The sequence below is a fragment of the Coffea eugenioides genome, chromosome 5 (genome assembly GCF_003713205.1).
Source record: "Coffea eugenioides isolate CCC68of chromosome 5, Ceug_1.0, whole genome shotgun sequence".
Classification (NCBI taxonomy): Eukaryota; Viridiplantae; Streptophyta; class Magnoliopsida; order Gentianales; family Rubiaceae; genus Coffea; species Coffea eugenioides.
Genome location: NC_040039.1, coordinates 37,087,328 through 37,145,562, shown reverse-complemented (window position 1 = coordinate 37,145,562; position 58,235 = coordinate 37,087,328). Strand labels below are relative to the sequence as shown.

At 33.1% G+C, this 58,235-nt stretch overlaps 3 protein-coding genes across 9 annotated transcripts; 1 reads left to right on the top strand and 2 right to left on the bottom strand.

Moving 5' to 3' along the window:
* Positions 1-8,725: 8,725 nt before the first annotated feature.
* On the bottom strand, positions 8,726-12,313 carry LOC113771528 (probable mediator of RNA polymerase II transcription subunit 37b). Its single transcript, XM_027316104.1, has 6 exons — positions 12,253-12,313; positions 10,755-11,243; positions 9,898-10,620; positions 9,625-9,779; positions 9,434-9,516; positions 8,726-9,277 (listed from the first exon to the last, which is right to left on the bottom strand). The coding sequence occupies exons 1-6, from the start codon at positions 12,311-12,313 to the stop codon at positions 8,791-8,793; spliced, it is 1,998 nt and encodes a 665-aa protein (XP_027171905.1). The 3' UTR covers positions 8,726-8,790.
* Positions 12,314-16,731: 4,418 nt separating this feature from the next.
* Positions 16,732-25,763, bottom strand: LOC113772530 (condensin complex subunit 2). The gene is made up of 13 exons (XM_027317142.1): positions 25,347-25,763; positions 25,120-25,221; positions 23,778-23,895; positions 22,273-22,343; positions 22,130-22,190; positions 21,854-22,054; positions 21,492-21,772; positions 21,254-21,398; positions 20,912-21,159; positions 20,795-20,825; positions 19,725-19,864; positions 17,620-17,730; positions 16,732-17,256 (listed from the first exon to the last, which is right to left on the bottom strand). The coding sequence occupies exons 1-13, from the start codon at positions 25,590-25,592 to the stop codon at positions 17,065-17,067; spliced, it is 1,947 nt and encodes a 648-aa protein (XP_027172943.1). The 5' UTR covers positions 25,593-25,763; the 3' UTR covers positions 16,732-17,064.
* An 826-nt stretch (positions 25,764-26,589) lies between these two features.
* On the top strand, positions 26,590-32,657 carry LOC113772531 (probable lipid-A-disaccharide synthase, mitochondrial). 7 transcript variants are annotated; one of them, XM_027317145.1, is made up of 11 exons: positions 26,647-26,668; positions 28,025-28,112; positions 28,194-28,294; positions 28,899-29,155; positions 29,529-29,628; positions 29,724-29,829; positions 29,928-30,148; positions 30,331-30,400; positions 30,698-30,936; positions 31,872-32,098; positions 32,268-32,657. In XM_027317145.1, exons 4-11 carry the CDS (start codon positions 28,911-28,913, stop codon positions 32,443-32,445), a joined length of 1,386 nt encoding a protein of 461 aa, XP_027172946.1. In that variant the 5' UTR covers positions 26,647-26,668; positions 28,025-28,112; positions 28,194-28,294; positions 28,899-28,910; the 3' UTR covers positions 32,446-32,657. The 7 variants fall into 7 exon arrangements, with proteins under 7 accessions (XP_027172948.1, XP_027172946.1, XP_027172945.1 ...); XM_027317144.1 differs by lacking the exon at positions 26,647-26,668 and adding an exon at positions 26,729-26,808; XM_027317148.1 differs by lacking the exon at positions 26,647-26,668 and having other exon boundaries at positions 27,968-28,112; positions 30,114-30,148.
* Positions 32,658-58,235: the final 25,578 nt, after the last annotated feature.

The window sequence follows — 58,235 nt, the reverse complement described above, 5'->3', positions numbered from 1 at the left end:
TGCTTGACTATCGACAAAAGCCAAAATTTGGATACACCCGATGTTCAAAAATCTAATGATCCACTTTATACCACACCACTTGATGAAATTATGTGACATAATTCGGATCATCAACTCTTTGAAAGCGATCCTATCCAAGTGTGAATCGTCGGCAAAACTATTTTGCCATACACTAAAAGTCGTGTTGAACTGTTCAGTGGTCCACATGGCACAATTTGTTTTGTGCTATGAGAAAAATCATTCATGATGACACATACCATTTTTCTGGAGCAGTCGGGCTCCGTTCACTAATGGCCCCAACGCGGATCCGTCCCCATTGAACCATATTATTATCTTACCGAATTACAACCTAAGGGCCACGGCAAACCTTAGGAAGAATACAATACGACCGACCTTTAATGTCCAGGCATAGTTATTAAGGAAAACTGTAGTTTTTTTTTTTTTCTTTTGAAGCCCAAAGAGCTTACATCAATTTTTACAAACCTAAATCCCGAAAAAATCCTAAAAGCCGGTATCCTTTGAGGTCTCACAAGAGACTTATAACTACCAACCCAAACCCTCCCAACCCCGATGTGGAATACATCTAAGGGGACGACACCCCAAACCCCAACACAAAGAGGAAAACTGTAGTTTTGATCCGCAAACTTTGACATAGTAGCTATTCTAGTTCCTAAAGTCTAAACCAAGGTAAATTTAATCCCTAATGTTTTCGGTTTGAATCATTAGGACAATTGAGTGATTTTTTTTTCAATTCTCAATGAGATGGAGCTACATGAGGCCATGTGACCTTTGTTAGAAATTTTGGTTTTACGTTTTCTTTTCAAGGAGGAGGAAAAAAAACATGAGTTGGAGATTAATTGTGAGATGTCCGAATGTATAGACTTGTGTTTTTAGTAATTTCTCTTTTTTTCCTTTTAATTACACACGTGTGGTTATATAAGTAATGAATCCTTAGTATCATGATTTATTTTCTTTTTTAATTTTAGACAAAGGTCAAATGACTCCATGCTGATAAGAATTGAAAAAAAAAAAATAGTCAATTGTCCTAAATGTGCTTCACTATTTTCACTAGGTAATATAAATGCATAAAAATGTTGAAGATTTGAAATTAGGCTCCGTAATACAAGTCTTTTGAGAAAATGGTAGTTTTCATTCCTAAACTTTAGGCCATGAACTTATTTCGTTCTCAAACTTTCTGGCATAGCACATTTAGCACCTAAACGGTCAATTTTTGACTAATTTCATCCTCAAACAGGAAATTAATCAATTTAAATAGAAATTGGGTAGGTGATTGGCATGAGCCCACAAAGTAAGAAGCCTTCGATGACTTAAAATCAACACGCGATGAGCATGAACTCGTTAGTAAAAAGTCTTGCATGACTCATAGTAGAATAGAACAGCTATATTCACTTTCCCAACTCTAATTTCTTTCTTTTCAACTCCAATTTCCGTTCAAATTAATTAATTTCTCATTTTAGGATAAATTTTGTCAAACATTGATAGTTTAGATACTAAATGTGTTACGCCAAAAAGTTTGAGAATGAAATGTATCAATAACCCAAATTTAGGGATGAAAACTGGCATTTTTTCAAGTCTTTCTGCTGAAATTTTCAACTTTTTAATATTTTATCTAAATTTACTAGAGTTCAAGTTATCTTAACTTGATAATAAGTCTAATGACTAGTTAAAAGCCTGACCAATCTACTTTTTAAAATAGACTATTTAAAAATAATGGAAGGTTGAGAGCTATTTAGTGGTCGAGATGGCAAAACATTTTTTTTTTTACTTCTTTTGGAAAGAAGCTCTTTGCATAGTATAGCAATTCTATTTATAACAACTGATTGATCATTGTGCCTATGCTCTAAGACACGTCAAGTGCACTAAAAGGGACCTTGTAGTTAGACAACTGAACTGGGGATTCTAGGAACTATAATTGTGATTACTATGTGGCTAATTAAGTCAGTGAACTGATTGTACCGGCAAGGATTTCTAAGGCGGCGTTTGGTTCGCATGTTGGAATCAGATTCGGATTCGGAATCATTCATCCTGAATTTGGAATGGAATTAATCATTATAATACATTTATTTGGTTCAATGCCAGGAATGTATATCATTACTATAGTTGATGTTTGGTTCGTTGGGTCTTTGTAAATGGGATATAAGAAATTTTCACTAATTAAATGTATTAGTAAATTTAGTATAACTAATTAGTAATTTCTATTAGTAAACATGTATAATTATTAGTATAATTAATAATATCAATTATATTACATAGATTAATATATATTATATAATACATATAACTAATAATATTATTATTATAAGTTTGTAACTAATTAAATTAAATATTATATATATAATTAAATATAAATATATAAATGTTATAATATAAATATATAATTATAATTATAATTATATAATACATACAAATATTAATTATACAAATATTTTATATAAATATAATATATATTACATATTAAATATAGTTATTATTATATATTATTATATTTAAAATAATAATAATAATAATTATTATATAATTTATTAATATTATATACATGTTTATATTATAATTATATGCACATATAATATACATTTATAAATATACATATATAGTATAAATATATTATTATATAATGTTAATAATATATAATGTTAATAAATTTATAATATATATTATATAAATATAATTACATTTAACCAAATAATTATAATATATAATTATATAATATAATAGTATCATTATTATAAATTTGTAACTAATTAAATTAAATATTATATATAATTAATTATAATTATACAAATGTTATAACATAAATATAAATATATAAATATTAATTATACTAATATTTTATATAAATATAATGTATATTACATATTAAACATAGTTATTATTATATTTAAAATAATAAATATAAATATAATTATATAATTTATTAATATTATATACATGTATATATTATAATTATATGCACATATAATATACATTATAAATATACATATATATTATAAATATATTATAATATAATATTAATAAATTTATATTTAACTAAATAATTATAAGATATATTTATATAATATACTAATATTATAATAAAATATTATAATTATTATATGCACATATAATATACATTATAAATATACATATATATTATAAATATATTATTATATAATATTAATAAATTTATAATATATATTATATAAATATAATTATATTTAACTAAATAATTATAATATATATTTATATAATATACTAATAATTATAATAAAATATTATAATATAATATAATATATATATGTATATATTATAATATAAATATAAATATATAATATATATATAGTATATATAAATATTAATTATACTAAATATTATGTAATTATAAGATTTGGGAATCACACTTGGGTTTTGGACAAAACCCACCAACTTACTAAGGAATGGTGGAATGCTAAATTTTTAGACATCATTCTAAAATTTCAATTCCGATAGTAGTGAACCAAATATGAATCAGGGGTTTATTTCAATTCCCCATTCCGAAACCCTCTTACCAAACGCCACCTTAATTTTATTGCAATAGTGTAATTAGTTTGGATAAATTTTTAAATGTAACGGGTACAATAAATTTAAATGTGTACATTCATATAATCAGTTAGGTATAATTTAAATGCGTCATCTGAATATAACTGAGCATGTGTTAAAAAATTCTTTTTATAGTATACATAAAATCTCATGGATTTACCAATGGGACCTGCAGTGTTGGTGGATACAGCTTTTGAATATTCAGACATTCATCAATCCCCAGTCGTACACCAAAGAGAGCAACTCTAGAGATTTTGGCTATCAATTGTATCTCTAAGAACCAATAACAATGACTACACGTATGATAAGATAATATGCACATTGTCACATTGTCTAATAATGGAGACAAAAGCCACAAAACCATTTGGCCATCGTTCTTTGTTTTGTTTGGGACAGTAGATTATTTGTCAAATTTAATTTATTTACATTATTAACATATTTTTTAATTAATTTTTTTTATTTCATATACATCATATTAAAAAGTTATTATAATAATTTTTTTTAAAAAATTATCCCAACCATCGTAATGGCAGCTGATTATTCATTCAATTTTTTTTTTCTTTTGAATAGATCCTGATCGGATTTGCCTTTTGACATAACGTGTTTATGTACACATTTCAGTCAAAAGCATCACTTTTCCAATCTTGATTGATTAGGATATTTTTATGTTAATACAAATTTCACCTATTATTTCTTGAGTCTAATTTTTCGCGCAACAGATATGTCAAAACATTTCAAGCATTACGTTTGAGAACAAAACATTGTCTCCAAAATCAATGAAACGGATTACTTGAAACCACTTTTTCGTTGTCTAGCCGGATAAAGGTGTGAGATTGGAAGAAGATTTATATTGAGAAAAGGACAGTTACATGAAAAGTACTTGTAGATATTTTACGTAAATATGCTGCAATCAATTTAGGGAAAAAAAAAATAAATTCGCCACAATCAATTGATGAAGATGTTGGTGAAAAATATCTTTGGCAAAAGGACAACATGCTTTAATAATTCAGCAAACTCCAATACAACTTTGACATGCCCTATCTTTTTTTTTTTTTTTTTTTTTATCAATTATCATCATCTATACCTATTCTCATTTCCACTCTAACCTATTCTCCATTCTAGGGAGTAACCCAACAGAGTTACGGAGAACTGATGGGAACTGAACAATCATCGGACAGCACCCATATGAATCTAAGAGAAACTATATTAAGTGACAACTTTTACAGGAGGCAAGGTTTGAACCCTTAATCTCCTATCTCACAAGACTTATGGTAGCCTTAAGACATGACATGCCTTATCCGACGTGCTAAATTGAGCGTCCTCTCTTTGTTAGTAGAAGAAAACAAGAAAGTGTGGCTAAATATTTTGGCTGAGAAACTAGAAAGTATTACATTAGGCAATTAAATGGATTGCTATGAAGCATTTTTTTCCCCGGTCTTAAATACAAGGCTATGAAATTAGAAGGAGATTTGCACCTACAAATGGGCTCAACTGGTACCCCAAAAAAAAAGGGCTAACTAACTATAGAATTTTTTTGTTCCATTCTCAAATATTGTGCTTTATGTTTTTTCTTCTTTGTAAAACCTAAAAGTCTTTCTTAAACCAAAAAAATAAAAAGATTGAATAAACAATACACGTTAAAAGTGTATTTAACGTGCCAGAAACCCAAAAATGCTGCAATGAGTGCAAGGTCGTGTCCGTGAATAATATCTTGGCAAAAGGACAACATTCATGCTTTAATAATTCATCCAGTATCAGTCAAACATGTGCGACATTAGATTGTACAACTGAACAAAAGAGGAAAAAAATTAAAAAGGTTTGGTGAAGAGACTGCCTCAATTGCAGGAGCAATTTCATTGTACAATTGATGTTCCATATAAGGTAAATTTGAAATTAGATGAATGAGATTGATTGTTACATGCAACATTTTAATAAGATTAAAAGTTTCTTGTGTTAATCAACTTCCTTTAGAAGAGTTGGCCGTCAGATATATTATGGGTGGGAGGAGGTCAAGGGTTCAAAACTTACCTCCCATCAATGTCGTCCGATGATGGTTCAGTTCCCATTGATTCTCTCGACTCAGTTGGGTCTTCTCTCCTAGAGTAGGCTAGAATAGGAGTAGGAGTAGGTTAGCTCAGTTAAGGCATCCCTCCTAGAGTATGGTAGAGTAGGAGTAGAAGTAGGTTAGGTTAGATGTGTCATTACGAAAAAAAAGTTTCTTGTATTTATTATATGTGTTATTTTGGCGTCAATATTTAATATTTTAGTTTCTATCTTTATTGTTCTAGTTATTAGATTATATGGTGTAGGTGGTTTTTATTTTATTTTATTTTTTGATAAAACAGAAATCAATATTATCTATAAATTAGTTGGAAATCGTCTAATGCGATTTGCTTGACAAAGATAGCTACACTAATAGCAGAAAATGCATAGAACATATTATAGATATATCTGATCTAGAAAATCATTAGATTTAACAGAATTATAAAATATAAAAAATTACACTGTGAATCACAAACTATCAAATCTGACCAATTACACGAGCTACGGATACTTTATAAATATCTATGCATGTCTATTACTTCAGATCTGCTATCCAATTGATATTGAGATCTGACAAGAAAACCCAAAAAATTTCAGATATAGCATATGGATGTAAAAAAACTTTTAGATATGAGAAAAAAAATAACAAAAAGCTAAACGAAACTCCCACTAGGATAACCTAAGAGAAGAAAAAACTCTCACTAGTAAATATCAAGAGAGAGAAAGCTCTCACTAGAATACCATAGGAGAAACTTTATTAAATGTAAAACAAAAATAACAGAGAAAGATGAAAGGAGATCCTGGTTTCACGCCAAGATCTCCCTTCTATGGATGAATAAGGGTGGAAAGAAGGATGAGAATTGTTGGCACGAAAAATCACACACATCGAATGCAATTCTAAAACATAAAAATATATGGAAAGAGGAGGAAAATAAACACACGACAACAACTTAATAATTTATTAACCCAATATCCAATAAGAGCAATACCAAGTCGAACTTTTCGCTCACAACGACTTACAAATTTCAGCTATGAAATTTTTCCTAATACACTCTCAAAAGTCAACTCAATATAACTCAACTCTTTAAAACTATACTTTCTCAACTCTCTTTTCAAGAAAACAATGATACATGATTCGCAATTTATAGAGGTATCCTACTGACTCAAAATTATAAAGGAATAGGAAACTTGCTAAACCAATTACTATCGTGACTAGTCTTATTAAGGTTTAGCTGACTAGAACATGTAAATGGAAATCAACTAGAATTTCAAACTGACTAAAAGCAAATAGGAAACTTCTTTGAAAATACTTAGTCTGCTAACATCAACCAAGATTGGAACTTGCGTGATGGCTCACATGAAGCAATTTTACGCGGCTTCAACTTCGAGTAATTTGGTAATATAATTAAGTTTGGTTTGGTTTAATTTCCTTCAAGTGTAAAGAGAAGGTAAAGGGATCGGATAGGATTAGTGTAGTTGTTTAGTACACTGGTGATTGCAGATGCACTGATCCAAAGTATTTAGGGACAAAGGACTTTGGTGCGTTGGCCTCATACAATGACCCATTCCGTCTCAAGGTGGGCTTTATATTTTCCCACCTGCCCACAGCACAGAAAAATTACTAACATGGATTTGAATTCCATTTTTATGGAATTCTTTTTGCGTTACAATAAATACAAAAGCAATTAAAAAAAAAGTTTGAGGTCACTGATTTCAAAATGCACATTTGGACGTTGTATCAAACAAATTTAAGTTGTATTTATAGTTCTTTACAATGTTACATTGTACATTGTATCTTTAAAAAAAAAGAAGAAAAACAACGAAGTAATAGCATAATTCGTTGTTTACTTGAACGGGAAAATCGACGAAATGGTCCCTCACATTTGAAACAGGTCCCTTTTCGGTCCCTCATATATGAAAAGACTTAAAATGGTGTCTTACATTTATAAAAAGTTAATTTTGTTCCCTCACATATGGAAAGATAGAAATGGTTCCTCAGATTTATTACAAATATATTTTTATTAAACCTTTAGTTATATAATTTTATTTTACATAATTAAAACGTATCTGCGATGTTATTATTATATCATCCGATTCTCCAATTTTTAGACCCTAGCTTAACTAGTAAAGTAGTGTCTAGCCTGAGTATTAAAACAGTATTTGAATCCAAAATTGGGTTTTATTTGAGAAAAGGGATTAGGTGCTAGCACATGACATGTTCTTTGGAGGGAAATGATGTCTTGATCCCACATTAACCCCTTATTAGGTGTGCATTATTTAGACGAAAAACTAACCAAAGATGATGTAATTAATGACATCATAAATATATCTTAATTATATAAAATAAAAAATATATATAAAATTAAATTTTATTTATATTGCAAATGTGAGGGATGATTTTCCATCTTTCTATATGTGAAGGACCAAAAATGGGATATTTCCAAGTGTGAGAGACCAAAAACAGGACTTTTTACAATATGAGGAGGGACCATTTCAATGATTTTCTTTAATTTGAACGGTATGATTTCACTTTTCTTTAGCAACTAAGAACAAATTTTGATGAATTCTTTATCTAATCCTCAATAGATGTAATATTCCAATTATGTCAATGCCAATTGAATCGATGTTATTAGCTATGCATTTCAAACTCTTTCATATGTTTCATTTCTTTATTGGTTTTGATCGGTCTATTAACTCTTCCTCAAAATAAAAAGATTTAACAAATAATAAAAGAAAAGAAAGACCTGTTTTATAATTGAACATAAACTACATGCATATAAACTCACGATTATTTGGAGACTCGATATCTTTTTGTTTCTTTACTTTTTTCAGTTTTCCGCTTTGTAGAAGGCCAAAACTTCAACCTATACTTAATAAAAAGATCAGAAAATGGAAGCCATAATTTCAAATTACATAGTATCTAAACTGCCAATTGTAATTGAAACAACTGATTGTGAACCAAACGAAAATCTCTAATTGAATAAGTAAGAAAATTTCAGAAGAAAATGTTAGCCGATCATGCTATCTAAGTTTGACGTCCTAGTTATAAGATTTGGCTGTGGTGGGAACAACTGACCGAAGCCCAACTGAACCTGCCCTTTGTCCTAGCAGCTGAATGCTATATTATAACTTGGTGATAGATGCAACAATTCGCAACACCTAAACTACAATTCACAACTCATCATGGGGTTCATCTTCTGAATCAGCAGAGCTTCCAGAATTGTTCTCATACGCCCTTCTTATGATAGGATTGAACACAGCTTCCAACTCTGCCATCTTCTCATCGTAGTCTACCTTCTCTGCATTCTGATTTTCATCCAACCATTCAAGTGCATCCTTCAATGCTGTCTCAATGCTCTCTTTGTCATCAGAATCAATTTTGGCTGCAAGCTTGTCATCATCCCTGATGGTGCTTTTCATGTTGTAAATGTAGCTCTCGAGTTTGTTTCTAGAATCAATCTTCTCCTGCACCTCCTTATCCTGATCTGCGAACTCTTCTGCTTCCTTTACCATCCTATCAATCTCCTCCTGTGTGAGACTCCCTTTCTCGTTGCTGATGGTAATTGAGTTCGATTTCTTGGCTGCCTTGTCCATTGCAGTTACTTGTAGTATGCCATTCGCGTCCACCTCAAACGTGACCTCAATTTGGGGCACTCCCCTACAACACCACGATAAACGTTATTCAGGTAGTTCATACCCCGCTTGCAATAAAATCAATGATACTTTGCATCATCATCAATTGATTTTCAGTTTGTCGCATTATTTAAACAGAGAAATATTTTGACTATTCAGATGATCTAAGAGATTGTGTTACCTTGGGGCAGGTGGAATGCCAGACAGGTCGAACTTTCCTAGCTCATGACAATCTTTTGTTAAGCTCCTTTCACCTTGATAAACCTACAATTTTCCAGCAAGAAATTGGTTCTTGTTAGTGCTATTTATAGAGCAAATTAAAGATATCTGCCAATTAATTACTCAGTATAGTGATCTGTATTTTGCCATTACCCTGATTGAAACTGCGGTTTGCTGATCTTGATACGTTGTGAAGATCTGAGACTTCTTGGTTGGAATGCCGCTGTTTCTTGGAATCAATTTTGTCATGACTCCACCAACAGTCTCAATCCCCAGACTCAAGGGAGTAACATCAATGACAAGTACATCTGCAGAAAACAAAATACAGAACCAAATGGATGTCATATTCAGTTTCATTCCCAAAATTAAACCTATTAAATTTGAACAGTGGTTCTTTAAACAAAGAGCTCTATAAAAATCACTTGCCTTTAGTTTCTTCACCACCATGACCACCGAGGATTGCCCCTTGAACTGCAGCCCCATGAGCTACAGCCTCATCTGGATTGATCCCCTTGCTTGGTTCTTTCCCGTCAAAGAAATCCTTCAACAGTTGTTGCACCTTAGGAATCCGAGTGCTCCCTCCAACCAATACAATTTCATCAATGTCAGTCTTCTCCAAGCCTGCGTCCTTCAAGGCTTGCTTCACTGGTGCCATGGTCTTTTTAAATAAATCCATGTTCAGTTCTTCAAATCTCGCCCTCGTTAGTGGCTCGGAGAAGTCAATTCCATCGAAGAGTGACTCAATCTCAACGCGCACTTGGTGCTGGTTACTCAAGGCCCTCTTAGCTCTCTCACATTCCTTTCTGAGCTTCCCAAGAGCCTTCTTATCATTGCTGATATCTTTGTTGTATTTCTTCTTAATCAATTTCACAAAATAGTCCATTACTCTCTGATCAAAATCTTCTCCTCCCAGATGAGTGTTGCCATTGGTGGAAAGAACCTCAAAAACACCTCCATCAAGAGCTAATATGCTAACATCAAAAGTACCACCACCAAGATCAAAAACTAGAATATTCCTTTCCTTTTCTTGCTTATCAAGACCATAAGCAATTGCAGCTGCTGTTGGCTCGTTAATAATCCGAACAACGTTTAGCCCTGCAATTGTTCCTGCATCTTTTGTAGCCTGCCTTTGTGCATCATTGAAGTAAGCTGCAAACACAAAATACACAGTCAACTGTAATGAGATTAGAAAACCAACTTTAACTGTTCTTGTTTGTTCTGATCTTTTGATTCTTGTGCACTAAAACGGATGGAATTCGAAGTATCTGAAATTGATAACGTACCTGGAACAGTAACAACTGCATTCTTAACTTCTTTTCCCAAATAAGATTCAGCTGTTTGCTTCATCCTTTGCAGCACCATGGCACTGACTTCCTCAGGACTTAACAATTTCATCTCACCATTTTTCATCTTAACATCAATATAAGGCTTCCCATCTTTGTTAACAACCTTATAAGGCAACAGTTTCATATCCCTTTGAACGTCAGGATCATCGAACTTTCGTCCAATAAACCTCTTAACATCAAAAACAGTGGATTCAGGGTTAAGGGCCGCCTGATTTTTTGCAGCCTCTCCAATCAACCTCTCAGTATCAGTGAATGCAACCCATGATGGGGTGATTCTGTTTCCTTGGTCGTTTGCTATGATCTCAACGTTGCCGTTTCGATACACCCCGACACAAGAATATGTAGTCCCAAGATCAATGCCTATTACTGTCCCAAGATTTTGCTTTTGAGTACCCTCTGCAGCTAATGCTATCCCTGCCAAGAATTCTTCAAAATTTTCCAAAAAAAAAAGAAAAAAGAAAGATTATAGACTTCCATTCATCTTTACTACAAATTGAAGTAAAACAAGCTATGCAATTGTTGAGGTTGGTTTTCTGGATGGTGATAAATACTAAAAATATCATTGCCATAAAAACTCGAAAATTCTTAAGGACATTAATCTTTGTAATCTTTATGGTTCGCACAACAATTAAACGGGTAAGTATTACCAATAAAACAATAAAGAGGTTAATATTCTTTTTCCAGGTAGGGGAAATTTGTTGCAGATTAGCACAAAGCAATTGGATTATGAAATTGTTACTTGTTAGTTGTTATACTACTGATCTTTTTTTCTTTCTAAGCGCAATTCCTGAAACTATTTTTTTTCTTTTTGAAGATTATTTCGTAAAATTATTAGTTTTGAGTTTTAACTATCTATGCTTATATGAAAGTACACATGCAAAAAAAAAAAAAAAACCCAAGAAAAATATAAAATCAAAAAGTGGAACAAAGTCGTGTGAATCACATAATTCAATAATGTTATATTAACAACTGAGGGGAAACATTGTCTTTTTTTTTTTTTTTTTTTTTTAAAAAAAAGGAGTAAGAATCATGCTAGTGTTCGTTACCATGCTTAGGACTAGAGATTGTTCAAATCAGAATTTAGTTTTAAGCTACAAACTAATGATTCAAATTCTAGTTGTAGATTTCTAAAACTAATAATTAGCCAAACCAAGAAAGAGAAAAGAAAAGTTATCTTAGTTAACCATTGGAACGAAAAACTCAGAAGACTAACCAAGATAATGGAGATATATATACTAAGAAATTGATAAGGTTTATTAATAATCATTCCAACGAAATTTTACTCACATAATAATAAACATGGCAAAAAAAAAAAATCTGGGGATGCCTAGAAACAGATACTAATTACAATTAAGATTTATTTACATAATAACAAACAGCCATGTTTGAACTAAAAAAATAAAAGATGAAGAAGAAAACCATTATATATTAATACCTGAAACGAAGAGAAGAAGAAGCCAGCAAGCTTTATTCTTCACGGAAGAAGAATAAGCCATTGTTGTGAATATATTTGTGAAACAAAATATCAAGAATGCCAAACTAAAAATAATAATGTATTGCTATTTGAAGGTTGGATGTATGATGTGCTTTTGTGGGCTGGTGGTACGTGAATTTATAGACTTGCATGGCGAGAAAATTGACAAGAATTTCACGAATCCTATTGAGATTTTGAATTGGTTGGGGTGACGTGTTTTTAAAAAATGAATCAATTTGATTGGTTCAAACACTTTGCGTAGCGTCACTTTGCTAGGTCTTAGAAGGGAGGGATTACATTTCTCTTCCAATTCTAATTGGGTTTATATTGCATATTTAATTTTATTTTTTTTCTTCTTTGAGTATGGTTGGGTTTACTCTTCCTACCACAAGAGGGAAAGATTAAAAATGGATAAAAAGAAAGGGGTTTCCAATTCAACTTAAAAGAGTGTTTAAGAAATTTTATTCCTAATCGTTCACCTTATTATGGACTCTTAAAAAAAGTAGCATAGTGAATATAACAAAGGGTAGGACTAAATCCACGCTCCTAGTATTAAAATGACAATAAAGCCCATAGTCGTTTTATAAAAACTTCTTTCAATATAAAAACTTGTCTTTCATACAACAAGAGATGTTTAAAAAATCAATTACAAATTTTAATTAATTTAAATTGTTTAATACCATCATCCTAATTTATATATTGATCCGCTAGTATTTTCTAAAATTATACTTCAATCAACTTTGAAGTGCAATGTGCCAAAAAGGTAAAAATATTCTTAACACAATTTTAAAAAAGAAAATCTCTCATCTCTTCTTACATGATGAAAATAGATAAAAAACAACCAAATAAGAGGAAAAAAATAAATGCCATCAAAGTGAATGAAAAAATGTCAGAAATTTTAAGCCCATTCATAATTTTGTAAATTTTAAATCCAAATTAACACCCTATACATTTTTTAACACCCTAATTTTTTATCAAAAGGGTTTCTACCAAGCTCCATAAATGCTATAGGTTTTTGGTCAACTTAGTTGTAAGGGTGTGAATTTAGACTGCAGAAGTGTGGAATTAACCCCATCCTATAACAAAACATTACTCAACAAAATTTCTAAGTGCTGTTTAAAATTGGGATAATTTCAGGTTCTAAGTGCCGTTTAAAATTGGGATGATTTCAAAAACTTCCCTTGAGGTTTTTCACAATTTCGCCTAGTTTTCTTGAGGTTTCAAAAATTACACATACCTTCCATTAAGTTAGTATTATGGCAACAAAAATTATTCTGTGGTCAAAATTTTGAATGAATAATCTAAAACGCCCTCATGAAATTGTGAAGTTCATTTTACTTTTTCATAAAATTCTTAAAAATTTTGAAACATATACAACATCACAAAACCACTTTCAACCCTAATCTCTACTATCCCAAACCTTCCACATTTTCACATTCCGAATTAGTACCATTATCTCTATGACCACTACCACCATCAGTTCCTAAATTCTAAAACCTCAAATTAAACAAAAAAATCAGCACTATTAAATCTGAAAAAATTTCACCAACTGCATTAATATAACATCCTATTCCTCAAATGTTGGAGTACTAACGCTAGTCTCATCCTTTTTAAACTTTCAATTCACATCTTCTTCTACTCATATGTAAATCCTCCAAACAAAACTAAAATAAATTTGTAATATATTTCAAATTGTGTTTATAACATAATTGGTTATTCCTTGAGTGAACCTTATTTTAGTTTCCATTAATGTCTAATTGTGTGAAATGCATTCGTATGCACAAGATTAGGAGCGGATTATTTAATTGCATGAAAAATGTTGATATGTTAAACTTATTATGATTATTTTATAAGGCCAAGGAATTTGTCAGAAGCTAGGTGAAAACCTCAAGGATACTAGGTGAAATTGTTAGAAACTTCAAGGGAGGTTTCCGAAATTATCCCTTTTAAAATTCTTTCTAAGGTGAAGTTTAATTTTGGTATCTTCTAAAAAAATAAAAATCCATAACTGATTGGATTTCCGATAGTTTCAACTTTCAAGTATTAAAATGCATTTAACCTCTTTCTGGATGAAAATATAAAATTTTTTAATATGTTGTCAGAAAATGTTAGTCCACATGGAAAATATGATTTTCTTTTTCACCATCTTTTCTATGTTTTGCTTGAATAGTTGCCAACAATATACAAAGAAATCAAAGGATGATTGCCACTTTAAATGGAGATAACAAACTTCTCTTCGCAAAATATTGTGAAAGCATGTGACAAATTTGAAGCGGTGCTAGAATAGACTTTTGGTTGCTGAACAATCTCTAAAATTTGTTTTGAAAAGTATATAATCTAGAAGCCTCGAATTCTTTTATGTACCTTATGTGAAAAAAAATGGTAACCAAGTGATAAGCAATTATTTACACTATATCTTTCTTAAATTTTTTTTCATCTCTTTTAGAGCTACAAATACTTAATATGGATAATTTCAGAAACCTCCCTTTGGGTTTCTTATAATATCAATTAGCACTCTGCAGGTTTCGAAAATCTCATTTACCTCTTTTAGATTGACACTTTTTGTGACATTTTAGCCCCTTTTGTGGAAAAGCAAGAGAGAAATTGCTTTTCTTCTAATGCGACCCTTATGTTATCCTATTTATGAAACTTACATCAACAATAAAAATTAAAAGAAGGCTAAAAGATGTAGCTAAAAATCTCTAGAAATTGCTTATATTCTTTTCAAAAGAAAAAGAAAAAGAAAAACAACGTAGGCAATATTTTGATATTTGGTCATGAGATCCTTTTTGGTTATTATTTTTAATGCTGGCTATATATATATATATATATATATATATATATGTTAGGCTTTACATACAAACCACACAAATAACAAAGATAATTTTAATTTAAAGTACAATTTGGATTACATCATGTATACAAACAATACTTCCTCAAAACCTTGCTTGACTACCTTAAATTGGTCCGGCAAAATTTTCTAAGGTGTAAATTACTTACCAAAATCCTTTGGAGCAGTTGACATTACTAAATTTAACTTAACCACCACCTTTGCTATCTCACTACCATCTAATTACAGAGGATTAGGGACTAACATGGGATGGTCATTTGGTTATTGTTGTTTGTAGTTTTTGGGTTAAAAATTCTCTTTTAATTTGGGATTTTCGGTTAAATAACTATTAAGAATGCAAGGGTAATGTCATCAATTTATGACCATTGAAAGGGATATCTAACCTTGTTAAGCTGATATGGGAGGTAAGTAAGATTTTAGAATTCTTGGGGTGCTAAATGCTATTAGAAGAAACCTCAAGAGAGGTTTTTGAAATTATCCCTACTTACTAATCAGCAAACTAACTAAACTTGAATGTGAGACTTTTATTCTTGGATCATATTCCAGCTCTTTTTTGTAACTAAACCAAAATTTGAAGCATCATCTTTTGCACTCAAAGGACATTATTGTTTCTTTGATATATAAAAGGGACATATAATTCAAAAATATTAAGTGCTTGTTGTTTAAGAGGCTAATAGCTCTTCTAAACATTAGTAATAGCAGATTCCTAGATCTTGACAAAAAGTTTTTGATCATTAAATAACAGATTCTGAGGTCTCGATGACATATTTTTTGAACATTAAGAATAGCAGATTCCAATATTTGAATAATTAAACCTACTCATATAAGAGAACAATTTGCTTTAGCTCCTACATGTCTTGTGGATGGCAAGGTTGACGAGTGGCTGAGCCAAGGTAGAGAGACTTGAACATGGCACTTTTGATGTCGTTTATCATCTCAAATACCCAGTCAGAACATTAGGGATTTCAATCTTTGACAGAGCATGCATGTTTGTTGCAATATCAAACCATGCATGGATAGACCTTTTATTGCATACAATCCCATGCAAATTATGGCTAGTACTTTGTTACTTGCTAATAACACGGCTTGATTTATATGATCACGCAATCTATAGTTTTCCAAGATGTTTTAATAGAAACAGAAAGAAAAAATTGAAAGGAATTTCTGTGGATTAGAAACGGCTACCAAAGAGATCAAAACCAGGTGAAAGAAACAAAAAGAAATACTGGCGCATGTGAAGTGGATACTGATACAATAACAAAGTGATTATAACAAGAGAATCATCAAATGCCTATCTTAATGGTAGCTGCATCAAGGTTCATATCATTGAATTTAAATTGTCTCACTTTGATGTAATTCTACGTTATTTCAGAACCATCCCCTGCAAACTATCACAAATTCGTGCTACATGTATCCTCTTCATGAAACGAAACAACTGGAGATAAAGAAAGGTGCAAGTTATCGTGAATTTAAGCAACATTAGACTAATTCTCCATTTGATTCTAGTCCTTACCTAGGAAATGCAGTCAGCAAAAAGTGACCGGATGACAATGAAAAGCAAGAATTGAGGATTTGATTGTGCTTGGAAAGAAAAATAACGACAATCTTGCTGACAGATCATCGCAACCAAAGCCAACAAATTTGACATAGGTTTAAGCAGAAACCATGAGGAATCCACCACTCAAAAGAGTAAATTTGTTAGTCAAGCACCACATTTCATTACATCTACGGATGCTACATCTTAGGTACATTCTTAGGACAGATGGTTGATTCCCAGTCTAAACCATATCAATGGTACGGTAGGAATCTGATAGGAGGAAGAACAACAATATACATAGTAATACACACTTCCAAAAGAAGGCACGTGCAGATGAGCCGGTGAAGCTTGAAAATGCAGCTCCCAAAACCATATTATTATGAATCTAAAGATGAATACTGAGATCATCCAAGTTAGCAGACCCATGGATCCACAACCCATGCTCGTTTGCAAGATGCAATAAGCATATGAAACACAAATGAGGAGAGATGTCTCGAACAGATGATGCTGCTCTGCAGTCACTTGGAAAAGTTGCTAAAATTTGCTTAAAAGATATTTTGTGGTCATCCGTGTTTTCCTGTTTGCATTTATAAAACACAGAAAAAGAAAATAAGACAATGTGATAAAAAGCCCTCAGCCTATGACCACCATTCATATTAACCGTGTATTGGAAGGCTTGGGAGATGAGGATAATATGACAATTGAACAGCATGAATATTGCACGTTGTCGGAGGAGCAGGCAACTAGCTATTTGCAATAATGGTTAATAGTCATTGAGTTGATCATCATAGTCATCATTATGTTGGCCAAATATTGAATATACGTCTATGGTATTAAAGGTAATGTATGCTAACTTGGGCTCCAGAACTTCCGCGTAGACAACTGTGCAGAATATGTATTAAAGGTAAAGTACCCTGATTTAAGGAAAATGTTAAGTTACCTGCACTTCTGCCAGATTTTTTTCTCTTATATGGTCCCACAGGGTTTCCTTAAGTGCCTGAACGTCGACCTGTTTTGATGTTTTGTCATACTGCACTTCAATCTTGTTAACCTGTTAGTGTACAAAAGCTCATGTGTTAGCAAACTTAGAAAACAGATTAACCCTACTTAGTGAGTTAACTTTGCAACAACTAGATTAAAACTAGAAAAAAAAAATGTGGGGAGTGCATTGTTTGAATTGGAAGCATTTTAAAAAGTTAATGAAGGAAAATGAACTTATGTCGTATAAAAGTTGTCCAGGCTCTTTATTCACAACGCAAGAACTAATAGAGTTAAGCTTCCAGTCAATCAAGTAACATGGATAGATGGTGCCTGATTTTTGCTTTCTCAAGCTTCTAAGGAGCCATAAAGCAGCCCCAAGGGGGGAACTACTGCATTTAGACATTATCGTTCAATTTTCTCAAGCATATTAAAGAAGGACCACTATAACCAGAAAAGCCCAACATGTAGATCTCATTACTTCCTCAAGGATCTGCTCAAAAGTAATTAAAAAAAAATGTTTTCAAGGTTTTCTATTTCTTTGGGTTGGCTACCATCAAGAGCAATTGATAACAAGAATATCTCAGGCAATATTAAGTTGCTGACCAATTAGGAAGAACTCTTTGGAGTGAGACATTTTGTTCTAAGTGCCAAAAACATCATCTAGGCAAATCAGTTTCATGAACTTAAGCATTATACACCAACAAAATGCTGTACAACTCTCAACTGCATCGTCTGTCCTGTGATTTGTCTTAATATTCAGCTGCACTACTGCAACAATATGAAAATTCATCTGTAGCAACCCTTTTTGTCAAAAAAATTTATACTTGATCTTAAATGTAGGTAAAAATGGGCACAATGAAGGGTTCCAGTACGAAAGACACACAAGGCAAATTCATGCTTAGACAAAGAATAGGTCAGCCAGAGCTCAATATGACAAGATGCTGGAGAGATAACATTAAACACAAAAATTGCACCTCTTGTCATTGATATTCTTCATGTGGGACTTCCGAAAATAAATTTTCATATCTACATATCAGATCATAACAGATACCTCAGGAATGAAATTGTGGTGGGCATTCAGAAAAATTATGAACTTCACAAAATTTAAAATTCTGAGTTCATAAGGTTGTCCATGATCAATGTATTAAAGCTATGGCTGGATTGCTGGTCTGCTTATACATTGATTATTTGCACAAGACATCAAACCCATAACAAAAAACAGACTAAAGATTCCATAGCCCAGATAGGTTCTCATTACTTTGATGAAGAATCATGAAGAATCTTCTAAAAGAAAAGAGTCCATTTTTCATTTTCAACCTGAAATACAATCTCATTAAGAGATAATTTCTCTATGCATATGGAAGAAGATCTTTTTAGGGTGCTTCCTTCTAAGATTTTTTATACAGTTCAATGGATGAACTCATTAGAAATACAACATTGTTAGGCTACCTTTTCGTAGACAAATACTGCTTTAAGGTACTTCCTTACAAGGCAGTTTATGATAGACTAGTGATAATTGCAACACGTTAGGATTCAGATAAGCAGTTACAACAAGCTAATACAACAACAAAAGGAGAATTTTCTAGAACCAAAAATTAACAAATATCAAATAACTGAGAAGAGAAACCACAAAATTCAGTACTTGTGCACTTAGAGCTGTTTCAATTGATTGGACAATTAAACAAGAAACGAAAAAAGTAAGTTACACACATTCAAAAGCTCTTTCCTATTAGGCTTGTCCATGTCCTCTAATCATTACAATTAATCTGGCAACTACCAAAGGTCAACAATGATTAATTACTTTAGAGTCAAGACTTCCATTCTAATGTATTAAATTCAGGAGTATTTGTAAGTTTTTACACAACATAATGTAATAAATCATGCTTAAGACTACATCCCTGGTTCAAAGTGGCCAATAGTTAATAAGACAATGGGAGCAGTATGTAGTAATAAATCCAGCAGTATACGGTGTTGAGAGTAATAGTTGACAACTCAATTTTAAGCGCCTCAGTTTTAATCTTCAGTCAATTTTAGTATTTAGGATTGAAATGATAAAAACCCAACCTGCCGGGGCTGAGAGACAAGGTTGCTTAAGTCTTCGACATTGCCATAAGCACTTTCATGATCTGAAAAGCCATCAAACCCATTTTGATCATCCCATGATGGCATTGCTCCATAATCATCTTCTTGTGGACTTGATTCATCTGAACATACAGCCAGATTTAATCATCAAAAAGCAGTAATTTATTTCTATATAAATGAAACTGGCTATGTCAGATTACATTGTCCTAGAAACAACATATTCTGAAGACATGCAATATAGATTCGCTACAAAGGAAACCAAGTGTGGAGTGACTCACTTTGCTACTAATTTTAGAATCCAAAAAATCAGGCATTGAAGCAAAATACAATCTAACTGGAAAAGAGTGTCATTTTACTTGAGAAAATTATATTTCTCAAATTAAGCAACATGTTTGTAACTCATTTGGACATTATAGAATTCATAATTCACTTTGACATAAATGTGTGGCCAATTCCATTACTTGAACCAACAATTAAACCAACATTGGCTTTGATAATTATATGAAATTTGCAAGACAAATCTACACTATTCCATAAGTTTATCCCAGGCTGACTCATATCCTATATATATGAAATTGGTCTGAACTTACAGGATACTACCCTGAAAGCTTTCAGAATCATAAAATTTCCATTGAACTCATTTTAGGGCGATTTTCATTCTAAAAAAAACGTAACAACTTTTGTATTGAGACTCAATCAGATTATTAGTCCTCTGTTTATTTCTTTCCCCATGCAACTGCCATGAATATTGTTTCTATTTCAAGTTCTCATTGGATGAACATTCTTTCTCCATTGTGACATGATTTAAAGAGATTGGAAACAGATGCATACACATTGTTGAACTCAAGAAAAATCCATTTGTTTATCATGGTTTTGCAGCTATATTACAGATGTGAGTAGCACTAACAGTCTAACACCATATTTGCAAAAGAAGAACGGTGCAGTCAGTTGTTGATACAGAAGATGGACTGCAATGCTTGTAGTATGTGCAATGCTTGTAGTATGTCTATTCTAGTGAACCTGAACAAAATCGACAAAAGGATAAAGCTTACCAGGAACTTTCCTTCTTCTCCTCCCAAGGCACTATCAATAAGAAAAAAATCAACCAATGAAATAGATTATCTTAAAGAGGAATATGCTATACAGTTCTCATTTATAAGTGATTGTACCATAACATTGGGTAAAAGAAACAACTTCACAAGATCCTCTGGTTGATAATGGCAATCTTCTGGAAGTCTTGTATTACAAGGTGCTCTATTTGCAGGCAGTAGAAGTGACTTTGGGTTCTTTGGGGGAGCAAAGACATTGGACATATCAGCATCCAAGGCTTTAGTAAAATCAATATCAGATTCAATTTTTCTACTCTTTGATTTTTTGGCCTTTACTGGTGATGCATCATCTTCATTCTCTGGAATTTCTGAACCATTAAAAAAGTCAACATTGAACTCATCATAACACCAGTAATGATAATAACAACTAGCACAAGACTAACAAAAGACTACCACATGTACCTTTTGCCTTCCGATACTTCCAATGATCTGGACCAGCCCAGGCATTTTGCCTTGATAAAAGTCCCAAACTTAAAAATAAATAGTCATCAACTTTCTCAAATCTGTCATCTACATCACATTCACTGAAGACACATGGTTCACCATCCTGCAAAAGTTATCGAAATCATTTCTGAAAAATCTGTCCACATTAATCATGATTGGTAAAGATAGATAGCTTGCAGCCAAGAATATTTTGTACCCCATGTGGGCTTGGCAAAATCTGATCCCCATCATAGGTTCCTTCATCCACCAAACTTGTTTCTTCATCCTGATCCAAGCCCCCACAATTTTCACATGCACCATTATCAAACTCAAAGCAATCCTCAGCTCCCTTAACTTGTCCTGGTGATTTTTCTACAGAAGAACATGGTTCACATGGCGGTCTTCGATTATCCTCATCAAAAAGGTTAACTATATCCTTAAGAGTAGGTGAAATCTCCTCCTTCTCTGGGATGTTAAACACCATCTGTTCTATGGTATCTGCATGTAAAATTTAAGCATTACAGAAATGTTATGCTCTCCCATGACTCAGAATCAGGATAGATTGCAAAAAGAACGCACCTCTCATGAAAGTTATATCAATTGTTTCAGATCTGCCACGTTCAATTGCAGGCAATGTGCACTTTCCAGGTAACTCAAGTGAATCAAAAAGGACCTGGCAGTTACCATATACTCCAAGATTGTTCAATAGAAGACCCTTTGCTCCACCTTCGTCAAATTGTGCTGATGTCTGATGATACAGAGGATCCACAGCAAAGGCCACTAAAGAACAAGCACATTTCATCATGTTTATGCAGTACTATTATCCACAGAATATTAAGAAGGATCCAGACTCACCATCAAACTTTTTAACATTTAGTGCCTCAAATGATGACTCAAGTGTCGACAAAGGTGACAGCTGCAGTTATTCACTTTGCAAATTCAGATGCTAGTATTCATGACTTTGTAGTAAAACACTTATACTAGAGGAAGATATTAACCTTTCTCTCTCGGTCTTTCTTTGAATGACCTTCCTCATGACTACTGTCAATGATATCTTCCAAAGTGTTGTCTGCCATAGAAAACCAAACTCTGAGGAACTAATAGATGAGATAAATAAACCAGCTCATGCCACAAGTTGATGTTATAAGCTAAACTACAAAGGTCATTAAATTGAGGACCAGAATGACTAAGCTTAGTAAAGCATGCTTTGTAGATGTTTGGTCTTTTTCCTACTTTACCAACTATTTGTACATTTAACCTGTTTTAATCTTTGCCATGTCTGATGATTGGTTAGTTGCATGGTCAGTTTGTTGAGTTAGAAGCATGGGATAACTGCACACAATTTGGTCAAGACAAACTACTCACTATGCTTCTCATAGTATCTTAAATCCTTCCCCTCTTCAGCCCAATGCACTACCCCCACTTCCGCTAAACCTCCTTTCCTATCATATTATTCCAATCTTCTTTGTAAGTGGTATTTGCTGAATTATGCTAAAGTAGAGGAGTTCTTTGCTGAATTTTCCAAAATATTGAAATATCCAGGGTTTCCAAAATGAAAGGCAGCTAAACATAAATAAAAAATTGAATTAAAATCAAATGTACAATCGACATTAACATGTATGACTTACGATTTATTATTTGTTATCTAAGATAATTACTTATGTTATCGTTGTATATCCAATCTATATTAGTGTGAGCTTTACTTCAATTAAGCATGTGCTTCGCTTTTGAGATAATAGCCCCAAGAGGCCTTGATCTCTGCTCATTTGAATACCACGACTAGAAGACCATGAGAGCTAAATTTGCTAATAGACAAAGGACATCCCATGATTAATTAGATAGGAACAAAGCAAAGGCTGACAGCATAGCTAACAAAATTAGTTCCACATAGCAACCACTTGACATGATGACAAGATACAGCTCAAGATAGCCTTTCCACCACAATTTTCACTTAGTTACTGAATCCTGTTTCTACTTTCAATTTGTAGATGAGTAAGTCCCATTGTAAACCACAAACAGGATTCAACTTGTAAACACAAGCTGATTAAGATAATGAGAAGGACAGAATAGTAACTTTTGCTTATTAAAGAGAGAAAAATCAGATTATATGAAATTTTGGAAGCTTTCTTTTGATTGAATAATTCTGGATTAAAAAAATAAAGACAAAATAGCAACTATTTGGCCTTTTTCAAGGAATCCTTTTATATTGAAGCCAAATTCATGGCATTAAATGAAGAACTGACAGTTGACCCATTGATTTACAAAAGTACTAATATGTATTTTATTTCTTGCTTCACTTTTATAACCATCAACCTCATACCATTTTGTATCATATACTATTTTAATCTTTTAAGTTTATTATGGTTGGTCTTCCTATATGACAAAAAGTTAGAGAACCATTGCAACTAGAAGGCACGTGGGCAAAGGATGTATTTCTCTTCTGAAAGAGTATGCACAGAGAAAGTAAACTCCTTCTTGCTCTAAAAGGGAGTAAATGTCTTACCTTTCTCATTTTCTTGACCAACTCGATTAATCCCTCCAAGTACCTTATATGCCTCTGAATGCACAGAATCCACCCTCATTGAGTAAATCTTTACTCCAGCTTCAAGGGTACAACTTGCCTAGAATACGAGAAAAAAATAAAAAACTAGATGTGCTCATGCTTTTAGTGTTAATAGTACTGGCTTCTAATGCAAAATCAAGGACCTTATATGCTAAATTTTGGCCTCATGATCAAAGTTTATGCTTTTTATTTTTCATTTAACAGCAAAAATGCACATTTTAGCTTTAGTTTCATTCCCATTTATGTGGAAAAGCATCATTTTGAAGAGCTGTTTATCAGAGAAAAGAGTGAGAGCAACACAAAAAGTGCAAACTAAGCATCAAGTGTTTATTATTCCAATAAATTGATATAAAGAAACAGCAAATTACTCTCATCCACAGACACCAACAGACCTAAATAATACTAGAACTAGAGTCATTCATAATCTAAAATCTCTCTAAGGATCTTAGTTTTATTTAAGCTAAAGTTTTCTTTGACATGTTGCTTCAGTTCTATGCTCTTAGATGATTTTAACCTGAAAAAAGCTACTCACACAGAAGCATCCTCTAACATCTTCTTCATCTCAGCTTTTGCTTTTCAAATTTTTGAAGACACAATCATTCGTCCATTCATCAAACAATATTTGCAGCAACATCCATTTGTAAGAAGCCAGTAAAGCTAAAGGAAATTACTAACTCTCTGTATCCATTTCTAAGTCTACCATGAGTGATTAAATATAAAATCCCAGTTCAGGGTGATAAATTCTGTACTCAATTCAAGCAGTGATTCCGTAAATTATTTTTTTCTATACCTGATTGCCTCCACAAGAAAATTCATATTAACAAGCCATAAACCAAGTCTTCTGATGCCTCACAACTCAACATAAGCAATTGACAAGCAAATGATATATACATACTCAATCCCACATTATTATTACAGCGCTTTCAGCAAATCCTACTACTTGATGCTATCACACAGCTTAGTCATCAGGATTCACAGCAAATACATAAGATAGACAAAAGGGTAGCTGCTTCTTAGTTCTTTCCCCTCTTCCAAAAGAAAATACATGTACTTTGAAAATTACACCAAAAACCACAAAAGAGGAAAGAACATAAGCATCAATTTTTTCATAAATTAAGTTAACAAACCAACAAAAAACCATCGCAAAAAGAAAAATTCTTCTCTTTGTTTGGTTAAAAACTGCCCAGCAATTATTATTATGCCTTGCAAAGAATAAAACTTGTATTTATGCGTATAATCTCCTATTCGTAGCAAAATGAACTGAACTTTTAACAATAAATACCTTCTGAAAATTGGTCTCGGCATCATTTTCTTCTTCAACTTTAATAATCTCGCATAGATGATCTATCAAATTCAGCTCCCACGTATTCTTTTGATTAATTTTCTGCACCAAAAATAGTTTAAAAATGCAAACTTTTACTCATTCTAATAAATACCCAAAACTCCAACAACTAATATACACGCAAAAAGAATTCATCATACATAATTTCAGAGAAAGAAAAAACAGACATTTTCACTAGCAAGTTTGATGCAATTGTGGAACAATTCTAGAATCTGCTGCTTATCGAGGAAGGACTCATTTGCAGTGGCTACAGCGGGAGGACCGGCGGCAGCAGGCTTGCGTCGGATGGCTGCAGCACGGGCAGCGCGTGCTTGAGCTCTTTCGAGTTTGTCATCATTAGAGCCCAAGAAGAAAGGGCTCGACGGCGAAAACGGGCCTCTTTGCTTCGGGTTCGGGCTTAGGGCTTCAGCCATTTCAACTGTCAATTTTCTTCAATACCTCAATATGAACAAACCAAATTTGTCTAATTCCTGGGGATTTCAAAACTACATGCACTAAAATCTGTCCGGCTGTGTATTTATTAGCCGTGCTGGAGAACTTTCGCCGGCGCCGGGAAGGCGAGTGGTTGTGGGAGTGTGAGAGTGGGTTACTTAGTGTGTGTTGTGTGTGAGAAATTTCGAAAATGAGTTCTTCCCTCCTCTGCATTTGAATATGCGAGGGGATGGGAAGTTTGGTTGGGCTTCAAATAAATTGGACTTGGACCAAGGGAGTTGATTAATGGGCTAATTAATCATAGCGGGCCTTATGATGACCAGACTTTGCACAGGGCTATTTTGGCACAAACCAAAATTAGAGAGAAAGATGAGGACCAAAAAAAAAAAAAATTATAGAGAAAGATGAAAAAAATTCTCTAATTTGTCAGAGGATAGTTGATATTTGATTAAAATTATACAGTCAGTAAATTAATCCAGAACTCTAAGCAAAACTAGTAAATTTAGTAGCACTAGAATTTGCCTTGAAATTTTGTTTTTAAATAAAGAAGAAATTTGCAATTTTTTGTTTTTTTTTTGTTTATTTCCCACCCGTTTCACACACGATTCAAACTTTGAAATTGATAATAAAAAAAATTGTAAAAATCCTAACGACATGTTAGATTTATTAGTTCATTCCAAGATATAAAATCAAATTTACAATGAAATTTTGTGAACGCACAAAAAATGTTCCTAAAATTTCATCCTTGATTATTAGGCACACAATTCAAATTCTAAACTTGAACATGAGGAAGAACTCTAAAATTCCTAACCACATGTTAGATTTATTAGTTCACTCTGAGATATAAAAAACAAGTTTACAATGGAATTTTGTGAGCGTGCAAAAAAATTCTCTTACCGTTTCACAATTGATATCTTATTTTAAAGAACCGAATAGCATTGTTGGGTCGGATCTTTACATGGTATTGTTGTCCGGATCCGGATAAGCACTGCCTTTTTTCTTCAACTCAGAGAACCCTATGCCCCGGTTTTACAATCTCCCTCTTTCCCTCCAGCAGGTTAGTTGAACCACTTTTTCATATTCTGCAATTGGTTATTACTATTATCTTTCTTTACATTTTTGGTTCATTCAATAAAATTTTCCAAGGCTTTATCATTAGAAGTATATTTGCTGGCATATTTAGATACTTTGATTGAGGTGATTTGTAGTGTTATTGATTGTACAATTCAAACTCCAAAGCTGAAAAATGTTGAACTATGGCATAATTTTCTACTTTTACAAGAAAGTTAGATGTTCGGAGATAATAACATTGGTTAAGTTTTTGATATAACTATTGGTGTGCTAATTCTTGCGATTTTGGTTGTGAGTGAGATAGTACATGATAGCTTTGATAAATTTAAAAAAAGAAGTAAAAAAGAAAAGAACTTTCAAACGATTTATTTGCACTTTCAAACACTTTCTTGAATACTGAATTCATTTAGATTGAATAGGGAAATACGATATGGTACTATTTTGGTTTTAAGATATGATCCTGTGAAACATTTGAGTTGATATGTCCACTTTTAAAGTTTACTAAGAGCTGCTATAATGCAACTACTTGGTTGTCGATATTTGTGAGTTTAGGTGTAAGAATTGCTAGGATTCGGGTTTTATGAAGTGGGCTTCCGAGGTGATGCTGAAATCATGGAAGAGAGGAGGGGAAGAGAAATCATGGAAAAAGAAAGCAAGAGGAGGGGAAGAGAGGGGGGGGGGGGGAAGGAGTTGCAGTATTATAACTTTATGGTCTGATTTTCAAAAGGGAGAAATTTAAGGTTCTGGAAATCTCTTTTATTTTTAGCAGATATCTGCACTCATCAGAGAACATGGTATTTAGTTTGCTTTGTTTCTGCCTTTAGATTTTGTAGGTGTTATTAAAGTAGCTTCTTTTGTGGGATGTCACATAATAATTTATTTACATAGTGCTGGTTCTGGTTTGTCTAAATCAAGAATGAATTAAAATGTATATTTGGCTGCTTGCTAGCATCAGTAACTGTTAGATAGCTGGTTATAAATATGGTCTACATAGAAACAGTTCAGTTCTTAGAATGTTCTTGGAGCTACCAATGGCTTGAAACTATAGCAGAAAACAATGATGATTTAGGAAGATTCAGTGAAAAAACTATATGTTAATCCTAGTTGTTGTTCCTTCATGCTTTTCTAACTATATTACTCCTATTCATTTATTTTTCTCCTGTCATGTGTCTGTTCTGGTAACAGATTAACTTACATGTTTAAGAATAGAAAATTCATGTAGAACAGACATTCTTCAAGCTTCTGTATGCTTTGGATGCCGCTCTAGTTTTGGTTTTGATGTTGATATAGATTTACCAGTGTTTATGTGTGACTACTTGATTTTAATCTGATGCCCATGCAGTTCTGTTGAAGAGGTTGGAAGAACGTAAAAACTAACTTAACTTTGTTTGCTATGACATTATGGGGTGCATAATGTCCTATTGGAGGAGGTAGATATCATATTTACTTCACCTTGTTGACATTAGTATTTTGATTAACAACATCAGTTAAAGACTTTTTCTTTTGGCAAGGTATAAATGAGAAACGTGCTTTTGAGATCTTAATGAACTTGATTGGTGTCATTCTATCATGTTGATTTTTGATAAAAGTCCAGAACAGCCTAGTCCTCCAGGTATAAAACTATTAGTGTGGTCAAAGAAGTTGTTCTTATTTTTTACTTCATTTTATACCATGAATTTACAGACATTACCATCATCTTTTTCATGCATTATGTGATGTTGGCATTCCCTCTGTTTTATTATTATTTTTTTTGGGTTTTCTTTTTGTTTTTGTTTTTCAGATAGCATCTATTGATGCTGAGTCAGTTGTTATTTTTATATTTTTGAGCTGTTGACTAGGGGAACCATTGCTCTAACATGTACTTGTGCCACTTAGAACTGTAATCTTATCCTGCATCTAATGTGTTCATGAAACTTATATAAGTGCATACAAATCAGAAAGTGTATCCAAAGTTGATCCTCCACAGTCGCTATGTGAAATTTGGAATTTAACCTTCCTTAAAAATAGCTGCTACACATCACTTGGACTTAATTGTTTTGAATGCCAATTATAGGACGCCAAACTTCCATTCGGGAGGTGTGATCAAATCAACGAAGTTGGGCCTTCCCTTTATATGGAATAGAAGGATCTGCCATAATAATTAGATAGTAAATGTTTATTCTGGTAGTGAAAAGCTAGCTAAATGCAGCTTCTATTCTTGTGTCTATGGTGCTCAGGGAATGTGAAACATGAACAAGTTACAAAGGGGAGTTTTCTGGAATTTGTTTTCTAGAAAAGATGTGGAGTTAAATTATCTGTTGAGAAGATCATTCTCAATTTCAAGCCACCCTGTCAGAGACTTGGCTTCCAAAGATGGGGAGCTCAGAGTGTTCATCGTTGCTGGTGAGGTTTCTGGTGACATCATTGGGTCACGCTTCATGGATTCTCTTAGAAAGCTGAGTCCTTTTCCTGTTCGATTTGCTGGTGTTGGAGGGTAAGCTGTTAATTTTGTTTGAAAAGTCCTTATTCTAGACTGGATAATGTAATTATGTTTACAAGTTCAATGCACAAATACACACAAGTTTCTGGTTTCAGACATAGTTTTTTCTTGATATTAAGGCCCATGCCCTGCACTCTACCAATGCAATTGATATCTTAAGATGGAGAGGCAGGTACTTATTCTGCATTAATTAAATATTTTAGCCTTAGTTATTTTAGTTTCCATTTCTCTAATTCTTGTTGATATGTTATGATTTACTTGGTAGTGTAACACTTGATGATTTGCTTTATGGTCATGTATGGTTATTAATCTTCTCTGTCTGCTTTCTATTTGTTTTTGATATTTTCCATCTTTGATGTCATTTCAGCTACTTGATGTCTAAGCAAGGCTTAAATTCTCTCTTTCCTATGGAAGATATTTCAGTGATGGGTATTTGGGAGTTGTTGCCACACCTTAATAATTTCAGAGTACGTGGTGAGCAGTCTGTTTTTCCTATTTTTTTTATTGTATTTTATAATAGTGTGAGTTGTGGTCCTTTGACATGCATAATTCGAAATGACAGGTTAAACTGAAACAAACAGTTCAGGCTGCTCTTTCATTCCAGCCTCATGTTGTACTAACGGTGGACTCAAAGGGATTCTCTTTCCGTTTCCTGAAGTATTTGCGAGGTAATTTTGGTGTAATTTCTTTTCAGGATGATACATCTCCTGTTTTCCTTCTGCATAGTGAAAAATATTGTAGGAGTACGGTAACATGTTTTTTGCAGCTAAATGTATCGAGCAGGGAATCGTTAGCCCTAAACACTTCCATTATGTATCACCATCTTTCTGGGCCTGGAAAGGGGGTGAGGCAAGGATTAAAGGGCTTTCTGAGTTTATAGATCATGTATTATGTATCCTCCCATTTGAGGCTGAAATTTGTAAGTTGAACGGAATAGCTGCCACATTTGTAGGACACCCCACGCTGGAAGACATGATAGAGTTGAAGGTGATTCCATTTTTGCAGAGTGTTTGGTCTGGCCTTTCAATAAATTCACAACTTTTTATTTGGAAGAGACTATACTCATCAGCATTGAAGGACTTGATATCTTCTAATGTTTGTGTAGGAAATGAAAGTGAAGTAATGTCAGAAGTCTAATAGTACTAATGCGCTAGAGATTTTATTTCCAGGGGAAGGAAGCATCTGGAGAGATTCAAGGAAATGGAGAAGAATTTAGAAGTGAACATGGGATAGCTTCAGGTATTATCTCGTGATTCTATCACTGGCTGCCTTGCTGCTTCATTGTTGAAAACTATATGTTCTTGAAATTTTATTCATAGTTATTATGTTCTGAGGTTGCACAATGAGTGAAACTTGGATTAACTTGAAGATAGAAGATTGTTGCAAAGAAAAAAGAGTTGGCTATACCTGCTTTTGTAATTCCTATCTCATGCATTTAGTGTGATTAGTCATCCATTTTTGCTTTGTATGTTTAGCTTGTTTTATTTTTCCCTAATCTGTCCAATTTGAGTTTGTCTTTTGTTTTAAATTTTGAAGGATCCACCGTCATTAGCTTGCTTCCTGGAAGCAGAGTTCAGGAAGTTACACGAATGCTTCCAATTTTCTCAAACACTATGGAGCTATTAAAAGATGCCTTTAGGGAGTTGGTTACAGTGGTCCATATCGCACCCAATCAATATGTCAAAGACTATATCAGTAAAGCTGTTTGCAAGTGGCCTGTGCCCGTTGTCATGGTGTCAGGTGGATCTCCCGGCATGAAGTACAAATCATTTCGCGTATGGCTTCTCTATCCCCTTTTCTTGTCATGAAGGTGTTAGTCATTGAGGGCATATCCTTGCTTCTTCATTGTCTGGTCCTTTTTCTAGATGATTTTATAACAGGCAAAAATAAAATATTTCAGACTTCTTTCTTATGTCGGTTCATCGGTCAATGTTGCACTATATCTCCTTCCTCACTGCAAATTCCATGTCTTTCTCTTTGTGTGTTTACATTGTATTAGTTATATTTGGTGATTAGCAGCTAATATTACATGAGATTCGCCACTGATTCAAAACAGCTCCACCATGAAGTATTTGACTTTCTAGACTCCCAAGTAATGAACTTAACTGGTAAGCAAGTAATTAAGTGGTTCATCTAATCTAGCTTGAAACCAAACTGAATGTCTAGATACTTTTGGGCTTGGCCAATGGTAGCACACTTGGCTTTATGAGATTAGAGCTTAAGGACAATGGACTTGGAAGCCTTGTGTTCTGCATAACATAGATATCACTCTTTGAAATAGCTTCCTGGTTCTAATCAATAGTCATAAAATTGTGAACTTAAATTTATTTTAGTTCCTGACGTGAAAAGGGCACCTTTCTTGTCCAAAAAAGCCACCGAGTTTCTTTTGAGTAGAATGTTCAGTCAATATGTGAAGCATTTCATCAAAAATCTTTTTACTGGAGAAGAATTGGATGAGGCTATCTTGAACTTCATTTTTTATGTTGGATTGGATGCCTTTCTATACCCCTCTCATGGGCTTTCAACTTCTTGTGGAATTTCTTCATGTAAACATATGAGCCAGGAATTGACAAAATTTTCAAATGTTAATAACCTCAAAATACAGAAAAGATATCATACTTTGCATCCTTGTTTATCCAATCAGACTGTATATTAATCACTGCATCCAGGATTGAGGATGCTAACCTTGTCGATTTTCAAAATTACGCAGGCAAGCAGAGTAGCTTTATGCACTTCTGGAACAGTAGCTGTGGAGTTACAGCTTGCAAGACTACCATGTGTTGTTGCCTACCGTGCTCATCTCCTGACTGAATGGGTCATACGCTCCAAAGCTAAAGTACCTTACATCTCTCTTCCTAATATTCTTTTGAAATCAGCTACAATACCCGAAGCTCTTTTCCAAGGATGCACACCTTCAAAATTGGCATCATTAGTCAGGTAAGCTCCTATTTAATTAATATTTGATTTATTTTTACATCCTACATGGTTAGTAAAGCATGTTTAGGATACAGAGGTACAGATCCTGGATATGAATGAATTTGATGTGTATGTGATCTAAAAATAAGTACCTAAAAATGGATTTGATGACTGGAAACTTCTATTGCAGAGAACTCGTACATAATGAAATCCTTAGAGAACAACAGATTGCTGCTGCTGCAAAGGTTATTGAATTATTGAGTCCTGGAAAAGGATTGATCAACAATTCGACGCACCTGGAAACAAGTCATGCGTTTCCGAATTCCGTGTCCAGCATGATTGCAGCATTGACAGTATTGCAGTCATGAAATTCATAAGCATGATAGTTCACAGGATATTCGTGTATGGGTTACATAAATTGTATGATAAAGAATTAGAGCTGCAAAATAGTGTCTTTAAGGCTTGGGACAATTGGTTGGAGTAAATCATTATTGCCCTTCATATCTCCATTTTCTTTCTTATATTACTAATCCATTTTCTCCTTTTGCCTTCCATTTGAAACATCTGATCTAATTATCTGTTCCCGTGCAGCAAATAATATTTGTCAAAAGAATGCAAAAGTAAGGTTTTTCTGCATAAACTGACCAAATACCTCTGTTCAACAGTAAATTGTTAAGAATGTTCATTAAAGTTCTCATAAAGTTCAATATCATCTAACCTGCTACTTAAGGCTTGACTCACCAGATTGTGATACTAGATAACGCTTGCTATTTTCCCATTGAACATGTTCTTGGATGTTTGAGAATTTATTAAGCAATTGTTGAATATTGGATGGGAACTGACACCAAAGATTTTTGAGATGTTTATCTGTTTTAGCAATGCTCATTTGGATCCCTTTGGTTTTGGTTAATATTGATTGTCCTCCACCGTGTCTAGTTGGTTTTGTAGTAGTCCGACTAGTAGCATGCTTATTCTCATCTTACTATTTTTTAAGTGGCTAATCAGTTGGCGTTCATACATCAGATTTTGTAATGGCATGTATGATATTCATCCGGACATTGGTTTTTCGAGTTCAAGAATTCTCTCATTCTCTCTATACTTGACTAGGTTCAAATTTCAAAGAAAGGTCAAAATTCATGAAGGTTAAGGAAAATTGATTGTATTAATTCTTTATTCTTGGAGGAATGACAAAGTCACATAGGTATTCGTGGACTTGAGTTGTCATGAGAGAGTTTCTATGAGGACTCTTAAATTGACTACCAAATTAATTGTGACGTTCTTTATAAATGAGAAGGGACGTTTCTGATTACATATAAATACCTTTCAATATTAAATATTACACTGACTTCCCTTTCACTTTGATGTAACTAGATGTCACTTTCAATAACAATAAAGTGACTAAAATACCCTTACAAAATCCCTCAAATACCAGAAATATGGGAATCGTCTTCCAAGTATAATTGTTTATATGCAATTTGGCGCCATTAAGTGTATGACCTTGTGGAGATGGTTTTTTTTTTTTTACCTTGAATTGCTTATTATGGGTATTCAATCAACTTGAAGTGTATGACCTTATTTTTTATTATATTTAAGACTTGTTTTAATTTATTTATTTTATAATGCTTTGTACATATGAAATCTTTGATTTTGAAGCATGGTAGATAAACTCCTACTAAATATTGTAGATGAATTTAAATCCACAATTTCGTGGCTTTTTGTTCTTCCACTATATAACGACCAAGGCTCAACTTTTGGTGACACATTCTTACAATTTTATCCATATTTCAAATGGACTTTACAATCTGAATGAAAATGAATATAGTTAGTAAACTGAGGTTGATCATTATCAGTATTTGGGTAGGTGACACTATGTTGCTGCCAATGCTTTTTGATTTTTGAACTTGTGTTGGATCTTCTCATTTTCAACTACTCACTTCTTTAGCTTCATTGCTGTCAAATTACTCGAAATAGCCATACTTAGAACAACAAAAACATAACTTGTCAGGATTTTTATTTTTTTTTTGGGTTTTGAAAATTTTAATTGTTGTTTTGCATCCACACCCACAGTTTCAGTTTTTGATCCTTAATGATGTGCCAGCATGAAATGAGCTCTAGTGATAGTTTGATGAAGACTTATTTCTCTAGTTGCCTTTGTATTCAGTTGATGAAATTGGCCTCTATTTTTTGCTCATTCACTAGCATTTTTTGCTATATATTGTCCACAAAGTACCGTTGAAGTTCCAACGGTTCTTATAGGACTTTACTATCCAGAATGCTGATTGTTTAATATTATTTTCATGTCCTAAGTGGATCAACTTGGTGCCAATTTTTCTTCATTTTTTTATTGCCAATTTTCTTGCCCAAAATTTTAACTCATTTTCTTGTAGGTTCAATGAGGGCAAACTTAGAATATAATTGTTTGACATGACCGATTCGTTACTTGTAAGATTACTTTTTCTAACATGGACTTAATTTGTTATCAAATATGTCAATCAAGGGGAGGGCAACGTAATTTTTGATATTGGAGAATATTTATGGGTAATTATCAGAAACCTCAAAGGGAGATTCCTGAAATTATCCCTAAATGAGGACAACATGATGATTGATTCCACAAACACTTCCATTTTTTCTGATTAAACTAGTTTTTGACTCTGTTTTTATTGGGAAAAAAGGTTGGTATTGAGGTTCATAGAGCACTATGGTTTTAGCATATGTAGCCTTTTGTTGAGTGGAGCTCTATGGCTTTACTTCCAATATTCTGCCACTCATGGTCTTTGTGAAAGTTAGTGGGAACTGTATTGAACTTTGCAATCCTCACTATCTCGCAGCACCAGAGTAAGATGGTGTTTTGTGCATCCTTGGATTGCAATATTAAGATATGTAGGTTATGGTGTTGACTTCTAGATTGCATTATCTATTTTGTACTCTAATTTGTTAATTCCAACCTATGTTGGTTTCCTTTCTGGTAATCAATGATTAGATTGACTCAAAATGGTTGATACGGGTGTTATATCGTTTCAAATCCTGCGGGAAATAGCTTTTTTTTTTTTCTTTTTTTTTTAAAGATAGGCTTAATTATTCATTGATGGGTTAAGAGTACAATGGCAGCTCCCTTAATAGATAAACATCCGAATCCAAAACAGACAAAAGAGTAATGCTAGGAGTATTGGGAGCATCAAAAGTTATTGAATCTCCATAAGAGCTATTGAATAGCTGCTGCGGGAAATAGCTATTGAATCTCCATAAGAAATCTGTCTTTCAAATTCTCTATTTCTAGTGCTTTTATTATGTTAAATTAGCATGAAACTTTAGTTTTAAAGCTTCTAGTCATCTTAATAGTGCTGCTGTAATTTCTAGAAATGTCTTCAATTTCACTTTAGAGTAAACTACCCACGAAGCCTATAACTATATCAATTGTTTGAGATTGGTCCTCATCTATTTTAACTCTCAAATTGGCTCCTCAACAGTAAAGAGTGTTAATTTTTAATCCTTCAATCTATTTTCACTGTTGGATCAGTCCAATTTTAGCCTTAGGTCCATCAGCTTTAGCGACAGAGATGGAATGAAGGATCAAAATTTGACGCTTTTTATTGTAAATGGGTCAATTTGAGATTTGAAATAGATGAGGGACCAATTTAAAATAATTGAAATAGTTTAAGGGTTCTCTAGGTTGTTTACCCTTATAACACCTCTAGTCTTTTGCTTTTTTGCATTCTCAATTTTAATTAACATAAAATTTTTTGAAATGAATTACTCCAAGAAGTGCAAAGGGCATTTGTGGTACAAAATTCCATTCTCTCTCCTGAAAGTGCTTTTTTATTCTAATTTTTTCCTACTTGGACTGACATGGTACAAAAAAATTTTCAAATAAGGGAGGCAAGTGAGATTGTTAGAAATCTCAAGAGATATTTTTGAAATTATTTCAATAAAATAACATCAGTCCATTCTTGATTTTATGTGACCTTAGAGTACAAAATAGATAAATCCTAAAGAAAAAAACTTACGTAGTTTAAAAAAATCTTAAACAAGCTTTTAGTATATGTTTGTACTTTAAAAAAGCATGCATATTTTGTCCCAGCACTACATTTTTATGCCTTTTGTCATTGTTTCTAGTTTTCCATTAATATACTTATACTTTTTGTAAAATAGTAAGGCAACAAAAGGGTAATGTTGGAAATAAACCATTGTCTCATTCCCAAAATGAGTATTCTAATAATATCTTTTGAATTGGAATTAGCATGTTATAAAAAATGGGAAAATAAATGAGGTAAGTGATATTTTTATAATTTCAAGAGTGCTAAGGATACTTTCAAAAACCTTGGGAGAGTTTTATGATATTATCCATTTATTCAAACCCCACTTCCTATTCCTTTTTGTTAATATAAAACTTGGCTTACATGTCAAAACGATATATTTACCATTTATTGCGAAAAAAACCAAAAAAGAAGTTATCTTAACATCAAAAAATCTAATTTATGGCTTACAACTATTTCTATATACCTATTGGGGCACTTGTTAAAATACTTAAATTACACACTTGTACCTAATTAACCATACGAATGCATACGCTTACATTTTTTGCCCAATTGCATAAAATTTCTTCCGAATTAGTTTCACTCTTACCAAAAAAAATCCACTCGTTGGGCAAACCCATTAAAATTTTAAGTTCTAAAATATCTATAGATTGATTTTTTTGGTAATTAAAAGTTTGCGTGCGCTCAATTCCGGCCCATGGATCAGGACATGCCTCTGAAATTATAACACTTATAAGACACGACTTTTTGTGAGAAAGTAATTCGTTGTTGTTAATTGAGCTAACTTGTGTTGGCATATATATATATATATACACACACACATGTGTGTGTATGTGAATTGATAAGTGTATCTAAGCAGTCCTTGATAAAGAATGGGTTTTGTGTTACTCAAGTGTATTTACTTCCGCAAAATGGATGCAATTTAGGGTTAGGCAATACTTTAATTTGTTCTTTGGGCGTTGAAAAGAAAATCCCACTCCTAAATTCCAACAATTCTATAAAGGAAAATTTGCCAAATCGGTCCCTAACATTTGCCAAAAAAATTTTTTTAGTCCCTATCATTTAAAATCAGCCAGAATTGTCTCTAACATTTAAATTATGATCCATTTTTGTCCTAATGCTCGTATTTGCTCATTTCTCTGACTGAAAATAGCACGTCTCTCTCACGTGGGCATATTTTCAAGGATAAAATAAAAAAATACACTTCATTTTCAGTTGAGTAAAGCCATCTTTCCTTCATATTTTCGCATTTGTGTCCTAATTGTCTCACTGAAAGAATGAAATTGAAGAGAAAAAACGTAGCTGCAATTGGATGGCTGTGTAATGGAGGAAGAGAATAGCAAGAAAATGTGAAGAAAATGCTATTTTCAGTCGAAAAAATGAGTAAATACGAGTATTAAGACTAAAATGGATCAAAATTTAAATGTTAGGAACAATTCTGACTGATTTTAAATGTTAAGAACTAAAAAAGTTTTTTTGACATATGTTAGGGACCAATTTGGCAAATTTCCCTTCTATAAATATCTCCGTCTTTAGAAATTTCTCTCATAAAATTGAAATTATTTCTCCACCAGTTAAACACATTTCACTATGCCACTCCCAGCAAATCGAAGAAATAAATTTCTTGAATGTTAAGGCCACATTGTTGCTTGATTAATTGACTTAGTTTTAGCCGTAATTCTTATTGTAATTAGGTGGTGAAATCCTACATGATATACTCGCCACAATATTTCTTTTGTCAAATGCTTCGGAACCAATCATTTGTCACCTTCCATTTCATAATTAAGATTATAACTCAAAGTAAACTAGAATGAAGAACCTAGCTTGTTCCTAAAAAAAAAAAAAAATACTTGAACAAGAATAAATTACCTTGAGGTATAATATTTTAGCATTCTACTTGAACAAGGCTACATCTGAAGTGAAATGTTTGCACACGAAGTCGGGCCTATTGTCATCCTTATCTCCAATTTGTCCCAAAAAAAAACTAGAATTGGAAAATACCTATTGAATATATAAGATACTAAATAAGAACACTATGAGATCATCTCGCTTTAGTTCTTAAACTTCATTTTCGGATACTTTGCCCCTAAAGGATGAAATCTATCTATATCAGTCCTTAAATTTTGAGAATCACTTTCATACTATTTAGTTGATTATAATAATTTCATAGGATGAATTTCACACTTTCACGGGGTAAAGTATTCGAAACTGAAATTTAAGAATTAAAGTGGATGAATTTCATACTAGAGTAAACTATCCAAAAATAAAATTTAAAGATTAAATTGACAATCTATATCTATATGTATTAGAGGGCAGGTTATACGTATTAGAGGGTAGGTTTTTGACGAGAAACCTCCAAAAGCGTCAGAAATCTGAATTCCTTTCTACTACAATTTTAGATTTATTTTAATTCATTAATCCTTGTCGCTTCTCCTTATCCCTTGATTCCCTTCCCATTTTTCAATTTACGTGACCCACTAACCCACAAAATCAAAATTTCAAAATTTTAACTAATGAATAATAACCATCCTTACAAAATCACATTTGTAAATCCCAAATCACGTTAGACATTTACCGCACGATTAATAGTAATAACTAACTGATAATTTAAGAAACTCACCATTACAAAAATCACATATCCAAAATTTAAGAGCTTGTTTGAATTACAATTCCCATAATTCTACGTATCTTTTTGTCATAATATATTTTACTCTCATAATCATTCATAAGATCACTAACCCATTTTCATTTGTCATCCACACAAACAAATACAGTGATAAAAAAAGACTATGTATCATGCTCTCACCATGGACAAATTCTACCTACAACCATTTCAACGGCGTCTCAATTCCAATCTTGCAAGATTGCAAAAGAAAAAAACAATTGATCATAAAACGAAACCTACATCGCAGTGATCCCACTGAAATACATCAAAAGGTTCAGCAAGTTCACTTCCAAGAAAGACAGGTCTCACTGAACATTCTTTTGTAGTATGAATTCCACAAAATTCAATAGAGCCAATTAAACCACTATTATTTACTTTCGTATTAAAGGTTGATTGGTGTGAGAAATGTTCGCACCTTTGTACAAGATTACCAAGTTGAATGCATAATGTTTGTAAGTATTCATTTTGAAATCAAATAAAAGATGCGATTACATTCATTTTTATCCATGTATCATCCATTTTCTAATACAAATTTCTATTATTATTTCAAGATCCATCTTCTGCAAGGATGCAATTCTTGAATGATGTACACATTTTATCATATTTTGAACTATTACTAGACAAATCTTAGATTTTAATTATGTTGGTACAACTTTTTTACTTTTTTTAATTCACCCTCTCTTTTTTAATTTCTTTCAATAATGTCAGAACCATGCGTAGCATGGATGTTCACACTAGTACATCTATAGCTTTAAGGCCAAAATTGAAATTTAAGTAACAAAACCATCATAAAGTACTTATAAATAGATAGGACCCATTCTATAATGAAAATCCAGTGTTCTAATTCTTGCCAACACCATAGATAGAAAGCATGGATTTAACGGAAGAATATTTCCAGAAGAGACAACCTCTAGTTTGAATATATTTCTACCATTGGCTGATTTATCTTCATCACAACTTTATTAAGCTAAGGTGGGAAAAAAATAAGGTTATACATATATGACAAATATTTTGGAGAATAAAGTTTATCTTATTAATGTAACGCCCCCACCTCTCCCTAGGGCAAACCCTAGGGTATCAACGGGACGCCTGCCCAACTTTCGTCAGGACTCACGCACTCGTTCAAGCTTAATAGAGGCTCACAAATCAACCATCGACTTAATTAAGAAATATTTTGAATATATAAGCCACAACTTCTAAGGCTAGCAATTACAAAATCCACTATACCCAAAAATAACAAAATTTACATTTTAAGAGTCACCAAATTCATACAAAAGATATACTAGCTTTCCCCAAACGTCGCTAATCTAGAATCTCCAACTTCCACCTCCAAAGTCTGTTAAGGAAAACAAACTTAAAGGGATGAACTAATGCCTCAGTGAGGCCAAGAAAATCAAGTAAGCAAACAAGTATCACCAGTTAATCAAACAACATACTTGAAAGCAACTTTAAATATAAACTTTCATTTAAATGCACAATTAGGAAATAAACACACAGGGAAGGATACAGGAGCTCTTAGGAGTTATTTCCACGTTTCGATCAATTCAAGCCATCTGGGGTTGACTCTCCGTCAACTCAAGTAACAACAAGACCGTAGTGCTCCACTTACTTCCTCCATCCAACATAACACCCACTCGGATCCGGAACCAAACAAGCATGAGGTGGCAATACTATTCGAGTATGCCAAGTAAGATTTTAAAAGATCAAGCTATAAAATTTCCCATAGGTTCACCAAGTTTCTCGATCAAGCCCTTGCCGGCTCGAGCAACAAGGTTAGCCAAAGGGTTGGGGCGTCCCTACAAGTATAATTGGTCGACGAGACAATGCTCCAATCGACTTTGAATTGTTCATAGCACTGAGTCGGGATGAGTGGCATCTCCCACCCGAATAGGGCGTGGTACATTCTACCCCTCAGTGCTCACGAGTGAAAACATGTTCAAGTACACGTGCAAGTCATATACATTTATTTAACAAGTATCATTTAATCAAGAGAAAGAGAGAGGATGTGGGCGGTAAAGTACACCCTCGCCTTGGTAAGTTCACGTATCATATAGCACTTGAACAAATATCATTTCAATCATATTAACATTGAACATGCACTTGACACTCACCAAAAGTCTAGGTAAAACAAGAGCAAAGCGAGAGGTCAGACAAGCTCCTCGGCGTCCTCATGACCACCTGAAACATGCACAATCATGATTACCTAGGTATTCGACCAAGGTTAAGAAGAAAAACATCTTCTTACTACCCACTCTCAAGGTCACAAGTCGAGTCAAGTTAAAGAAGTTTTTCTCGCTAAATGATTCAAATAATGCTCAAAGAGAACTCAAAGGTTGTTTTCGATTCAAGTCATGGCAAGTCATCTCAATTCTAAAAGAAAGTATCATATATACTTTCGACACAAAAATCGAGAAAAGGAAAAATGATTTTCATCTCTCCAAATTCTAGTCCTACGCTCAAGTTTTAAGAATATAAGGAGCGCTCACATTTTCTAAACTAATGGAGTCTGAATTCATCAAAACTCCACTCATTTCCATAGTAAAAGTTAAAGCTAAAGGTTCCAAGTTTCGTGTATAAAACTAGTGAAATTCTCCAAAAATTACTCTAGTTAAAATGCTCCATTTTTAGAGTTCAATCTCATGGAAATCAAAGGCATAAGACTAGGGGTTGAAATCCATTTTTCAAGTATGAAGTGAGGCGTAATTAACCAAGAAAGTTAGGCAACCAAGAAAACGCATCAAGAAAAGTTTAATCCTTTGGAAACCAAGATTCAAAGTGAAGTCTAAAGTTCAAAGAGACCTTGTATCCATCCATGAAATCAAACTTAAAACAGACTAACAATCTCAAAGGGAAGTTGAAAGTTCTTAAAAGAGCATTTTGTTTGAAACCAGAAAATTCCAGTTTTGTGCGACACCAGTTGGAAAAATCATAACTTGAGTTCCATGAGTCCAAAAATTAGAAAATTTATACCGTTGGAAACTAAACTCAATGCACGAAAACTCTCTGGAAGACACTTTACCGAGATTCCAATCCGAAATCATTCAAATCTTAGCTCAAATTCACTGTTCCAGACAGAACAGAGCAAAACAGGCTTGCAATTTCAGTAAACTTTGGAAATTCAGAAAAATTCATAGAAATAGAATCAGCCATTGAAATTTATACCACTAATAGAACTCCAATTCTAGTTTCAAATGCAACAAACAGAACTCAGTTCAGACCTTTCTACACCAAGATACAACAGTTTTAAGAAAGCTGATTTTTGGAACCTGTTTCACGGAATTTCCAGTTTTGAAGTACTTGATAGAGTTTCAAAATCAGATCATAACTAAAGCTACACAACTCAAAATTTATTGTGGTTTGTGATGTTGAAAACTAGATTCAAAATTCTAAAAATCACTAGAAGAAACTGTTTTAAAATTCGTTTTGCAAGATAGGTGAGAATGAGCTAAAAACTGCAGCTATGCTTGTTTCTCGGATGAAGACAGTGAGGAAAATCAGTCAACTTTGCCGGTTCACTACAGCTCATAGAAAACGAGCTAGAAGGTGCATTTTATACCGTTGGAAAGCCCTCGGAGTCTAGTTTCAGATGCCACAAATGGCAATTGATTTTGACTCCTGGACGAAAATTTATGGGCCAAAACGTGTACACTGGTCTGGTATCCTGCTCAGCAATTTTCCAGGTATACTTCCTCACTTTAATCCAACTTTAACCCCACCAAATGAAATGATTTTTTGGGAAATATTTGACACACATAAACACCAACATATAACAAGCATTATAACACCAAAATAATAACAAAATTCGAAATTAACATGAGGGAATCAACCAGCAAAATTTCGGACAGCATGCTTCTTTCTCTCCTCAAGCTTTCTTTTCAACTCTCAACCAAAACCAAGTTACCATAACTCATCAAAACAGCAACTAACAAGCAATTCCTCAAGGCCACTACCTAAGAAGCCACCTCAAGACATCTACCTAGAGTTAAGGTCCATTGGACCCATCAACAACCCAATGCTTAACTAGTTAAGCTAACTAAAATAACCCTAAGTTGAAGGAAAAGATGAGAGTTTTGGAGTGTTACCTTACTTCCAAAAGATGAAGACCAAACCACTAGTGTTAAAGCTCTAAACCACCAAGGTTCCTTCTTCCTTCAAGTCTCCCTTTAAGCTTGAGTGATGAACCAAGAAAAGGAGCAAGTTTGGAGTGTGTTCTTGGAGCAAAAGTGGAAGAAAGCTAGCTGAAATTTTGGTTGAGAAAGGGAGAAGTGTGGCCGGCCAAGAAGAGAAGGAGAAGAAAGGGTTTGTGTGAGTTGTTGGTGAAGTGATGGAGTGAAAAAAAGACATGACATAAAAGTGCTTTTGGTGCAAAAAGTCAACATATGAATAGTGGGCCATTAGTGCTCCTAATTGAGTTTAATTCAACTCACTCACCTCTAATCTCTCAATTAACTTTTCTTAGTCTAGTATTGATCATCCTTAATTCTCCAAAACTACTACACTCTCGAATCGAATTTTTTTTGCCTCAAAAAATGTGTATTCACTATTTCTCACTAAACGAGTTGCAGAACAATTAAATTCACTAGCAAACATTTTAAAATATAAAATGAGACATTGTTCCTTGCAAATGAAATGAAAATAGATGAGATAAATTAATTGGAGTAAACAAATAAATAAATAATTAAAAAAACCAGTGAAATAAAATAAAAGTAAGTAAAATAAAATTCGGGTCCTCACAATTAAACTTACTAAAGCATCTATAAACTTGAGTCTATTGACAAATCAATAATTAGACTCTACAATACCAATCACATCATTGAAAACACTCTTAGAATTTTATGAAAACAATTTACACTAGTTATCAATGAGTGATTGCTCAATATTATGTAATTTAATCAATTTACACCAAAAAATATTAACAAAAATGCTATTTCTTATTCAAGTAGTAATCAATTATGTGATTTAATGTTTCTAAAACATTTGTACTATAGGAGATGTTTCTAAAAGATATTGGTTGTTTAGGGAGGTAATCTAAGGGAAATGGGAATTTCTCATAATATAAGGAGCAATATAAAAGGAAAATGGTATTTTTCAAAATTGACCGGGGGTAATTGTGACGACCCTACCTCCCCCTAGGGCGTACCCCAGGGTTTAACGGACCGTCTGCCTAACTCTCGCCAGGACTCACTCACTCACTCACGTTAAGAAAATAGGGTGCAACCTCAAGAATAAAGAAAATAACAGTTCTCAAGTTTGGAACATACAAATATATTCATTTCTATCTCAAACATCCATACAATCCCAAATATATTAAAAGATTTAAGTTCTTAATATATTCAACCCTAATCAAGTGACTAGTGCAAGTATAATTACAAAATTTCCAAAAACTAGACTACGCTAACCTGTACCAGTCTCACACTTCGCTCGTATCCCCTGTAAGAAAAAAAAATGGCGTGGAATGAATTAAAAGTCCAGTGAGGTTCCAAATAACAAGTTGACCATTATTTAAAAATACCAGTATCAACGTAGCAAAATAGCGAGCATAACCTTAGCTACAATCTCCGTCCACCATCCAAACCCCCTATTGGGCCCAAAATCTTCAATAAACACGGGTGAAAATACTCAAGTATACCGATTAGTCGATGAGGTATTACTCCACTCGACAAAACAAGAGACCCAGAGTTCGTTACCCAATCGACCAAGCCCTTGCCGGCTCGACTCGAGTAACTAGCTATAGGGTTTCTGGAATTCCAGAGATTGTACATATCATATACAAGTATATCAAGTCAATTGCAACAATAAACAAGTATATATCACATTAGGGCAAGTGCGACAAAGTACACCCTTGTCCAACCAAACCAATCAAATATCAAGTATTTAAATCAAGTATCATGTTCAATCATGTACTTGGAAGACTCACCAAAGATTTAGTGCTTGTCAAAATCACGCTTAGGTGTAACTCCTTGGTTGGAGTCCAAATCTGCGATACAATATCATTTAAAAGCTTGAAATCAACTAGGTTTCGAAACATAGGAGTTCGCTTCAAGAAGATCAAGTAAATGAAACTCATTTAAATAGGATTCATGTTACGTATCAAACTCTAGAAAATTCATGCTCGCTCTTTTGGTGTTGCTAAAGAAGCAACTAAAACTTTGGAATTCGCATTTGAGTCTAAAAGATGAGAAAAACATATTCCGAGTGGTCACTACTTTCATTTTTTCAAGGGTACGAGTTTTGGCCAAATTTCAACTGATATACCTCTACGAAAGAAGACTCGAATACCATAGACAACCAAGTTCAAGTCGACCTCAAATCTTCGTTCAAGTCATGAGTACGCACGCCTAACTTTCGAGTGAAAATTTGGATGCATGCCCTTTGTATTTAGCTATTTTTCAGCCATTTATGGCTTCATTATATTCCTCAATTCAGCCCAAATTCACACATAAACAATCTTAACACAATAGCCCTTCACTAGACTCAATGTCATCCCAATACAAGGCAATTCTAGAAATGCAACTATCAAAATCAAAGCTGGAAACTAGTATTAAAGAAGAATAACTAAGTAACAGATTTGACATCTTCCGGCTTTTTGGTCATAACTAAAGCTATGCTTATCAGATTGGGGTACACTTTATGGCGTTTCGAAGCTAAGACAGAGAGTTACATTTCTTATGAAGACATCAATACCTAGTTCGTGCATTTTCAAGGTCAAAATGTGAAATCTCAGAGAAAACAGAAAGCTGCCCACGAAATAGGGCATTTGGCAGTCAGGGGTATTTTAGTCATTTCATAAGCTATAGTGCTCCGATTGAACTGAAATTTTACAGGCAGATATTTAACTCCATTCCCTATAACTTGCATGTTTTGAGCAAGGATTGATTCGGCCTTTATCATGGACGAATGTGCAGGTCAGTGTGGTTCTTAAAACAGGACAAAATCACTACAATTGCTGGAATTTGATGTTTCAATGCTTAAAAATAACATTCATGCCTTGAAGCACTACCCCAAGTCCCTATCCAAGCTCATCAACATCATATACTAGATAAACAACAACAATCACAACTGAAAATTTCAAACCCTAGCTGAAAATTATAAACTAATAAGCAAGACCATGCAATCTTCCATAAAATCCATCACAATCAAGCCATGTGTTACTTAAATTGCAAAATAAGAAAGAAAAAGAGAGGTTTCTAGTATAATACCTCAAAACCCCCAAAATAAGTTGTGATACAAGGACTTTTTCCCTCTCAAAAGTTCCACCAAGCTCACCTCCAAGCTTTCCCAAAGATTTATCAGAGTGGATTTAAGTTTCACTTTAATTTTCTCAAGAATCAAGCAAGATATCAAGTTGGAAAATTTGGCAATATTTCTCTCTTCTCCTCTCCCTTAGAGCTCGGCCAAGATGGTGAAAATGAAGAAGAAATGAAGCCAAGAGAAAGATAAGAAGATAGGAAATTGGTTTGGTCAAAGTTGAATGGATTGCCGCCAAGTTTCGCCGCAAGATTAAGTCTCAATTTTTTTCTTTTTTCCTCTTTCTTTTGGTCAAGATTTTCGGCTGGTTTGGAGGATATTTTAGGGCTAATTTTGCTGAAATAAAGTAAGGAGATTAAGGTAATAAAGTAGTGTTCAAGTGGTGTACTCGATCGGTAGCAACCGGTGCGCGTCGGTTCAAAACTATTTTCCTTAACTCTCTCGTACTTGTAGTTTAACTTGTGAGTCACTAACTTATTATTAGCACTTCTCATGACACACTTTCTCTTACTTAATACTTATTCTTATCCACTAAATTTAGTACACACACCTCACCAAGTGATCACACTACCAAAATGCACCAAAAACACACCAAAAACCCTAGTATGCACAAAAAACCCTAACTTATGCCCTTCCTTTAGAAAAAATCATAACTTGAGTTATAAATGTTAAAAATTCATACAACTTAGCATGTTAAAAACTAGACTTGAAACACTAATAATCTTTAGAAGACACCTCAAAGAGATTCAGTTCATAAGTTGGTCCAAATTAAGCCATAAGCTACTGCAACATTCCTATGTTTACTTGTGCAGGGCAGAATTTTCAATCAACTTTGCCAATTTTTTGGAATTTATAGAGATTGAATCAAACTCTAAATTTTCAAACGCAAAAAACATAACTCAATTCCGACTTTCCTATACGAAGTTATAGCCAATTTCCCAAAACTGCGCAGAGCCTCCTGCGAAAATTTCTAGATTTTCTAACAATTTGAGATTATGAAACTTTTCTTAACAAAATTCACTCCCTTGGCTCACATTCAACCAATAAGTTCAAATAAAAGTTATAAATACAAGTAAAATTTCGGGGTCTCACAGTAATTATGACTAAAATATAAAAATTTGTAATAGTTTCAAGGCTATTTTTTAAATTTTGCAAAACTCAACACAATGCATTTCTGCCATTGGTGGGAACTTAAACCAATAATTTGACTAATATAGTGATGGTGAGACTTTTCAAATTTCAATTGATTATGGTACTTCTTTAATTATTTCAAGGGTTAATTCCAAAATATCCCCTTAAAAATGTCTTTTTTCATTATGTTCCTTGATGTCGAATCACAACAATCTACCCCTTGTGCTATTGCATATTTCTTAATCAAGACCTAATTTTTGATTAACACGGTCACGTGTAACAGACATAATGTCATGTCTAGACCTAATTACTCTCAATAAATGTCTTTATAACTTTTTTCTTCAGTAAAAACAGTTACGAATTCTCTAGATTGAGTTATTTTTCCTTGGATTTGTATGTGAGTCTTTTTTGATTATTTTCATTAGTAGCTATTTTATTGGGAGAAAAAGAGATTAAGAATATATCATTATTTAGAATGATGAAATTAAGAATTCTATATATAGAGAGATGTAGAAGACATTAAGGTTGTCTTCAATTTCTATGTTTTCTTTTTATCTTTTATCTATTTTATTGTATATATAAATTTTAAGAAATAAAAAAAATTAGATTATTTGGGGCAATTTCGTCTTTGACAATATTGTGTGCAAGACATATAGACAATTAAACAAAACTTAAGCTTCCTATGCTAACTGGATCTAGTTGGGAAAGATATAATATAACAGCATGGACTTGATGCATTTAAACATTGGATGCGGCAAAGTGAGACAAAGGTAATTTTGGAGGTTTTTTTTTTAACCAACCCTTATTTCAATGCTATTTGGATATGACAAATCTCAGGGATATGAATCAAGTTTATGTATTCAGTTAAGAAATCTATTACTATCATTAGAAAATGATTTCAAACGTTCATCACATTTCACCAAATGAATTTTTCATCCTTTACTTTTAAAATGTTATTATATCTCTTACAAATTCATGTCAGCAAATTTTGGTTCCAACTTAGATCTTTGATCACTTTTTACTCTAAAATCATCACGTAACTCACTAGTGAGCATTTTTTGGATGCAAAAAATTTAGTTCCAACTTATTTAGGAGAAAAATAAATATGAATTGGGTCATATTTTACTTTTTAGAGGAAAAATGTATATAGTTTGAATTATATTACACTTTTTAGAGGCAAAAATAAATATAAATTAGGTCATTTGTTTGACTACAAATGATATCCAATATTTTACCTCTAAAAAATGACCACATGTGAGTCCCTTGATGAACTCTTGGCAAAAAAGTCGGGAAAACTTAGGTTGGGATCAAATTTTACTAATTTAAATTTCTAAGGGATGCAAAAATATCATTTTAAAAGTGAAAATGAAAATTTTAATTTGATAAAAAGTGAGGAACTTTTTGAATGATTGTCCCTACTATCATTATATAGAAGTCTTTCTTGTGGAGAAAGAGTCTAGTTTGAACAGAAGTTGAAGTAAAATGCTATCTTTGATGTGTAATGTTGATGAAGTCTTTGATTATCTTTCTACCAATAAGTTTAGATTAGATATAATAATTAATGATGTTAAGTTTGTCTTTGTATCCTACATCGAAAGTTTTACAAAAAAATCTCTCCTCTTGGTAGTTATAAATACAGTAGATTTAATTGAGTTTAAATGTGTTAAAGGCACTAGTTCAAGAGAGTTTGGGAGAGGTCCATACCTGGCCTAAGAGAGATATTGGTTACGCATTAAACCAAAAGGGCAAGTTAGTGAGCCTTTGAGTCATTAAGCATTTTGTACTATTTAGACTCTTCGGTGGTTTCAATTTTAGACACTTTTGAGTTTTGGAATTATTTACTAGAGTTTTGTACTCTTTCTTTTATATTCTCCTTTCTGTTATAATAAATCTGCTATCCCTTCGCCTGGAGACGTAGGCTAACTCGATCGAATCACGTAAAATTCTCGTGTTCCTGTTTCGTTTATTTTTGTTTTGTTATTTGTCTTTTAGGGTTGTCAAGAGCTCTATTGTTCTTGTCGAACAATTTTTTGGAACCAAACTTAACAAATTGATATCAAAGATTCAAGGTTTGGGCTCTTGATGACAATAACAAACTATTAGTATCAATTCTGAAATATTGATTTAGCGCTATAGAGAGTGAAGAAAAACTTCTCGTTGGAGTTCGATTGAATTTTGAAAAAGAGTTCTTTGGCCTGATAGAACTTGTTGAGGGTTCTATAAAGAAGGTGGAACCAGATTACTATGTTTGCTATTTTACCCCATTGAGATCTGTTAAATCTTTTGTGAGTTTTGATCCGTTAGAACCTGTTGAATCTTTTGTATCTTGGTTCGTTGGTGTCTCGTTGGGATCCGTTGGGACTTTGTGGTTTGTTGGGATCCATTGGAACTCTTATGGAGAAGGTGGAGATTGTTTACTAGTTATCTACTATTTATTGATGTTGGATACACGTCAAGGTGAAAATTATTGAATTTGTCTTTGTTTCCTACATCGGAAGATTTACAAAAAATCTCTACTCTTGATGGTTATAAATATAGTGGACTTAAGTGAGTTATAAGTGTACTAGAGGCACCAACCCTAGAGTTTTGGAGGGTCCATGCACTGGTCTAAGAGAGATTTTAGTTAGGCAACAAATTGAAAGAGCAAGTCAGTGAGCCTTTGGGCCATTAAATAGTTTATGCTATTTAAATTCTTTGTGTTTTCAATTTTAGGTGCCTTTGAACCTTGGAATTGTTTCCTATAATTTTGTACTTTCTCTTTTATACTTTCTTTCTATTATAGTGAATTTCCTTCCACTTTGCCTGTGTACATGGGTCAATTTGATCGAATCATGTGGAATTTTAGTGTTCCTATTTCATTTTATTATTGGTCAATTTTCTGAAATCACACTTAATAAATGAATCCCTAAAGCATTTTCTTTAACTACAATAAAGACTTCACAGTTTTTTTCCCCTTAAACAACCGATGTCAGCTAAACCAATTCCAGCATACCTTAATCACAAGTTTAGGCAGGCTGAAAAGGCTACTCAAATAGAGAGTCATGCTATTAAGAGCATAATTGATCAGGGTTAGTCAGGGTTAGTCTCCTACCATGTGACAACCCTCTATTAGCCCAATTTTGAATTATAACATGAATTTTTTTATAATCGGCTGACAATCTTTAGCATTCAGTGTTGTAGAAATCAAGGGTTTCAAAATATTTCACTAGTAAAGAGGCATAACCAAATAAGAACTTTGCTTAAAGGCTTCCTGCTCAGTAACTCAGCAGTAAAAATATTAGATTTTTCAAGACTCGGCTTTAAACCAAATAGCATGGTAAATGCATCTAACGTCGATTTGATAACTTGGAAGGATTTCTTAGAAGCGACGCCATGATGGAAAAAATTCTTAGCTCAGCACATCTTGGATCATATTCATACACCATAGACTAAATGTTTGTCTTAGGAAACTTGAGTATTTCCTTCAATAATTAGAGAGAACAAGTGTGTGAAAAAGGATCTCTCTCTCTCGAAACCTCTATTTTAGAAAAATAACCAACATGGGAGCCATTCATAATAAGAGAGAACTTTGCTGTAATCACACAATTTCTTCCAAGAAAAAACCAAAAACCCCACGCACACAAGCGTGCTTACACAGACACACTCAATAACCTTATGAATAGGAAACCTAAAGTCCCATTCACGATGTTGAATGAGGGCATGCAAATTAGTGTAGTTTTCAAATATGATTAGTGTTGTTGTAAGGCTTTGATAATGCTATGAAATTATTGGTAGAGCCAACATACAGAAAAGGAGCACTTGCAAGCTTGGTTTACAATGTAAAGCCATTGGTAGTCGTAATCATAATCTGCCAAGTTGTTGTCTTCACATAGTGATACAAAAAGTCACAAAAGGGAGTTTTTAATTTTACATATGCTCTTCTTATCATCTTGCCCGTACTATGGACGAAAACTCCAAAGAATTGTTGAATTATGGATCTTTGAAGGGTGAAGGTCTCTTTTTGGCCTGTGGCATGAATGAAGATTTAACCATAAGACCACGACCAAGCAACATAAAATGCATAGGTAATCAATGATCTTATATTTTGCCAACAAAAATCATAACTCATAAGACATGTACTTAAAGCTTTGGGGTGCAGCCCAAGGATAGTCAAATAGTATTATCATGATTGAATTCAGTGTTCAAGAAAATATGCATCATTTAGAAATAAAAAATAAGGTGAAAAAGTGGTAGAATTTAATTACGAGAGATTGCATGAATAGTATCATGTAAAGATAAATAATACTAAGACTTGTCTAAATTAACCTTTGACCTATTTGGAACGGAAAAGAACATAAATGTGATAACTTGCTATGAGAATGTTGCTCTTTTTTTAATTTGGAGAACTACAGGTAAAAGAATAAAATTCTTCTCTATAATCCTCTTCCTTAAAGTAATTTGAAAACCAGCCAAAAAATTACTTTAAAAAATGCTAAAAAAAGACAAAAGATGATAGATAGTACATCTTTTTGACCTTTACAATTTGTTATTTTAGTGTCTAGTTTGTTTACTCAATCTATTCAATTTGCACCAAGTTATGATCTTTATCCATGAGATCCAACCTCTTGCCAAATGGTAAAAATTGGAAATTTGTTACATAATCACCAAGAATTCAGTTCCTTGAAACTAAGGATATAAGAACTTATTGATCATTGTTTTCTTGCCCTAAAATCTGCTCAACTGATTCATCAGCTTCCATTCCAATTATTGTTTCATGAACATTCTTACATGATACTTCTATTGTTCAGCAAAAGGATATGTGCACATGAATTTATACTAGATATAGCGAGAGAGAGAGAGAGAGAGAGAGAGAGAGAGAGAGAGAGAGCAACTCAGTCTTCAAAAGTTTCAACTTAGTATACAACATGTTCTCAAGATTTATACAATCTATTCACAGGATTTCCCCTAATTTTAATGTATCAAACAGATGAAAGAATATCTATCTCATTCTATGTAAAATAAAAGCAAAAGTAGTAATAAAGAAGGTGACAAACCTCTTACATTCCATTCCAATTATTGTTTCATAAACACTCTTACATGATACTTCTATTGTTCAGCAAAAGGATATGTGCACATGAATTTATACTAGATATATATATATATATATATATATATAGAGAGAGAGAGAGAGAGAGAGAGAGAGAGAGAGAGAGACCAACTTAGTCTTCAAAAGTTTCAACTTAGTATACAACATGTTCTCAAGATTTATACAATCTATTCACAGGATTTCCCCGAACTTTAATGTATCAAACAGATGAAAGACTATCTATCTCATTCTATGTAAAATAAAAGCAAAAGTAGTAATAAGGAAGGTGACAAACCTCTGTGGCACAATTAGGCTGAGAACTCCATCCACCCTCAAATAGCTAGCTGATCTTAAGGCACGATTTGGCATGAGATTCTCATGCTCAAGTGGCAGGTTCATCATTGGCGAAGTCTCATGCCCACAATTCAACCAAGCTCTTATGGCTGCTTCTTCGTATGTAAATCCATCAGCAGCAACGACATGGGATTGCATTACCTCCTACAAATTCAAACCAAAAAAGAATAGATAAATGCCTTATGTATTCAATATAAATGAAAATCAAATTAACATTTTAAAGAAAAATAATAGTACTGTTGGATCGGACAATGAAGTAGGATGGAGGTGAATTTCGGGCTCAAAAAAAGAAAAAACACTCGAGATACTCGTTAGGCAAACCCATTAAAATTTTAAGTTCTAAAACATCTATAGATGGATTTTTTTGGTAAGTAAAAATTTGAGTGGATTCAATTCCAGTTGCCACCATGGGTCAGGACTTGCCTCTAAAATTATAATACTTATAACACACAACTTTTTGTCAAAATGTAACTCATCCTTGCTAACGAACCAAATTGTGTTGGCACATATATATATATATATATATATGTGTGTGTGTGTGTGTGGAATGATATGTGTATCTAAGAAGTCATTGATAAAGAATGAGTTTTGTGTTATTTAAGTGTATTTGCTTCTTCAAAAAGGACGCAATTTAGGATTAGGCGGTACTTTAATTTGTTCTTTAGGCATCAAAAATAAAAACCCACTCCTAAATTCCAACAATTCCATAAATATCTATGTCTTTCTAAATATCTCTCATAAAATTGATATTGTTTCTCCACTAGATAAACACATTTCACTATGCCACTTTCAGCAAACAGAAGAAATAAATTTCTTGAATGTTAAGGTCACATTGTTGCTTGATTAATTGACTTAGTATTAGTCGTAATTCTTATTGTAATTAGATGGTGAAATACTGTAGGATATGCTTGCCACAATATTTCTTCACTCAAATGCTTCGGAACCAATCTTTTATCACCTTCAATTTCCTAATTAAGATTATAACTCATAGTAAACTAGAATGAAGAACCTAGCTTGTGCCTAAAAAAAATGCTTGAACAAGGACAAATTACCTTGAGGTATAATACTTTAGTATTCTATTTGAAGAAAGCTACATCTGAAGTGACATATTTGTACACGAAATTGGACCTATTATCATTCTTATCTCCAATTTGTCCCTAAAAAAAACTAGAATCGGAAAATACCAAATTGAATATATAAGATACTAAATAAGAACACTATGAGATCATCTCGCTTTAGTCCTTAAACTTCATTTTTAGATACTTTACCCTAAAAATATGAAATCTATCTATATGAATCCTTAAATTTCGAGCATCACTTTCATACTATTTAGTTGATTATAATAATTTCATGGATGAATTTCACACTTTCACGGGGTAAAGTATTTAAAACTGAAGTTTAAGAATTAAAGTGGATGAATTTCATACTAGAGTCAAATATCCAAAATTAAAATTTAAAGATTAAAGTGACAATCTATATCTAAATGTATTAGAGGGCAGGTTTTTTACAAGGAGCATCCACAGGCATAAAAAATCTAAATCCCTTTTTGCTATAATTTTAGATTTATTTTAATTCAGTAATCCTTATCGCTTTTCTTTATCCCTTTCCACTTTCTAATTTATGGGACCCACTAATCCACAAAATCAAAATTTTAAGATTTTAATTACTAGATAATAACCACCCCTACAAAATTGCATCTGCAAATCCCAAATCACATTAGACACTTATAACATAACTAACTGAAATTTAAGAAACTCACCATTACAAAAATCACGTATCTAAATTTAGGAGTTCGTTTGAATTACAATTCCCACAATTCTTTGTATTTTATTGTCATAATGTATTTTACGCTCATAATCATTCATAAAATTGACAATCACTAACCCATTTTCATATGTCATGCACACAGACCAAATACAGTAAAAAAAAAAAAGACTACGTATCATGCTCTCACTATGGACGAATCCCACCTAGAAGCATTTCAATAGTGCCTCAATTCCAAACTTGCAAAATTGTAAAAGAGAAACCAGCTAATCATAAAACGAAGTTTACATCGCAGTGATCCCATTGAAGTACTTCAAAAGGTTCAGCAAGTTCACTTCTAAGAAAGACAAGTCTCACTAAATATTCTTTTGTAATACGATTTCACAAAATGCAATAGAGTCAATTAAACTACCAACATTAACTTTCGTACTAAAGGTTGATTAGTATGAAAAATGTTTGCACCTTCATACAAATTATCAAGTTGAATGCATAATGTTCTTAAATATTTCATTTTGAGATCAAATAAAACATGCAATTACATTAATTTCTATCCATGTATCATCCATTTTCTAATATAAATTTTTATTATTATTTCAAGATCCATCTTTCGTACAAATGTAATTCTTGAATGATGTACATATTTTATCATACTTTGAACTATTACTAGACAAATCTTATATTTTAATTATGTTGGCACAATTTTTTTTTACTTTTTTTTAATTCACCCTCTCTTTTAATTTCTTTCAATAATTTCAGCATCGTGCATAGCATGGGTATTCACACTAGTACATCTACAACTTCAAAATTAAAAATGAAATTGAAGTGACTAACCATCATAAAGTACTTATAAATAGATAGGACCCATTCTATCATGAAAATTCAGTGTCTTAATTCTTGCCAACCCCATAGATAGAAAGCATGAACTTAATGGAAGAATATTTCTTGGGGAGACAAGCTCTAGTTTGAGTATATTTCAACCATCGATTGATTTATCTTCATCACAACTATATTAAGCTAAGGTGGAAAAAAAATAAGATTATACATACATGACAAATAGTTCGTTAAACATGAGTTTACTAACAAATCAATAATTAGACTCTACAATACTAATGACATCATTGAAAACACTCTTAGTATTTTCTAAAAACAATTTACGCTGGTCATCAATGAGTGATCGCTCAGTATTATGTGACATAACCAATTTAGGCTAAAAAATATTAACAAGAAAAGCTATTTCTTATTCAAGTAGTATCAATTATATGATTTGATGGTTTTAAAACATTTGTACAATATGAGATATTTCTAAAAGTATTGGTTGTTTAGGGATGTAATTTAAGGGGAATGGGAACTTCTCATAATATAGGGAGGCAATAAAAAAGGAAAATGGTATTTTTCAAAATTGACTGTGTTCATCTTAGTTCGTATCTTTTGATGATTACAAAACAAATGGATGTTACTAATATTCCCTAAATAGATGTTTTCAAATTTGGAGCAAAACAGGCTAACATATGCTGAAACATGAGTCGGACGCACAAAAAGTCTGCATCGGCCGTCCGAAGATAATAAATCGAGTTCTCTAAACTCACTGACTTTGTTCGGACGTACAACACCTGAGTACCGGACGTCCGACAAACGTTGCGACACCTCGGACGCAAAGCATTGAAGCACTGGACGTCTTAAACATTTCAAAAAAACTTCTTGAACTCACTGCCTGCGATCGAACGTGGAAAACCAGCCTATCGGACATCCGACACCACCAACGACTAGTTGACTCTTCAACTGCCTTCTATCCGTTGGCAGCATTAATTGAAGTATATTTTGGTCTCTTATAAATAGAGCAAAATCAACCACTTCAAAAGGACTTTTGCACATTGAGACTACATCAGATTTTGAGTGATTCAAATGTGAGAATACTCCAAAAAGAAGATTTGTACTCTTAGTTATGTAATTTTCGATAAGTTTTTCAAGTGTGTTTCAATTTCTTCAATAGTGTAGCTTTGTGAGGGTTATCCGAGAGATTGTAAAACTTCCTTATTTGACCAAGTGAGACTTGGGGTAAGGAGGAAGTGATCCTTCCTTTGTACACAAGAGACTGGTTGTAAGTTGATCAACTTGAAGAACCTTCCTATATAAAGTGTTGTTAAAACTCAAGTGGAGTTTGAAGTTTAGTTTGCTATTCTATCTTTTTACTTACTGTCTTGCAATATAAACTGTTTATTTCTTATACTCACAAGCACTTGTTTTTCCTCATCAATTACTTCATTAGGTGGTCTTTTAAAAAAAGAGGGCAAGTTCACAAAAAGTGACTCACATCTTGGCTAGTTTTTTAACCACCTAATTCACCCTTCTCTTAAGTTGTTTTCGATCCTTACAATTGGTATCAGAGTTTGGTCTCCTTGAAATTAAACTCAATCGGCTTGGGAGTAAAAATGACAACCAACAATGCCATGTTCTTTGAGGGACAATCAGTCACTAGACCTCCAATGTTCAATGGATCAAATTATGTGAGTTGAAAAGAGAGGATGATTATTTTCTTACAATCTATTGATATTGAGCTGTAGTTTATTGTCAATGAAGGTCCATATGATACCTCTATTATCGATGAAGATACTAATAAGCCGAGACCAAAAACAAGAAGTGAGTTGACTGCTGAAAATAGAACTCATCTCACTCTAAATGCCAAGGCGATGAATGTACTATACAGTGCTTTAGATTCAAATGAGTCTATTAGAGGTAAGGGCTGAAAATCTACAAAAGAGATTTGGGATAAATTTAGAGAAATTCATGAAGGAAGTGAGAATGTGAGAGAACAGAAAAAATCCATTCTGGTCACTAAGTATGAATCTTTTAAGATGGAAGCTCATGAAAATATTGACAAGATGTATTGTAGATTCAATTATTTTATTAAGGATTTAAAAGTGTTTGAGAAGGATTACTCTCTAGGTGAGAAAAATAGAAAAATTCTGAATGCTTTATCGAAGGATTGAGAGAGTAAAGTGACTGCCATTGAGGAAGCCAAAGAGCTAAATAACTTACCTATTGAATCTCTTATTAATTCATTGATTTCTTATGAGTTAAAACTCAAGTCCAAAGTGCAGGAAGAAGAAGACACAAAGGTGAGAAAGAATATTGCTCTGAAGGCTTCACAAAATGAAAATGATACAGCCTCCCTGGATAGAGATGACATGGAAGGTGATGACAGTGATATTACACTCATGACACGAGGTTTCAAAAGAATACTTATCAAGAGAAAATTCAGAAAAGGTGGACTTAGCAATTCCTTCCCGAATCAGTCCAACAACTTGAGAAACAAAGGGAAGCTAGAGTTCAACAAAAAATAAACTGATAAGTGTTTTGAATGCTGCCAACTTGGACACTATGCAAATGAGTGTCCAATGAAGAAAAAGAAGGAAAGCAAGGTTGAACGAAAACCAAAGTTCAACAATTTTCAGATCACCTGGAATGACTGCAATTCAGAAAGTGAAGTCGAAGAAGAAGAGAAATCTACTCAAATGGCTTTCATGGCCATTGGTGATGAAGAGGTAACCACGTGTAACTCTCAAACTGATAGTGATAGTGAATCTGATGATGATGTTAATTCATTTTTGAAAAAAATGCACAACAGTTTGAAAGAATCATATGTTAGAAACAAGGAACTAAAACAGAAACTTAACTTTCTGTTACAAGATAATGCAAGTCTTTTTCGACAAAATAAATGTCTGAGAAATGAAAATGAGAACTTGAAAAAGATTGAAAATGATTTGCATGCTGAACTGGATAGAAAAACAAACTTCTGTAACATGCTCAAAAATGAATAAAGTAACTTGAAAAGAAGAATGGATGATCTTAGTCAGATGCTTTAACATAAGAAACAAAACTGTTTTCAAAGGAATGACG

Excerpts from the sequence above, each read along its gene's own strand:
- LOC113771528 (XM_027316104.1), bottom strand. The coding sequence starts at position 12,313 with ATGGCTTATTCTTCTTCCGTGAAGAATAAAGCTTGCTGGCTTCTTCTT. Across the intron at positions 10,621-10,754 it reads TGCAGTTGTTACTGTTCCAG|CTTACTTCAATGATGCACAA; the intron begins GTACGTTATCAA and ends TTGTGTTTGCAG. Across the intron at positions 9,780-9,897 it reads TGGTGGTGAAGAAACTAAAG|ATGTACTTGTCATTGATGTT; the intron begins GCAAGTGATTTT and ends TGTTTTCTGCAG.
- LOC113772530 (XM_027317142.1), bottom strand. The coding sequence starts at position 25,592 with ATGGCTGAAGCCCTAAGCCCGAACCCGAAGCAAAGAGGCCCGTTTTCG. Across the intron at positions 25,222-25,346 it reads TCAAACTTGCTAGTGAAAAT|AAAATTAATCAAAAGAATAC; the intron begins GTCTGTTTTTTC and ends TTTTTGGTGCAG. Across the intron at positions 22,191-22,272 it reads AGAAAGACCGAGAGAGAAAG|CTGTCACCTTTGTCGACACT; the intron begins GTTAATATCTTC and ends GAATAACTGCAG.
- LOC113772531 (XM_027317147.1), top strand. The coding sequence starts at position 28,911 with ATGAACAAGTTACAAAGGGGAGTTTTCTGGAATTTGTTTTCTAGAAAA. Across the intron at positions 29,156-29,528 it reads CGATTTGCTGGTGTTGGAGG|CTACTTGATGTCTAAGCAAG; the intron begins GTAAGCTGTTAA and ends ATGTCATTTCAG. Across the intron at positions 30,937-31,871 it reads TGAAGTACAAATCATTTCGC|GCAAGCAGAGTAGCTTTATG; the intron begins GTATGGCTTCTC and ends AAAATTACGCAG.